Source organism: Dermacentor andersoni, chromosome 11 (genome assembly GCF_023375885.2).
Source record: "Dermacentor andersoni chromosome 11, qqDerAnde1_hic_scaffold, whole genome shotgun sequence".
NCBI lineage: Eukaryota > Metazoa > Arthropoda > Arachnida > Ixodida > Ixodidae > Dermacentor > Dermacentor andersoni.
The window spans coordinates 60477763-60538710 of NC_092824.1; the positions used below are offsets into that span (position 1 = coordinate 60477763).

General features: G+C 47.3%; 2 protein-coding genes across 2 annotated transcripts in view; both read left to right on the forward strand.

Moving 5' to 3' along the window:
• Nucleotides 1-1564, forward strand: part of LOC140213990 (endothelin-converting enzyme-like 1) — a 15809-nt gene extending 14245 nt beyond the window's left edge. Inside the window, exon 6 of the mRNA XM_072285195.1 lies at nt 1180-1564. Coding sequence (XP_072141296.1) covers nt 1180-1564 — 385 coding nt within the window. The remainder of the gene's footprint in view (nt 1-1179) is intronic.
• A 21084-nt stretch (nt 1565-22648) lies between these two features.
• Nucleotides 22649-43582, forward strand: LOC140213991 (endothelin-converting enzyme-like 1). Its single transcript, XM_072285196.1, has 6 exons — nt 22649-23020; nt 24051-24310; nt 26149-26541; nt 34512-34788; nt 36551-36840; nt 43198-43582. Exons 1-6 carry the CDS (start codon nt 22649-22651, stop codon nt 43580-43582), a joined length of 1977 nt encoding a protein of 658 aa, XP_072141297.1.
• Nucleotides 43583-60948: the final 17366 nt, after the last annotated feature.

Below are 60948 nucleotides of genomic sequence, written 5' to 3' on the forward strand. Positions count from 1 at the left end.
TAAGGTTTAGGCAGAGTGCATTAACCCTCGCTCTGTTTTGTCAAGAAACCTTGCTTTTCTTCCGACCTGTACAAAATCATTGGAACAATATCCCCGAAAGCAATCGGCCCAAGATAACGGTGATAATGAGAACTATCATGATGTGATATCAAGAAGCCGTAAATTTTGACAAAGTAGACGAAGTGCTGTGTGCATACTTTCCGCTCGTCCTAGTTCTAGATCAAGTTTGTTCGAAATTCAAGATCCAACAACGAGCCCAAATTCTGACGTCACCGTAAATACTGTAAATTTTGTGGCGAGCTGCAGCGTACTTCGTATACGAAGTATAACGTATGTTCTTGTACCAGATAGGGGAAACATAGGGAGCTGGCACTTCTTTGCTGAGGTAGAGGGGGGTCATCAAAAATAGTGATAGTTCGCGTTCACGTACCATCATATAGCCAGGTGAAAGGTCGCATTCAATCTTCGTGTGCCTCACCACAGGGGCACGTTTCGAGTCGCAACGCCAACACAGCCTAACACGCATAAGATAGAGATGCTCCTGGCCACACACAATAATGCCGCCCTTGAATTTATCGCATTCCGCGGTACAAATACTTCAGAGGCCAAGGCAAGAGGAACAGTCACTCACCAACAAACTCACCCGAAATTCGTGAGGAGTCCCTCCAGTGGTGTGCTTTGTCAGCAAACGAGTATGAACACAGAACGAAGCATTGCGGCTATGGGGCGCCACGTGCAATCCGATGTGCCTATTTAAATTTACGCACACTGTGAAGAATGGTGCCTCAGTTATCCGTACTTGTTTGCTTACGTACGGTTGCCTGTTCAGGTCAAGAGCGGAAGCTCAGAGCTCAGAAACCCCGTGTTCTAAGAGGACAATGACGTCGATGCAGCCGTAAATGAATTCGGGCACTTCCATTATGATGCGGCGATCAAGCTTAACATCAATACGCCTCTACCGCTGTCACGGGAAGGTCACGCACAGAAGGCCGCAGCTGAACTGTATATAAACAGGGTGACAGAGAAGCCCCGCCGACTTGATATGCTTTCATCACTTGATAGTTATCGGAAGTAATCGAAAGTCAGTTGTTAGTACGGAAAGCTAGTATGGCAACTATTGCGGAACATTTGTTACCACTTGCTGACATTTGAAGCATGTTATTTTCTTCCTCTGCGTAGCTACGCCAGATCTCGGGACGCTGTCAACGCCATCATTCGGGTCATCGAAACTGCCAACAAAGCCAGCCGTCCAAGCGACGTCGGTGGCCCCGACAGGATCGTCCAAATTTTGCGCACGCTGGCTTTGGACGTGTCGTACGACGCATACCGCGCTGCCGGTGCGCTTGAGAGCGACAAGCACCTCGAAGGATTCGAGGGCTACGGCACTGCCGCGATGTTCTTCATCGCATCGTGTTACGCTCTGTGTCGGGGAAGCGACACCGTGCTGCCCTTCGCCGGCGCCGAGTGTGACGAGACATTTCGGAACGTTGAGGGCTTCGGCAACGCTTTTGGGTGCGAACTGGGCAGTGCGATGAACCCCTCCAACAAGACGGCCCTTATGTGAAATTTGTGCGTGCGCCTAAAAGACGCGTCTTCCGGTTTGTTTAGTAGCTGGCACAAATGTTTGTTGATTTCCTGTTTAATGCAACGCTTTTGATGTCAGCATTACTCATTGCGTAACTATTTTTTTGCTGTATTTAAGTACGGCTAATGCATGCAGGCTTGAATATCCTGAAGGACTTGAGGTAGCTATGCAGAAAGCACGAGCAGATGTGTAATTTTGTTTTTCCAATGTTCCTTGCACATAATTTTGGCGTAATTCTCTGATTGAACATGCTATATATTGTGCTGAAGCTCTCGCAGCACCTCGAAATCATCATACTAGTATACATATTTATTAGCTTGTGTGCCTTATTCAGCACCTAAAGTGTCACGCTTCGAGTGAAATAGAAGATAAAATTTGGCACGCAGAGCTGCGTCTGAGTAATCGTGCTGGTGTTATTATTGGCCAGGAAAAAGCGGAGGGGGGGAGGTAGTCAAGTCAGAACTAATCATTGCCTTTCCTACGATTTGTTATTGTTGTCAAACTTAGTTATCGTGTAATATTTTAATCTCGAATGACACCTAGCTCTACTAAGTTTCATCGGACAGCTGGACGGCAGTAAGACTTTTCGAAATGTGTCATGGTGACAATGCCGTGACTGATGTTTCGTCTGCTTTTAATTGCTGTTTGTGTGACTTTTTATCAGGCGAATTCGTGTGTGTTTGAAGCATCGTGTAAGGACTGCAAAAAAAAAATGCCGTTTATAGAAAAAAAGGGCCACATTGACTGAAAGGCTGCGCTAGTAACGTGCATTATAATGAGTGATTCTGTGCCGAAACTGACGGAAATGCATGCGGAGCAAAACTGAATTTTTAGCATCTGTCAGAGTTCTCTTTCTCGGCGATTTGTTAACCCGAATTCTCCTACAGAATCCGCTTGTACTCGTCTTACCAAACTGATTGAATCACGTACAGGCCCCTCAAACTTGTGGCTGCAATAGGCGTAATTGCAGTCGGAGCATGTCGCATGCATCTGAAAGCAACGAAAATCTCAGGACGATCCCTACACATGTTGAATAAATGTGACTTCAGCAGTAGGGTGTGTCGTCCCGTTGCTCAAATGCTAATCGCATTCGCGTCGACAGTCGTAGTGAGATCGTTTCTGTCATATTTTTTTTTTTACTGTGGATTTTGCAAATTGAGAGAACTTCGGTGCCTGTTTCTTTTCCTTTAGTTGTAGTTGTTTTTCAGGGGTCCATTTTCAACAACTGTTTAACCACCCAGGAAATCTCGGAAAAAAGCTCCTCGAGCGCCAAAAGCGTGGCAGTTTGGGCGAGTTCGTATGTCATAACTGTTTAAGGCTAGTAGCGCCGCTCAGGACGAGCAAAAAAGGACAGAGGTAGGGGTAATCAAAGGGAGCAAAATGAAACCAGCTGAAGCGAAAAATATCCTTCTGTGCATATGCGCCCGCGTCGCATGCCCCAAGTATTGAAGACATCGATCAATGCTGCGGTAATATGTCGGCGCTCAACCGAAAACTGCATGCCCAGGATCAGACCTCTCAAATGCTGGCAGTCCTGAGGGCTCACGGAAGGGCCGTCAGGTTTCACCTGATGGTCCTCGAGTGGGCCTAGCTAGGTGACGTTGAGTTTTCTCGCGTCTATAGCGGACGAAATAAAGTTGTTTCCCTCACTCACTCACTCACTCACCCACTCACCCACTCACCCACTCACTCACTCACTCACTCACTCACTCACTCACTCACTCACTCACTCACTCACTCACTCACTCACTCACTCACTCACCACCGACTCGATTCCATGTCAGGTATTTTTGTTTGACGCCAGCTCGTGTAGAGCCTTAAACAAAAGGTAGCAAGAAACTAAGAAACGCAATCGGCCCCTTCTCTTGCCGACAACTTGCCGTTCTCGGTGAAAATTTGGTGCGAAGCACGATGCCCCGTTTCATAACCTACACACGGGGCGAGTAGGTTTCCTGGTATAGTGTGAGTTTTGACAGTGATCTCCATCAACCTCACGTGCACGGGCGCTCCACACGAAAACATACCGAAAACACATCGCAAGGACACAACACTTGGAGACATTGGGGCGTCGCGTCTCTTCCAGTCAATTTGGCTCTTTCTGGAATTGCGCCACTGAACTCGCCAGAGCGGGCCTGACAATATCTTTTGGAAAGACTCGGGGGGGTAACACACCGCCTCCGTACAAGCCTCGCTGTACTTGCATCCCTCCCACTTTCGTGTGAGCGAGCAATAATTGCGCCCGCTTTTAGTTCCAGCTCAGCGAACAAGCCGTACAGAGCGACTACTCCCTGCCCTCCAATAATAAATGACGCCATCGATTCAGGCCACCCATGCAAGAAAGATCTTGGGGGGAAAAAGAAGCAGCACGACGCTTTGTTACACGACAGTTAACGGCAACCCAAGGGCGCAATTAGCGGAGGCAAACGGAACCCGCAGCTCTTCCATACCGGAGGTGAATTGTGCGGCTGAGCGTGCTCAGGTACACGCGGATCTGCCGAGCCGCTTCGACGGGTTCACCATTCTGCTATTGAACAGAACAATCTATAACACGTACGTAGAATGTGCTCACTGTTAACGGTCAAACAGGAACGCGTTGACGCGGCTTCGTGTCTCTGGTTGTAGACGGGCCTGTTGAAGAGCGCCGGACGACCTAGATAATTTGTTTATTCAATTAAAGTACCTTACAGGCTCCGTGGGCGGAAGAGTGAGTAAGGAGGGGGAGTAAGCACACCTTTTGGTTGGGCTAAAGAAGCGTCAAGTCCTCCAAAGCACGTGTTAAAATTCACCTGAAAAGAAAATTTAGTCACGCGGTGTATATTAAATTCCATCGCACTGTCGAACTCTATAGAGTAGTGACGCGTACACTTATGTTTCCTTTCATACGATGCTGGGTGCAAGCTCATGAAATGTTCATGTTAATCCCGTACAAAATCACAACTTTCATCTCAAGCAATCCTTATGCCCGCGCACTGCACCACTCACGAGCTATTCGGAAGTGAAAACGCCGAATCAAAAGGATGCACAGCACGAGACATCGACGCAGCGATGTCACGAGTACGAAGGAGATGTACGATGCATGTCGACAAAAGAAATTCAATGACAGGAGTAAAAGAGAACTGAGAACAGAAGCGAGGAGGTGTCAAACATAATTGGCAATATTACTACAGAGAGAGAGATAAAAGTAAGGCAGGGATGTTAACGAGTGAAGAGCCTGGTTGGCTACCCTGCCCTGGGAGAAGAGAGAAGGGGATTAGAAAGAGGGAAGACAGACAGATGGGGTAGAGAGACGCTAGAACAAACATCATACGCAAGAGCCTCAAATTACGTGATCTGCACGTCTCGTTCAGACGGCGTTATGAAATGGCGCATGTAAACGTTCCGACAGTAGGAGCATCTAGACTCCTCCTAGCACATTTGGGAGAGGCTAGGCAGGCCCACGTGAGGTGTTGGTCTACTTCGGCCGCATGTGCAGTTATGGTTTGTGCTATGTGTTACGATATGTTCAACGGCTCCGATACTTTCATAGGGGCGTTACACAACGGCGCGTTGAAGACTTCGGCGTTTACACGTGTACATGAGTCGGCTAAACTAGTTGAAGCATAAATGTGGGCTTGTAGCAGCATCTAGCCGGGTACAGCATGAAATCTGCGTGTCGGGAAATGATAAATTACTACAAAGCAACCGCAAACTTTATTATGTGCTTCTCTGGGATTTGTAACATAGGGTACTGTTGTGTACCCTCATTAGGGTACTCAAGACGCAAGCTGCACAATTCTACTAAAGGCATTGGGAAACTAGCTTATCTAACAGTTGTTCGACCTCAGCGTGAATACGTCGCATCCGTGTGGTCTCCAATCAGAAATACTTTATCGAAAAACTCGAATATGTTTAGAATAGGCTGGATGTTTTATCTGACGTTGTTATCACTATAAGAAAAGCAGAACACAAATTAAACTCGACCTCTCACTACAGCCCTTGCATGATCGTCGTAATATAGCCCTCATATCATTATTTCATAAGATCGTCGATGATACAGCGCCAACAGTTCTGGCTCTTGAAACTCCATTACAGGTCACAACGGTTGTGCAATCGAATCGATTTCATGCGCCTCTACAAAAAGACTAATTGTAGAGAACGCACAAGATGTGAGACAAATACTCATCTTTCTTCGGTGCTTTCTGTCATATAACGGTTTGTTAATTTTTTTTATACATGGAAAGTCGAGTGGTTCAGTGTAGCGGAGGCCGGAGGGGGGCGCACTATTTGCATGCTGATTACCAAGTATGGCGTCCACTCTGACATGCACGAAGATCTATGTCGAAGCCATCGCCCTAAACATCATAACCTGCATTCTCCTCTAACTTGATTGCTTATTGCCGCATCATTGGCGACCATCGTGGCATTAGTGGAGGTCTCAGCGGCAACTCCCGAGTATGCAAGCTTCCTTTTTCCGCGTTCGCAGCTCAAGTGGCCAAATACAAGGGTGTCGAGAAGTGTTGCATCAAAAGAAAGAAAGAATCAAATGTAGTAAACTTGTTTTATCACCCAGAGTCGAAACGAATCTAAACTTTATAATCCTCCTCGTTGGCCATGGCTTTTCAGGCCCGCAAGAAACCCTCGCACCAGCGACAGAATAGGATAGGGGATCAAGATACGATACTATCAAATGGGGTACAATATGTGCACGCATAGTGGTAAAGCGCCAAATTTCTTTCTGAAAATCTCAGTACCTAAATGCGCGTGGATTTTATCGTGAATACTCATGCGCAGTCGCTTTATCCGACCCTGTGAAAAAACTCAGTGCCCTTCCACTCTGTCAAGAAGGACGACCAGTGAAGCTGTGTATGTGGGCCCCTTAATGGCGAACTGCACCTCAGCCGTGGGTCGGCCCGCCATTGCAGTATCTTCGGGGTCGACCAACGTATGAGGAGTATTGTGTCTACATACAGACACGATCCTGGGGGAACTAGCCGTTAACAGCTTCGCTCTAAAAATTTGCATTATGTAATTTCCAAGTTAGACAGAAAATAGTCCTGTTTTAATCTATTTCTGGCCACAAATGTACCGAGCGGCTGCTTTTTTAGCGTCATTTTATACATTGTAGAATAAAGGAGCTCTACTATGCAGTCATATCTCTTACATTCATTGGAGCTCACCACTACAAACGTTGTGTCTCGATCGGCAGTTGAACTTTGCTGTCGATTCGCGTTTAGATGTCTCTCGCTATGTTCATTTTCATACCATTTACAACATCGTAATATGGCGAAAGTAATCGAACTGTTATTGTTCGGTGACATTCCTTGGATGAATTTAGCATTCCAGAAAGGTCTTGAGGTGACCTGTGCAAGAGGATACTTGTTACTGTTGCAACTTCACGGCATATGTGCTTTATTCGCAGAGGTACACATGTTGTTACGGTTGGCGTGTAACACCCCGGGCGAAAAGGATGCTCAACCACCATGCCTCATCGAAACGGATTGTGGATTCCTAATTTGCTATGGTTGTCTGAAGTGGTTGCTGCTGTTACGGTTGACGTGTAACACCCCGGGCAAAAAGGATGCTAAACCACCATTCCTCATCGAAACGGATTGTGGATTCCTAATTTGCTATGGTTGTCTGAAGTGGTTGCTGCTGTTACGGTTGCGTGTAACACCCCAGGCGAAAAGGATGCTCAACCACCACGCCCCATCGAAACGGATTGTGGATTCCTAATTTGCTATGGTTGTCTGAAGTGGTTGCTGCTGTTACGGTTGCGTGTAACACCCCCGGCAAAAAGGATGCTCAACCACCATGCCTCATCGAAACGGATTGTGGATTCCTAATTTGCTATGGTTGTCTGAAGTGGTTGCTGCTGTTACGGTTGACGTGTAACACCCCGGGCAAAAAGGATGCTAAACCACCATGCCTCATCGAAACGGATTGTGGATCCCTAATTTGCTATGGTTGTCTGAAGTCGTTGCTGCTGTTACGGTTGCGTGTAACACCCCAGGCGAAAAGGATGCTCAACCACCACGCCCCATCGAAACGGAAGATGGATTCCTAATTTGCTATGGTTGTCTGGAGTGGTTGCTGCTGTTACGGTTGGCGTGTAACGCCCCGCACATAAATGATGCTAAACCACCATACCTCGCCGAAGCGGAGGGTGGATTCCTAATTTGCTATGGTTGTCTCGAGTGGTTGTCGGTCTGGCGGGTGCCCCACAGTGTTCTCAGGCCCATTTCTGTGTGTGCGTATAAACCCTTTCCGCGAACCAACGTCACCTACAAAAAAGGATCAGCCGCCCATCGCGGACTCGCGGGTTGCCACCAGTGGAGGCAAGCAAGTGAAACGTCGCCTAGGAAAGTGGGAGCAGCCGAAAAGCAACAACGCGGATGCACAACATTGCCCAGCAGAAAAGAAGCACCCGCAAAGCAACGAGGGGGACTCAGTACATGTGACGTAACGTTGACGTGAGCAAGATCCCGCCTGCCATTTTAGTGGGCCAATTTAAGGCGCCTCGAAATGTACTTTTTCACCATTCATTATCTTCTTCTTATACTTCACCAACCTTTGAATAAACAGTGCAAGTTTCGTACTAGAAAGCATCTCGTCCCTACCTGGTCGCCATGGTCTACCGGACGTCTGCAGCCTGCTGACAACGGCACGCTACCCAATAGTAACGCCGGTCGAGCTTCGAGAAATAGGCGGCGCAACAATGTAGATGTTTCATTTCAACTTCGTACCAGAAAGTGTGGCGGAGTGTGAACTTCGTTGTCGTTACTAGTGGCGCGCAGGTTTCAGATGTCGCATACTGAGTTGCGCAGGGAAACACATAATTGAGTTCTCGCCATTTAAATATTTAATTAATAATTAATATTACTTATCTGTCAGAAAATTTATTTTCCTTCTTAGTAAAGATGCCGTTCTACTCCTCCTTGACAAAATATCACCAAACATTACCGGCAAATATTATACCTGTATAAAAGGACAGTATATGTGACAGTCGCTACGCTCTGAACGTAATATATTAGGAATCTACTACTAAGAACTATTACTAGGAACCACTCAGCAGATATTGTTGGCGCTATAATATCGTTGCGCTGCGGGAACTAAGTGCATAATGATACCTCGTGATGTGTCGTTACCTTAAGTGTGTATCACCCATAGCTAAACTGAAATGTAATCGGAAGCCAAAATGTTTGTTTTCTGTATTTTCTGTAGCCTAACATGCTTGAACCCTAATGTGCACATTCTTTTATTAAATTTACAGTGAGCTTCTTTATCGCAATATGTGGTGTATATTAAAAAGCCGCTCCTGAAAAATGTTGATTCAAGCTGGGTGAAACATTGCTTTCTTGATAAGGTTTCCGTCCATATTATGCTGTGCACTGTACCATACTAACTCTTACTGCGCATGGGGAAAGTCTGCAAAGTGCGCTCGCAAAGAGGACCTTAGGCTTCCGGAGCCGATAATGTCGCGCAAAGGGGGCCAATATATGGAGGGTCGAGCAGAGATCCCTTAATTGAAGTGGCCTCAAACAAAGAAAGAAATCAAACGCAACCAAGCACCATTGCTCCAAAGCTGCAAAACTTAACGCGACGTCGTAAGTGTTACTGCAGGGAGGTCTAACAAACATTGGTCTACAACTTGTGCTAGGGCGTTGCTTGAGAAAGCCATTAGGTTTAGAAGGCTTAACATTTTCGCACATATCTTTTGCATCTTTAAAATGAAACTCATCCGCCAACACAGAGGAAAATATCGGACATCATGTCGAAAAGACAATGGTAAGGACAAGGATGCCAAACTAGGGTAAGTTGTATAATCCAACAGGGTATAATAGGAAGATTTCACGGGTTACGCATTCAGTAAGAAACATAATTCCATTTCCGTCAACGGCCCTTCAAGATTGGCCGAACACGGTTCGGGCCACACCCACTTGCTTGTCACGTAAAATCAGGAAAACCGTGAACACAACATAATCTCATATATATATATATATATATATATATATATGCTTACAGGTAAGTTTCGTGTGCGCAAAAGGCAAGTACGAGCAAACGGGCATATTTAACGCTTGTATGCTGACCCAGAAAGTAGTGCCAATAAATGCACATGCGTTCTGCCTAACAAAATATTCCTATAGGGAGCTTGAAAATGTAGGGTGTTTTATTAGCTGCACCAATTTTCCAAAATGTTCCAGAGGCATATAGCACACTTTTAACCCTCGTAATAAACTACTCTGTGAAGCGGCCATCACATCGAGAAATCCGAATGCCTAATTGGATATTTACAATAAGATTAAATTATTGGTTAGCTATTTATTTTACGGCACATATTTCAATCTAAGTACTGTAGCTAGTGAGTTCTCATGACATATCTACCGGGAACAAATTTTGAGAATGGCACCGGTTTCGAGATATGCACCGTCAACCTTGCGGCGAAAATGCACTATCGTTCATCTTACTTTTTTATGAAAACGCTGATTTATGCATTCAAGCACGAAAGTAGCTGGAACGCCAATGCATTTCGTCAGACAATGCGATTACGATATCTCCAAACTAGTGTAGTCGTGAGAATTCGTTCCAAGTGGGAATGCCTGGCGAACTTTCTAGCTATGAACTGGTGAATTGCAATATGTGCTCTAATGTATCTTAATTTAATATAATTAGTGTAATTTTGTTAATTTTCAATTAGACATTCTGATTTCTCGTATAAGTGAAGGCCGGCTCAGTGAGTAACTCAGCTCAAGGTTTAGAATTCTACGGTCTTGCACAGCAATTTTCTTCTAAATTTTACAGGATAAAAAAAGAACAGTTGGTATAATGCCGAAGCAAGGTTTGGGTATGGGCTAGTTGGTATTCCATGGTATCAATCGTCACTTACAGCGCATACATACACGAAGGACAAGAAAGGACGACGAAGACAAGCGCTTCGCCGTCCTTTTGTGTCCCTCGTCTATACATGCGTTGTAAGTGACGATTGATACCATGGTAAAATGCCGACTCACAGATATGTATAAGGTACGTCGATAATGTAATGGAATAGCGAATTATATTCTGCGGATGTTTTCACTTGCCGCATTTTCTTTTGTTTAGCCATTCGGTATGTGCCATTCGGTTTGCGCACATTGTCGCTCGATTCTTAAGATTTTGATTGTGCTACAGTGACGCAATAGGTGTGGAATCCCTGAATATAGCAATATATGTGTTTTACTTCTTGAAGTAACATATATTCTTGCCATTCTTCCGTCGACATGTCTTGTACATTAGCTTCGTCCTCGTGATATTGCTATCGTGATGTCTCGCACAGTTCATCGACTGATGTAGAGTTTGCACTTCTGCATAGCTAGTGAGTGGTGCGGTGAATAAACGTACCGGGGCGTGAGATTAAAACTGTGACCTCTGTGAGAGGCAAATATAAACATTGCACGAAATTATACGTTACAGAGGATGAATGTTTACATGACTGTATGCGCCGCCATTAGTTGTCTACCATTTGTTAACCGGTTAACTAGTCCTTCGTTTCACCTAAACTTCAACATCTTAGTTGGATCAGCATACTTTCTTTGCCAACGTGTACTTTTGGAAGAGAACCAGGCGATTATCTACACAAATAGATTGTAACTCCTTGGTGAAAGCGCAAAGGATAACTGTCCTAGTCGCCTATCCTCGACTTTTCCCTTATGTGTCACAGAAGAGAGATGCCACACCACTCATTCTTTTGCCCAAGTACCTCTGGAATATTCGATGTTCCCTCGTTGCGAGTCGACCTAGATGTATTTACAAAAGCCAGTAGTTAACCTGGTCGATGCTTCCCGGCGCGCATTCGACGTGGACAACGAAATGAACTCACCCATCACTGAGCAAACAACTGAAACTTTCGTTTCCGGAGAGGAGGTATTATACGGTTTTTTCCGGGAAAAGGGTAAAGAGACAGAAGAGAAAGACACCAAAAATGCCATCTGGAAAAAAAAGGACCCCACCACACATGTCACTCGCTCCGCGATAGGAAATCGCACTCCGTTAGTATAGCTGTTCTGCGAAATTTTTTTATCTCAGTTAACACAGTTACGTGTGTGCATCAATTCTGTTGGTCCTGTCTAACTTGTTTCAAAACATCGATAATGCAGCGCCACCTAACCCAACACAGAACCTTGCGGAGCAATTGGGCTTGACCAGCCGTTCGTCTAGGGCATGTGCCACATTTTTCAAAGACGATAAAGAAGAAGAATAAGACGCAAAGAGCGCGCACCGGCGAGATGATGACCTCGAAAGAAGCAAAACGCGATATGCCCTGCGAATCTTCTGACGCATCCGTCACCGAGTTTCGCAAGCAAAGTCGCTCGTCCACACCATCTCATGCGACAAAACACAAAAGGATGAAGAATCCGCGAGTCAAGCAAGCATCCGAGAATCAACTGCAGGAATCGGCGTCCCCGGGCAACACGGCGTTAACCGAAAAGCTGAGAGGCAGCAGTGGACAGAGCGCTGTTAAGGATCCCACCGAAGTCCTCCACGACGTCGAAACGAAAGAGAACCCGGAAGACAAGGCGCAAGAGCGCAGCCAAGGTGAGGGCAGCAATCGTAGACTTCCGGGCTTTCACATGCACTCAAATGGTCGCCGCGAAATGCCATTTTCAGTTTGCAACATGAGATTCGATTCCACGTTAAGTACGCGTTCTCTTGCAAAATGTTTTATTTATTATTTCTTTTGCAATGACATGGCTAGCTTGTATCTGCTCTTTAACAGCGGTTAAAGCATTGACAATGTGTTGAGTAGGTCGCCATGCCTTCCAACCAGTGTTGTCTTTTTGGTGATAGTGTTGCTATATTTATCTACTTTCTTGTCTGTCATAGCGAACTTCTTTAGCGACATGAATGAACAATCGGCGACATTTAGGTGACATCGAAGTCAGCAAGTTTGCTTCGAAAGTGGGCTTCTAGCACGACATTAGATATCCGAAAGATACCTGTAAATCGACCAAAATGTCTGCACGACGCTTAGGCTTTGTAACCATAATGAAACAGCGGTGGCCTTCGCAGTCCTCGCATTGTACTCTTGCTTCACAGTACAGTGAACACCACTAACCATGGTGGTGACAAAATTTACGCTTATTATTTGCAAAACCGAATGAAATAGGGTCTAAAAACTGCTGGGTCTACAGCTTCCCAAAATACGTTTGGTTGCTAGACATTCGCAAGTGTGACCGTAAATTTTCTGCCACAACTGATTGCAACAAACTTTATGGCCCCAATTACAACGCACAAGGTGATAAAGACAGCTTGATTGCATGAGAAGTCAGAGTGGCTGGGCTTGTTCCCCAAATCTGAACGCACCGCTTCCATTTCTCACGGCTCGGCTTCAATCGGCACTCTGTAAAGCGGAGTCTGTCTGTAGTTAAACGCAGAACTTCAGCAGTCATCATGCGTTGTAACGTAGCTACATCAGTCATGTAACAGCGCTCTGCACCCGGCTGGTAAATTCTCGTTTGAATCGTCGCCTGCTTTGACACTAAAAGGAGCTGAAACATCTCAGTAGACGATATGCGCCACGTTAGGTAATATTATTATGTTCCAAAACGCCTACGTTCTCTACAATTTTCTCGGTGGTTTTAGCGACAAGTTACTGACAGTCTAGTAAAGTTAGCGGAAATTTAGTGACATTTCTGGGTCTTACTTTAGCGGCGTGCTTCAAAAGAAAAATAAACGGAAAACGAAATAATCTTTCCGACTGCAAAGCCTAGAGGTGCGGCTCGACTAGCGGGAAAGTGTCCAGAGTGCAGCTTCCTGTGAGAAGGTCTAAATATATTTTTATGCCGCCTTTTAAAACGGTACATGTCACGTTTTGTGGAAGCGCGATTGCTCCACATAGAAGTGGGTTTATTTACAAAGCTTGAAACTAAGGTGTTCAACACGCAGACTTGACAGACGAATGAAACTGGTTTTAACAGTGAATGCCAGAAGACAACACACAACAGAAGACTAGAGCGTTCGTTAGCCAAACAATATTTTGTGAACAAGCAATCGTCAGCTAATGTCTTGCGATCACTTGCTAACGACCCGAGAACTATTATCAGACTCAATTGCAACGATGGCGTTCACTTAACGCACAATAAGTGGTCCTCCTGTGTCTTTCGTCGCTTCTGCACTGTTTCTGAAATGCAAAATTAACCAATTTGTCAAAATGTTCTGTTTGATTCAAAATAAGTGCTGAATCAGTAACAAAGGAAAATAAAGGCTACATGTATTTGTGTGTATTCGTGCAAGGTTACATTTTAATGCCTCTTTTTTTGTGTATTTCACGATCTTTCTGAAGGGATACATATGTAAACCACACCCCTTATGTAATACACATCCAGTCAGGGGTCTTCAAGCAAAATAAAGAAGTGTGGCACTCGACTTTTTCTTAGGCTTCGCATGCCCTACTGAGCTACATTACGCACATCCACTACCTCGACAGGGAATGTTACGTTCGCATTGTACCATACTGTGCCAGAATTGTCAGCAAGGTTTGTGATGATGTCGATTGAGTCATCTAGCACAGGCAGAGACTTCAACAGAAAAGTGGATAAACTTTACTAAAATTCTAACGCCTCTGAAGCGTACCATTCATATATTGTACTGCGTTTTGACGACAAAAGAGAGTGGTTAAATCGATTCTAGTGCGACAAAAGAGTTTTTTGCACGTTTTCCGCAGCTTTAGTCGCAGTCTAATGCAGGCACTTTGGACAGCAACACTAGAACTCTTCTATTTTTAGGTCACACAGCGCAGTGGCAGCAACATGGCGGGCCTTTCAAACCTTGCGGTTGCCTACGTGCAGCCGTGTTTAAACACGAATGCGTATGTAATCCTTCACACTGCCACTCTCTTATATATATATATATATATATATATATATATATATATATATATATATATATATATATATATATATATATATATATATATATATATATATATATATCCATATATAAAGAGTAGATAAGCTATACTGCAGGAGTACACATCTATGAGTCTGCAAACACAAAAGGATTGCAGTGCGATATTCAAACCAAAGGCTGCGACCTGACAACATCACCCACTGAGCACCGTTGCAAACTATACGCAGATCCGCAAGACAGCAGCGAAGAAGTCGTTCGAGCTTGCAACTACCCCGACGTCTCGAAGACACCGCCAATTTCTCAGTCATCGACGACTACACCGCGACAAAATCTGTCCAAGCAGGGTGCTCTGGGACAGTCTTTCACGATCGACCACGCCTCGCGCAATGATCTCCATGGGAAAGCTGGTCCCGATGTTCTCAGCACAGAGCGCTCGGTGGTAGAGCAGCGACAAGCCAGGGCCGGTTCTGCAGACGGCACCGGCGATGTGCTGGTCGGGGAGCTAGGGAGACGCGAGGCGTGGGGAAGCGGACCAACGGAGCCTGACGAGCAACGTGGGCTCCATGCACAAACGGTAAGGAGAATTGATAGCGCCAAGAAACCAGTCTCGATCCACCTTCATATGTAGCTTTTTCTTCTTGTTGCCTCCAAAGAAGAAAGCGCACTCTTGTACAAATTTTACTGTCACTTCGCCATCGTTCCTCCGAGGAAAAAGAATAATTATGCGGTTCAATGCCCTAAACAAACTTTAGCCATGAGAGATGCAGTAGCGGCTGACCTAAGAAATAATTCCGACCACCTTGGCATCTTTATTGTGCACCTAAATGTTAGCACAGGAGCGTTTTTACGTTCCGCACCAGTCAAAGAGCGGCGTGGAATTCGGCCGGAAACCTCATGCTTCTAAGCAGAATTCCGTGACAACTGAGGCACCACAGTGGATTCGTACGTGCAGGAAAATGCACTGCCAAATACACAATTTTTGTCGAGGAGACGTTTTCGAGTAAAATGCCCGGCACTTCCAATTCAGCGCTTACCCGGTTCTTCTGTGACATCACCTTGATGCAAGGCAGCTAACTTTACCATTTCTAAGGTAATGCTATCTGTAACTATCTCATTCGTGGGTATCGGGCGCAGGGAATAAACTCCGGAATTTAACACAAAATTCTAGGCATTTTTAGTCAACAGAGGGATTTGTGCGGACGAAAACAGCTCTAATATGTCATCAGTTACAAAACTATCTTGCAGCCAATATGTATCCGCGATAGAATACCATCTTTATGAACCATTAAGAAGATATTCACGCAGTGCATCGTTGCTCCTCGGATATAGTATTTCTTTTAGTCATTTGATAAAGTTCACCAAAGCAGATGTTCCGTAAATCTCCGCGGGGGATATGTTAGACGCGATTGCTTGAAAAACATTCCTTTCTATAGCATCTTCTGTGCCCTCACTTGCTTTGCAAAATAAAGAGGCTATGGCGAGTGCAAATACATTCATAGTGCGATCGCACCTTATATCACACGAGGTGATGAACATTTTAGAACAAGCAGCTCCGAACACTAGGGGATCATTTTGAAACCAACTGCACTACGTGCATACGGTCGACTGGGCCACGTCGTTACCGGCGGTGAAGCATACCTACTCGCATAGTGCCTACTGCAAAATTGAAAGCACCAGGTGTCAGCCGAGTTCCTCGGCCATTAATAGGACAACAAAGCTTGCTTTGTTACTCCGGCCACCCCATTCCCTGTCTTGATCGTCCTAAAGACTACAGCCTCTCAAAGAACTGAAGAATACCACTTTTGCGAGGAAGCACCATAGTGTGGCAGCATTCCCTGTGGGGGGAATGGGGGGCCGTGTCTAGGGAGGAGGCAGAGGTGTAAAACCTACCAATGCCACACAATACCAACGTATAATCGAATGGAAGATTTCGCTTGCTTTGAGGGCCTTTAGCCGAGGCATGCACAGAGGCCGTTTTAAAGAGACACTTACCAAGTCTGATCGGAAATTTTGGTTTTATTTCGCAAGGTGTAAAGGGCCATCTATGGAGCATCTTAGTTTAATAATTCTTCAAATCTGTTAACTATTAGAGGATATAGTATAAATTGAAATGTCGTGTCACCTATGCTTTCGGGTGGCCACCTTCACTACCAACAACGATACCGAGCATTTCTACAAGCCATCGCAAACTACAAGGCTTTCCTAGCTGTGTTTTCTGTTACTGGTGTCGAAGGACCACGTCACGTTTACGTCACAATCCTTGCATTTTCTTTTCTGATTTTATTTTCTTCCTTTCTTGCGGCACGGCACACTTCCAGTGGTTGATCAGCGCGCTCTAACTTGAACGAGTAACCGAACTCGCATGCCATAATCAGCGACGCTGTAGGCAGAGCGGACGAGGAACAGGTGTGTAAGCGGTAGAGCTTTAACTTTTGGCAGCAAAGGGAGCTCTCTACTGGTCAAGGGCTGTCGTATAAAATTTTAACTCTTGGCCCGCCGCGCAGTGGTTTGCAAAGTTAGCATACGTCTTCGAACGTGGCTTGCCCGTTTGCAAAGGAGAAACCTGATCAGATTGCCCCTTCTCCCCCCCTCCCCTACACAAACGATTTCGGCGTTGCCTGTAATGTTGCTCAACAATATACGTTACGCTCGTTCTCACTGGGTGCAACTGTAGTCTCTAAGATGGCCTCCCATACCCCGTTATTTCGCAGTCTCCTGCCTCCTCTTCGTGCGACCTAGCATTTCAGGAGGAAGGAACGCTCCGCAAGCTCAAATCGCCGAGACGCTCGACTTCGCTCCCGTCAGCCGATTCACCCGATCGAATGCTGCGCAAGCTCAACGCGGCGAGGCAGTCGACGTCGATGCCTACGATGGAATCGTACGATCGACGAGGTGTTCGGTTCGAGCAGCCGCGCGAGGACGTCTCGGGGACGAGAAAGAAATCGCGGCGGAAATACAGCTTCTTCCCTTGGGCGAGTCTCGGTTCCCGGACCAACAGTGGTTCCGCATTAACGTTCACGACCTCGACGCCCAACTCGCAGCTGCGGTCATCCCGGAGCGTTGCCTACACGCCGCACATCCGTAACAGCGGAGGGGCGAAGGTGAGTGTAGAAGACGGTATTTCTATGCATCCGAGCAAACAGCACCCCAATTTCAGCGCTTGAAGTTTCACACTCTAAGATAGAATCCTGAGGGTCTGGTAAAATGTGTTTTAAATTAATTCTGAACTTATTTCTTGATGTTACCAAAAAATTTGAAGGGAGGCAGATTTTATAGCCATTGAGCCAATGACTGTCTTAAGGAGGTCTCCTACCACGCATATTCTGCCTTACAGAGCGAAGTGTAATGATAAAATCTTGCACTGCGCATTTCGTAAGTAATGGAAGAAAATACCTTAGTGTGTAACGAAGAGAGAGAGAGAGAGAAAAACTTTATTTGGTTCCTTCAAGGATTTAGCGTCTCGAGGTCTCGGTCGTCTTGGGCGCCGGCGACTTGGAGCCTCTTCAGACAAGGGTGGGCCCCTATTCCAGGGCTCCACTGAGCCTAGCTACCTCACTAGCGTGCTGCACTAAGGCCCTTTGGGCCGTGAGCTCGCAGCTGGTAAGCCGACTCTCCCATTGCTCCGCACTCGGGTTATTGTGTTGGTGGAATGATTTATTGTGTTTACATTCCCATGTGACATGATATAGTGTGGGTGTGGCGCCGCACCATGGGCAGGTGTCTCTGTATTGGGTTGGGTACATTTTGTTTAGGATGTATAAATTTGGGAAGGAGTTTGTCTGCAATCTGCGCCAACTCGTTGCTTCCTCCTTCGTTAGAGCTTTGTGCGGTGGGGGATATTTGGCTCTCGTCCCTCTGTATAAGTTTAAGATTTCTGTGTATCCTCCCTCGCAAGCGTGTGGGTGATACTCCGGGGCGCGCGACTGCTCTGCTCGGAACGTGGTCTCTCGAGCTAGGCTGTCTGCCCTTTCGTTACCCTCTATGCCTGCGTGGGCCGGAATCCAAATTAACTTGTGTGTAACGTTCCTCTCGGCGAAGTTGGCTCCGCCAAGAATTCTGAGGGCGGCTTTGCTAATCCTGCCCCTCGTGTAATTTCTGCACGCTTCCTTCGAGTCTGTTAGGATGTTTAGAGGCCTGCCTGTCCTATATCCTTCTACTGCCGCCAGCGCCACGGCAATTTCTTCGGCCTCCGCTGTGTCGACTGCCTTTGCCGTCGCACATGTGATCAGATTTCCGTCGCCGTCCACCACCACCGCCGTGGCCGTGCGCTTCCCTTCTCGCAGGTACGTGGCAGCATGTGTGTACACCGTGTTCTCTAGTAGCGCTAGTGTTTTTTCCACGTATTCTGCTCGCGCCTGCCTTCTGCTCTGGTGGAGGTTGGGGTCCATGTTCTTAGGTACTGGCCTAACGCTTATTGTTTTTCTTAAGCAGTCGGGCACGTCTGCGTATCTATCCACGTGTCCGCTTGTGTCCCGTCCCAGCCTAGTCAGGAGCGCTCTCCCTGCAGGGGTGCTTTTGAGTCTGGCTTTTTGCGTTTCAAGCAGGGCTTCCGCCAGTTCGCTGAAAGTGTTGCTGATGCCCAGTTGGAGCAGTTTTTCGTTTGACGTGTTTTTTGGCAGATGGAGAGCCGTCTTGTATGCTTTCCTGAGTATCGTGTCCGCCTGTTCCCTTTCTCCTTTGGTCATCGCGTGGTACGGTAGCGAGTAGATGACTCGGCTGACGACCAGGCTGCCGACGAGTTTGAGTGCGTCTTCCTCTTTCATGCCGTATTTTTTTTGGGAGACCCTGTTGATCATCCGGCCCACCTGCTCCGTCACTTTGCTCAGCAGGCTGATGGTGTGGGTGCATTTTCTGCTGCCCTGTAGCCACATGCCCAGGATTTTGATCATATTCTTTTCCGGGATGTTTTGACCGTCAAGCGTTACTTCCAGTGTTGCTTGGGTGGGGTGTCTACCTACTCTCAGTAATTCGGATTTTTCTGTGGAGCATACCAGTCCCCTCTCTTTGGTGTACTTTTCGACACAGCGCGCAGCCTCTTGTAGCTTCTCTTGTTTTTCTCCCAGTGAACCTTGCGTGACCCACACCATGACGTCGTCCGCGTACATCGCGTGTTGGATGCCCTGAATCTCGCCGAGTCGTTTTGCCAGGCCGATCATCGCCACATTAAATAGCACGGGCGATATCACGGAGCCTTGGGGTGTGCCTTTACACGGTGTGGAGAAGGTGTCGCTTCTCAACTCCCCCAGCCCTACCGTTGCCGTTCTGTCGGTTAGGAAGTCCTTGACATAGTCGTGTACTTTCCTTCCGCAGTTGGTGTTGTTGAGGCCCTCCATTATGGCCGCGTGGCTGACGTTGTCGAAGGCGCCTTTGATGTCGAGCGCCATCACAACGTGTTCACCCGCCTTGGGCATTGTGTTGAGTACCTCCTCTTTGAGTTGTAGGAGGACGTCTTGCGTCGATAGGTTGGCCCTAAAGCCATACATGCTGTCAGGGTACCACCTCCCGTTCTCCAGGTGCTGCTGGATCCTTCTGGTGACTATTCTCTCGTACAGTTTTCCCAGGCACGACGTAAGCGAGATCGGCCTGAGATTCTCGATCTGTAGTTTCTTGCCCGGCTTGGGTATCATGACCACGACGGCGTGTTTCCATTCCGCCGGTACCTTCCCTTCTTGCCAGAGCGCGTTGAGGTACGACGTCAGCTGATCGACTCCCTCGTCGCTTAGGTTTCTTATGAGCGAGTTTCGAATCTTGTCCGCTCCCGCCGCTGTATTCTTGGTGGCCGCTCTCACGGCCTCGGTGACCTCCTCTCTCGTGATGGGTCGGTCCATTTTCGGATTTTCTTCACCGAGATAATCTCCTTTGTAACCTTCGATTTGGTCTTTCCGGTAGCATTTTTCTCGGACTTCTTTCAGGAGCTGCTCTTCGCAAGAACCGCCGGTCAGCAAGGTGCAATGTACCATTGCCAATTATTCTGCATCGTCTGAGAATGTCTCGACTACGCTCAAACAGTGGACACCTCAATCCTCTTCGACGCTCCCGCATGCTGAGCCAATTTACGACCTCCTTCGACTGCCGTCAACGTTCCCTGGGACGCGCCACCGGCCTCTCGCACAGCATCGACACCGATTCGGGCGGCTTGCTCTGACAGCGTTCTTATAGCAACTAGGAGATTCTGAACACTGTGTCATCGACTAACAAATGAGCGATATGCTTCAGCGTGGTGCAATCCAGCCGTCTCACAGCCCGCGGGCATCGCCAATCGCCCTCGTAAAGGATAAGGATGGCTCTGTGTGCTTGTGCGTTGATATCAGACACCATAACGAAAATGCGCGCAAATACGCGAAAACGCGAATGGGCGCTGTCCTTGACTGTCCGCAAGGCGCCAAGTTCACTTCCTTTTAAAGCGAAGCTTTCTTTCACCACTCCTTCCCATTTTCCGGTCGCTGTTGCTGCTGTGACGGTCTTGCAACACCACCAGATGGCGCGCGCCTCCTGGTCTTGCTAAGGTCCTGACCGCGCGCGCTGCTGGGTTTCTTTGAATACTACCAGATGGCGCTCGCCGTCGTGCGTCCCGGCCGGCACCGCCGCGGCAGCGTTTCACAGTTTGTGCGCATGGCACGTGCTCTGCTTGTTTTTCCATGCGACAAAAATGCAGGTGCTGGGCCCTGGAGGCCGCGTGCTGGGCTGTGATTTATAGCGTAAACATTCCACTCGTACTGATAACGCTTATAGCTCATGTCGCAACAGCGTGTTCGCCACGTATGCAGAAGGAGCACGTAACCACGCGCTAGCGAATTTGCACCAAAGCCTGCATTCATCGTCAAGGAAACCCAGGCCCAAAATAAACGTCGCCCGGGCTAGGAGCGTCTTCGCTACGTACTGAAAGCGTGGCGAAGAACCTGAATGTATGTATACAATGTATACATGCAATTATAATATTAATCGAATTACTTGCAGCCCCATAATTCGAATGAAGTTTAACACTTCTGTCACGGCGCGATGTACCAAGTGTCCTCTCAGAATTTTTAAACAACGACGCACAACAACGCGTAAAGCAAGCACGTTTCCCTGTGTTTTCTGTGGACTACGCTGACAAACAGCAAAGTTTCGCGCAAGGTAACATTTAAGACCAACTCACAACTATCGTGTTGGACTGGAAGCAGAAGAAATGGCGCCGAATCGCCGCCAATATCACCGTTAGTTATCCTCAATCAAAGCAAAGAGCATACAATACTTTGCTTACATTGATTCAAACAGCGCGTGGGATCCGTATATATTGCTTAGGACTTAAGATCAGTCATGTTGAAACATTTGTCTGTGCCGAAACGAAGGGGAAACTTCAAGCTACAGAAATTTTAAACATACACAGAGGGACGAGAGCCAAATATCCCCTACCGCACAAAAATCTAACGAAGGAGGAAGCAACGAGTTGGCGCAGATTGCAGACAAACTCCTTCCCAAATTTATACATCCTAAACAAAATGTTCCCAACACAACACAGAGACATCTGCCCATGGTGCGGGGCCACACGCACATCCTATCATGTCACATGAGAATGTAAACACAATCAATCATTCCACCAACACAATAACCCGAGTGCGCAGCAATGGGAGAGTCGGCTTACCAGCTGCGAGCTCACGGCCCAAAGGGCCTTAGTGCAGCACGCTAGTGAGGTAGCTAGGCTCAGTGGAGCCCTGGAATATGGGTCCACCCTTGCCGGAAGAGGCTCCAAGTCGCCGGCGCCCAAGAAGACGACGGAAACCTCGAGACGCTCAATCCATGAAAAAACCAAATAAAGTTTCTCTCTCTCTCTCTCTCTCTCTCAAGCTACCGACGCCGACGACTCTTCTTCAGTGTCATCTCCTGCCTGCGCCAACGAGTCACGGCGCCTACAGCGCCATTGCCGGCGACCCTCAGTCCTCCAACGTTGCCAGACGCATTACCGAGGCGCTCTTTGCGCTGCGTCGCAATAGCTGCTTGCGTGCGCCATGACGTCAACACATCGCCTCCCGCGAATCATTAGTACAGGGTCCGAGAAGCTTCAGGGCGACGACAGACCTTGCTAACGCTTTCATTGTTTTGCCCCGGGGCCGAATCTATGCCAACTTGCAATTAACAAAAAACAACGACTCAGTTTCATCGACACGTTTGCTCAGCTTCTCTTAAACTGCGTCGCAGCCGTTCTGCAGGTCATGTACAGCCATGGTTGTCTGTAGCGCCATGCTGCTGTCGGTGGTGCTGATTTCCGGCCTGCTGATCTTCAGCTGGCGACTCGGAGCAGCGTCCGTGTGCCGCACCAAGCCCTGCCTAGACTACGCGCGTCTCCTCGCCGACTCGGTGAACAAGTCGGTGAACCCCTGCGCGGGCTTCACGCGATTCGTGTGCTCCGGATGGCGGCGACGCAACCAGCTGTCCGTTCACGACGAGTGGATGATGTCCGACCTGCGCCACTTGTCCCAACTCATTCGCTCCGTGCGCGTGCCTCGCGAGAGTCAGGACGCGCTGCAAAAGGCTGCAGTGTTCCTGCGCAGCTGCGAAGCTGTGCGAAATGGCGACGTGGACGAAATGCCTAAGGTAACCAAAAAATTGTGGGCTTTAACCTTCTGAAAGCTCGCTGTCGGGCTTGAGGAACAACGTACAGTGGGAGGATTGCCGGTTAATTTCGACGAGCTGGGGTTCTTGCAGCTAAATCACGATCGTTTTGGGGGTTTCTTCGTCATCTAAACGCGATCGCCGTTGCGAGTAACTGAACGCGCATAACCTCGGGCTCAGCACCATGCCGCCGTTGCAAACTGAACTGCCGTGAGGTCTCAAGGTCTTCGTCAGAAATACCTTATATTTGCGTGCTTGTCAGATATGCATGCACATTCTGAATAAACTCGGCCAACTAGGCTAACGTGGCGCGTGGAAACCAGTGTCGTTACAAGCAGTCGTAGGTAAGATTATAGATCTAATGCAGGCAACAAGCACAAAGAAAAGATATATGAGCCCAATGTTAGGCTACAATAGATATAGGAACCTTGATAAGATGAACCACGCAAGGTGACTGTCGCCATGCCTATTCAAAGTCAATGCATTTATAGAACGAAATCAGTGGATTCGAGGCGTGATAGACTGACAGCAAATATGAGCGGCAGCAGAATATAGGCGGCCGTTGATGCATTTACGCTGCAACCGCTATAGTGTGGCTACCAATGCCAATGATATAAACGCTGGTGGCGTTCTTAAAACTAAGAACAAAAAGGTATGCTGTTAAGAGTCCCGAAATTGCACATTGGGTTATGACGGACGCCTTATTAGAGCGCTCTTTAATAATTATGAGTACCTTGGATTCTTTGTCGTGCACTGAAAATGCAACACAACGACATCTTTTGCCTTCGACACCTCTCGTAATGCGGCTGTCCCGGCCTCGAATTGCACCATGGACCTTGTGCTCACCAGAGCAGCCCCTTAGCCAGTGATCCACCGCGACGGGTTGCGCAAATACTAACACGGGTCCCCTACCCATAGTGCTCTGAAAGAGTAAATTTATTCCTTCAAACTTTTGCATTCACCGAATCATTGCGCTCGTAGAATTATAAGACCACATTTGTTATCGTTTCAGGTGAAGGCTGCGCTGTTACAAGCAGGCATCGTGTGGCCTCTCCTGCCCGGCGACTCGGACTCGGTGGACGTTCTTCGCACGTGGCTGCACAGCTGCCTGAGGCTCCGCTGGAGCAGCGTTCTTCACGTTTCCATCCGGCGGGCCCGAAACCCCACCGTGATCTTCCTGGAACCACTCCGAGAGTTCCTCCGCATCGCGGAAAGGCACGAACAGTGGGTCCATGATCTGGAGGAAGCCGAACGCTACTTCGACACGCTCAGGTCAACGTTGCACCTGTTGTTGTCAATTCAGACCTAGAGCTGTATTGCAAATCAGTTCTGCGAAATCCTGTAGCGCAGGGGGCATGTCATGAGAGGAAAAATCGCCATGCACCCATTTTTTTAGCACAGAGCTACAAAGGAAACCCGTCCGTATTTCTCAGAAAGAAAGCTTCGCAGTTGAGGAAAATTTCGTCATGGTCCGGGAGTCGAACCCCGTACAAGCGCATTTCCGTGGCTGTCGGTCTACCATCTGACATAACGAGGTGGCTATCAGATCGGAGTGCAAAGGCGAAATGATGCACAACTCGAAGCAAAGGGAAATTGAATATTGCAAATCAGTTCCGCAGAACTAGAGATCATGGTAAATAATCTTGTAGCATTTATAGCATGGTTAATAGGCGTTCATTCAGAGTGACTCCATATTGTAGCCTCGTGTAGAAGCCGGGCATAGGTGAGTCCTCCTGCTCTCGGTTGGTTAAATCAAAACTGATTTCTTCATTTCGCGCGAAATTAGGTAGTCACAGAATGAGCTTGCGATTATGCAGATACTTCCCTCTCTCAATGCTACATTAGCGCACTGAGTCTCAAATTGGGTGATGAATATAGTAGGAAGAGAAGAGTTTGGTAACAATAAAAATAAGAGTTGTCATCGGGCACAATTTGCTGCAACTTTCTAATATAAACTTGAGGCGTAATGGTAAGCATCGTTTTTTTTATATTTATGCATTTTGTTTTGCTTCACTTGCACTGAACAAACTCGAATGAACAACTTGGACTGAACAAAAATCGCGAGTAAGTGTAAAAACATGGACAGCATAGCTCGTATAAGATTCGAAATGAAATTAATGGCACTTCAACTGTGAAATTGCTGTATATCTAGGAAGGCAAGCCTTGGTCAAGAACGTCGAACTGTTCGCGTGTAGAATTCGGATTGCTTCAGTGGGCAATTCTTGTCAGCTCACAGGTCTTCGTATCGCTACGTAGACTTTTCCATAAAAAGGGTTGTTTGGGTTAAAGATAAAATTTATGTGAATGAATGGCAACAATAAACAAGTGGTTCATTTTAATTTAATTCTATGTTACATATCAAGCTCAACTTCCGTTCTTTCTTTCCAAGAGGTACATGAATAGTAGCAATGGGTGCAACTATATTATTTTCGTACAATACGCCGGTAGTGAAATACGGAAAATCGGCTACTAAATACTTGAGCAAACTGGTGACGCATTTCCTGCATTAGGAAATGAAAAACGAGTATGGCTGCCGTATACTAATCATAATGTACATTTTACTAATGTAGCCACTGGAAATGCAAATAATGACACTGAAATTCCCACAAGGTAAAATGGCTTGGAGTTTATTTCACCGTCGCATGCGAGCCAAGTAACCCAGAGTACTTTTTACTAATGAGGACAGAAGAGCCCAAGATAGGCGAGCGTCCACCAAACTGCATCAGTGTGCTATCAGGCAGGGTCAGCCGCATTGTCATCGGCGTTCGAGACTGCTGGAACCGCCGTAAAGTGTGGGCTGCGTATGAACTTTATCCAGGTGTCTCAAACGTAAACTAACCTCCCTCTCGCGGGCGACGCGTAAAGGCAATAATTCTCACGACGTCGCAACAAGAGCGTCGCCTGCGGCGTGTCGTCTGCTAGACAATGAGTTGCGATTCTACACCGGGCGAGTAGCATTTGCACAGCACTTTTAACACGCATGGTAAAAAAAATATTTTATTTCCGGAAGACAGAAAGTGTGCGTTATTATCCAGCAAGCGCGGTAATAAATTATCCGGTCCACCTTACTGTTCCGTGTTCGTGAAACGCGTCTGCAATGCCATACGCAGGCGGGAGTTTCTCAGCGTTACCCAATCGTCGGCGAATGAGACCGACGGCACCGTGAGCTTCGCCGCCACCAACCAGATGGATACGACGTACCTGCGCGCGCTACAAGAGGCAACGGGCTTTCTTTCGAATTACAGCAGGCTCGACCCAGCGGAGATATTCGGCACAGTGCCGAGCCTTACGCGGGAGCGATGGCTGGCGGAGCTTAGCCACAACGGTGTCGACGTCTCGGAGGACATCGTCTTTGCATCGACCAAGCCGGGTTTCGTGAGAACGTTTCTAGCGCTCTGGAAGGACCGCGGCGAGCGCGAGATGCACCTGTTCCTGTCCTGGTGCACCGTCCAGACGGTCGCGCTGTACACGAACCGACGTCTGCTGGTCAACTTCTACCAACGGTAAACGGCGAATCACACGCGCGCGCACGTTGTGTAGGGTCGGTGCTTGTTCGGTCTCGACGATAGGCGAAACTGCGCAAGATAGAAAAGGAATCTCCGCAGGTGTGTGCTAATCCGAGCAAGTCATACATCTAAGACCAGCAATGCTGTACAAAATAGCTCTCCCACCCTTAGGAAGTCCTTGGGCTCTGTTCTGCCATAGCTTGGTATTGCCAAAGATTTTTCAAACGTGCCTCTACACCCGGTGGAATTCATTCCCTCTAACCAAGCATTTCATTGTTTTTCGCTACGTTTGAGCTTTCTGCAGAGGCCCAAGTTCTTTCTCTTATTCTTTAAAATTATTAAAAGAACGGCATGGCACCAACGTATTGAAATGAAGAGATGCTTATCTTTATCACAGAGAAAAAGCCCCGACGCCATTGCTAAAACGTGATCAATTTGCGCCACTGCTAGCTCAGCTCCAGCGATGAACCGGTGCAACGCAATCTGTTAAAAAATTCGAGGTTACACAGTAATCTTGACTACTTGATAAAAAAAGTAAAGAAACCGCGCCAAGAAGTGTTTGTGTATTTCAATGAGCTATCCTTAAGGTACCCTTTATTGTGTGGGCCTTAGTAATTACGCTTCCAAGCAAATTTGGGGCTACGACCAAAGCAATACTGCTGGCTGTTCCCTGGAGGACATTTCACATCGACCAAAGTGTCGCGATTTCACGAAGATCCCTTCATAAGCTTCCCTGAAGATTTAGCCGGAGATCTGCACCCACCTTTATTTAGTTCTTGCCACCTTTTTCTTCTCATCTTGGCTGTTTCGCTGGCGTTGAACAGATACTAATTATACAGGCTTTTGCGAATATGATTTTATTTTGATTCGCAGAGAAGTCGAAGCGAATAATAATTAGCATTGGTTAATTTCGAAGCGAATCGCTCGAACAGTTGTGGGATTTTACTAAATCTTCCACATAAGAGCCGGATGTTGACAATCTACGAAAGTTTGCGAAAAAAAAGGCAACGTGTTCGTCTCCTGAGGCGGTTCATTTTCTAAGGGTCATTATTGGGGTATTTACACGCAAATATGCATGTTCAACATTTCTTGCAATTGCAGTTTTACAGTAAGTTTGTGTGCATGCTCCCGCTAACTTTTGTGCTGGTTGAGACAGCGCAGCGTAAGCACTTCGCGTTCATCCGTCGTGAGTGGTCGAAATGCTGTGAAGTGCAACGTTGAATGACGCCAGCAGTTTACGAAGTGTTGCGGCAATTGAGCTCCATGCTTTCAATCTACTCGACTACCTAAGGGATGCCATTCTGCAATTGCACAGACGACAAAGAAACGTAATTGTAAGAAGAAAATTGATATGTGATTTATATGTGAATTTCCTCTCGTGGTGTTGTTTCACAGCAGCATAACCAATATTGCCAAGAAACCATCTTTAGGGCAAAAATCTCCGACATCGGCGTTGCCAAAAAGCTGGGTTGCAGAGCAGCTGACCAAAGTATGATGCTGATGATTCATGCATCTGCGAATTGAGACGGTTATTTTAGAAATCTTGGGGCGTTGTATGTAGTTATTTGCGTGAGTTATGTAGTTATGTAGTTATGTAGTTATTGCTTTCTTGTTTCCGGGGTGTTGTAATTGGAGACGCGGCTTTACGCGGGCAAATGCGTATGCTTGTTCATTTCGTACACTTGAAAACCTAGAATACCTAAATTGAAGCCGATGCGAACATTGATTAGCACAATATTCGATTGAATATTCGAGACTATCTAATATTCACTCATGTGTACCAATTTGGTATGTATTTTTACATGCACCCGACTCGGCAGCCGTACGTCTACGTTTACTATAAGTTGGGGCATTGTGTTTGACTGGTTATATTTATACAGTCGTTGAGTCAGTGGGTACAAGTACGCCCTTGATGCCATATTGACGCATCTGTCCTCTAAGTTCGAAAACTTGAAAGCTACGAAAGAAATTGACGCAATTCCTTGAGGGCTTTGGCGATTCCTTTGCACCTACAGCACACGACATTGAGTCCACACTTCTTGCAATCCACAGTTAGTCATCCTCTCGTTTGGTTCTTTCACATTTCTAGCTTGCTCACGCAGTCTATCATTCATGGATTGACCTGACCCTCTCAGGAAAAACAGGCTACATGCAAAGGGTATCCGGTAAACACTTTATTGTGTTGATGTCATAAAGAAGTTCCATAAACTTCGTCCCTGCACGGAGCATGGGCTAGCCATGCATCGTAAAAACTGTGGAAGCGGAGCCCTGTTTCATAAGTACCCAATCAACGAAGAAAGAAATACACGAATGTATAGACAGGATTGATTAATATAGCTTGCAATTTTTTCTACTTAGATTACACATGAGCCACTGTAGCGACAATATTGCTACGGCACAATATGCGCGATCACGAAAGGCCAGCAGTGTGAAGACGACGACGACGATTAGAAGCTAGCGCGGGCTGTTGCCTCTTGGCCAAGCGCAGCGTATTTTCCTTGTAAATATATTTGTACATAGCTTTTCGTCTGCGTCTTCCTACGTAACATATCTGGTGGAGGTGGACGTTCCCTGTACCTCGTCACGGAGCTTCGCAGTGGACGGTACGTCGAGCCTTCCTTCATGGCTCCCGGCGACGACAACCCGACTCCGCCGGCTCCGACACCTGCTGCCACTTCGACGACCTACATCACTCTCCCCGCTCCCCGTGATCCTGGCGTATTCTCGGGCCAAGATGGGGAAGACGTCGATGACTGGATCAGCCTGTATGAACACGTCAGCCGCAATAACCGGTGGGACCCTACTATTATGCTCGCCAACGTAGTCTTTTACCTCGGTGGCACACCTCGAGTTTGGTATCGCACGCACGAAGATGAGCTCACCAGTTGGGATTCACTTAAGACACAGCTTCGAGACTTGTTCGGCAACCCCTACGGTCAACAACTTGCCGCGCAGAAGGCGCTTTCCGGCCGTGTGCAGACGTCAACAGAGCCCTATGTCACGTACATTCAGGACGTCTTGGCTCTGTGCCGCAAAGTTGACAGCCACATGACTGAGTCAGACAAGGTTTCCCACATCCTCAAAGGCATTGCCGATGACGCCTTCAACTTGCTCGTTTGCAACAACGTAGCGACGGTGGATGCTGTTATAAGAGAGTGCCGCCGCCTGGAACTCGCCAAAAGCCGACGTATTGACCAGCAGTTTGCCCGTCTGCCCAACACCCCAGCGACATCTTCCTGTGCCGACGCTCCTCGTCCCAACAACACTGCCGATGTTACCAGGATCGTCCGGCGTGAGATCGAGGCCGCCTATCCGGCTGCCTTCGACTCCAGTCCCACCAACACATCTGCAGTCACGGTCTCACTGATCCAGGCAGTTGTCCGCCAGGAGTTTGAAAACATGGGTCTTCACACCATCTGCTCGGCCCATCGCCCTAATACCCGCCCGGCTTCTTCGATTTCGCCCCGTCCCGCATCTTCTTACCCACCACGTTTCCGCAACCCATCTGAATGGCGCACTGCTGACGACAAGCCTATTTGTTTCCACTGCCATCGAATCGGGCACATTTCTCGGCACTGTCGTAGTCGCTGGAGTTCCCCGAGCCGGCCTACTTATACTGCCTACTCTCGCCCCTCAGGTGGCCCTTCTCGTCCCTATGCCGCACGCTCCGATAATGCCGCCACTGATTCTCCTGCAACGAACCGCCCCTATTCTCGTTCGCCTTCGCCCCAACGACGACAATCTCGCTCTCCCCAGCCCCGTCGCTCCTATTCGCCGACTCCCTTCGGACGCCGCTCCCAGCCGGAAAACTAGACGATGCAGCGCCTCGAGGTGACGCTGCATTGCTCCCTACGCCGCCAAATCCTCTACTGACTTTGCCCACTCATCTGAACCTTCTTGACGTGCAAGTCGACGGTGTTTCTGTGTCTGCTCTCATAGACACTGGGGCGCATTTGTCCGTAATGAGCGCTGACCTTCGTAACCGGCTCAAGAAAATTATCACGCCCGCCACGACGCCTGTTGTCCGTGTCGCCGATGGCGGAACAGCCCCCGTAATTAGTATGTGTACCGCCCGCGTCTCCTTCGCCGATCGCTCAACAATCGTGCTATTCACAGTCATCGCCCACTGTCCCCACGACATCATCCTCGGCTTAGACTTCCTTTCCGCACATTCTGCTCTCATCGATTGTTCCGCCAGTACTCTCCGCCTTGACCTGCCTGTTCTGGATCCTGCTGAACCACACCCCAGTCGCCTCAGTTCCGCCGACTTCGTTCGCTTGCCACCTTCGGCACTGACCTACGTTGACCTAGTGTCATCCCCACCAGTCCCCGACGGTCACTACATCGCGGCTCCTATGCAAGACGTCCTCCTTACACATGGGATCACAGTACCCCATACAGTTTTATCTATTACGGCGAATTGCGTCTGCCTGCCAGTGGTCAACTTTGGCTTGACGACACAAGTGCTGCCACGTGGGATGTCTTTGGCCCAGCTTTGTTCATTCGAGGATCACTCAGTAGCATCCATTGCAGTAGACGACACTTCATCCGATACTCCTCTACCATCGCAGTCGGCAAATTGTACCATCGCTCACTTACGGAAAATGATTGCCCCCGACTTGCCCTCCGAGCACGCTCGTGAACTCTACCGCGTTCTGTTTTCCTACCACGATATTTTTGACTTTAACGATCGTCCTTTAGCCCAAACTACAGGTGTCAAACATCGCATTAATACCGGCGATGCCCCTCCTATTCATCGCCGCCCGTATCGAGTGTCACCAGCTGAGCGTCAAGTTATTCACGCAGAAGTTCACAAAATGCTTGCCAAGAACATTATTGAACCATCATATAGTCCATGGGCGTCACCTGTAGTACTGGTCAAAAAGAAGGATGGCTCATGGCGCTTTTGCGTGGATTATCGGCACCTTAACAGGGTTACCAAAAAGGACGTGTATCCCCTACCTCGGATTGATGACGCCCTTGACTGCCTCCACGGTGCTCGCTATTTCTCTTCTATTGACCTTCGCTCCGGCTACTGGCAGATTGCCGTGGACGATCTCGACCGCGAGAAGACTGCTTTTGTCACACCCGACGGTCTTTATCAATTCAAAGTGATGCCGTTCGGTCTATGTAACGCCCCTGCCACTTTTGAACGCATGATGGACTCCCTTCTTCACGGTTTCAAATGGTCCACGTGCCTGTGCTACTTGGACGACGTTATCGTATTCTCCCCAACGTTCGCTACGCACCTCGAACGCCTCTCAGCAGTCCTGGACGTTTTTCGGCGAGCCGGTCTGCAACTCAACGCATCGAAGTGCCAATTCGGCCGTCGCCAGATTACCGTCCTTGGACATCTCGTTGACGCGAACGGAGTGCAACCGGACCCAGGCAAGATCCATGCTGTTACGCACTTCCCTGTTCCGAAGTGTGTCAAGGATGTGCGCAGCTTCATCGGCCTTTGTTCGTACTTCCGCCGTTTCGTGAGAAATTTCGCCGCCATAGCACGACCACTAACCGACCTTTTGAAAAAAGACGCTCCTTTCCAGTGGGGCGATAACGAGGCCTCTGCATTCTCTCATCTAATCGACATTCTCACAACGCCTCCCGTTTTGGCCCATTTCGATCCTTCTGCGCCTACCGAAGTCCGTACTGATGCCAGCGGTCACGGAATTGGAGCAGTACTGGCACAACGCCAGCGTGGCCACGACCGTGTTATCGCTTACGCCAGCAGGCTCCTCTCACCCGCGGAGCGCAACTATTCCATCAATGAGCGTGAGTGTCTGGCCCTAGTTTGGGCGGTTGCGAAATTCCGCCCATACTTATATGGCCGATCCTTTTCCGTTGTCACAGACCATCACGCGCTTTGCTGGTTATGCCCACTGAAAGATCCTACAGGAAGACTTGGTCGCTGGGCCTTACGCCTCCAAGAATATTCGTATACTGTCACCTATAAATCTGGCCGACTACACAAGGACGCTGACTGCCTGTCTCGCTACCCGGTCGACGAGCCTGACGACGCCGACAGTAGTAGCGCCAACGGCATTTTCTCTGTCTCTGCCTTCGGTAACATCGCCGATGAGCAGTACCGAGACCTATCGCTGCGAGCACTTATCGAGCGTCTGCGCTCTACACCTACCGACGCATCCGTTCGCCGATATGTCCTCCAGGGTGGCATTCTGTATCGAAGGAACTTCCTCCCTGACGGCTCTGACCTTCTTCTTGTCGTGCCAAAACAGCTACGACAGACTGGGCTCTTTGAGATGCATGACGCACCCACTTCAGGACATCTTGGGGTAACCCGCACGTACGACCGCGTCCGCCGCCGCTTCTATTGGCCTGGTCTCGCTCGCTCCGTTCGACGCTATGTTGCTGCCTGTGATCCCTGCCAGCGTCGGAAGACACCTCAGGTGCTACCTGCCGGTCATCTCCAGCCGATCACCGTCCCTGTGGAACCGTTCTTTCGTGTTGGATTAGACCTGCTCGGTCCCTTTCCCACGTCATCTTCTGGGAACAAATGGGTAGCCGTCGCGACTGATTACGCCACCCGATACGCTATCACTCGGGCTCTCCCTACCAGCTGCGCCACTGACGTCGCGGACTTTCTCTTGCGTGACATTATCTTGCTTCATGGCGCCCCGCGACAGCTGCTTACTGACCGTGGTCGAAACTTCCTCTCGAAAGTTATCGCTGACATTGTGCGTTCCTGCTCCATTCAACACAAACTGACTACTTCATACCATCCTCAAACCAATGGCCTGACAGAGCGGTTAAACCGTACTCTTACCGATATGCTGGCCAAGTACGTTTCCAAGGGCCACCACGACTGGGACATTGCCCTTCCTTACGTAACATTTGCGTACAATTCTTCCCGGCACGACACCGCCGGATTTTCTCCCTTTTATCTACTGTACGGTCGCGAACCTACCTTGCCCCTAGACACGGCACTTCCTCCTGCTGCGGTCTCAACAAGCGAGTATGCGCGCGACGCCATCGCCCTCGCTGACCATGCACGCCAGCTTGCCCGTGCTCGACTGACGGCCTCACAGACCACTCAGCAGTGTCAGTACAACGCCCGCCATCGTGACGTACAGTTTTCACCTGGTGCGCTCGTGCTCCTGTGGTCGCCCTCTCGTCACGTCGGACTTTCAGAGAAGCTCCTTTCGCGATACACAGGGCCCTACCGCGTGCTGCGCCAGGTGACGCCTGTGACTTACGAAATTGCTCCTGTGGCCTCAACCTCGTCCTCTCCTGTGGCATCTAGTGATGTCGTACACGTCAGTAGGCTCAAGGCCTACTACACTGCTTCCGAGTCCGATCTTTAGTCGCTCCGGGACGGCGCTTTTGCAGCCGGGGGTAGTGCTACGGCACAATATGCGCGATCACGAAAGGCCAGCAGTGTGAAGACGACGACGACGATTAGAAGCTAGCGCGGGCTGTTGCCTCTTGGCCAAGCGCAGCGTATTTTCCTTGTAAATATATTTGTACATAGCTTTTCGTCTGCGTCTTCCTACGTAACAATATCATCAATCGCGCTGTCAGCTAACGTATCTGCATTCTCGATGTGCAGCACGCATGTAGAGCAAGCAGTATGTCTACCAATATCATCAGTGTTTGCTGTGTCATGTATGAAAACGATAACGAGTTTTCAAAATAAAACTGCCCAATTAGTACCAAGTGTGTATTCTTAGAGCGTGTTGCTGGCCAACTTTGTTCACATTCCCAGGATTAACAAAGTTTGCGCTCGTTATGCCTCTGCTTTCCTCCCGTCTAAGGTGTGTTCTTGTGCAACATCCAAGCGTGTGTATGATTTGCGTCTATCTTTTGTATTCGTTCTACACGCACAGTGACACATGTAAAGCTTATAATCGTGCACCGAGAAGTACAACGAGCAGCGCTTAAAAACCTTCGTTCGTCACCGTTAGCTTTCAACCCACGTATTTGTGACCAAATGAATTTTCTCGGCGCAGCGAAAGCAGCGCCAACGTGTACCACGCAGCCCTCTGCCTGAGCAAGGCGTACCTGCTGTGTGGCAGAGACCTCTTTGGCAAGTACTTCCAAGATGTGCTCTCGGAGCCGGAGTTGCGCGCCGCCCAGCGGGTGGTAGCTGGTACCCGCCACGCGTTCGCGAGCCGACTAGAGCGGTGGCAGTACAGGGATGATAACATAACCCTGGTTGAGGACTGGCAATCAACCGACATCGCCCTCGGGTACTTCGACCCACTCAATCAGCAAAATCCAGGCCTGGTGAGGAATTATATGATTTCGTTCCCCTAAGGCAGCAGTCCTGGCGCGATTAAATTACGAAGAAGCAAACTTCAGGCAGAACCAATCCTTTGGTGAGGTATATCGTCGTTGATGCGATTTGCATTCAAGGGGCGGTGGCAGTTACACAGCCGTACATGCCGCCACACACAAATGAAAGCGCCGATGGGTGAGAGCACGTGCGCGTTTTTCTGGCGAAAGTACCAGATTGTGGCAGATTTCGCGCACTGTAAAAACTAGGAGGTGTTTAAATTCGCTACGCATTGGATCTTTTACTGTTATCGAAGCCAAAGTAGGTTGACTTCTATGGGAAACGGCCTCAGCTAAGGCAAAACGCGACTCCTTAACATGATTCAGCGTAGAGACTAAATGGTAGAAATTAAAAGGAATAATATTATGAAGAGCTACACACCTGGCACGTGTTGCTTTATGTCCTCGTTTGTTCCATGTACGTACGAGTATGATCCTGAAGGTCATAATTTAAGTGTACTCTAGTAATTGTTTTAACGAGTCTAGTAACGTTACTCGAGATGACTGTATTACGCTTTTGCACAGGCGAAAGTACAGGCGCGATAACGGCAATCGAGTAAACATTAATTTCACCCTGCGAACACTGCATGCTGAAAGTTTTCACATTCGGGACAATGCAATATTAATGAGTGTATTTCGCTTCATTGGCTTCAAACCGAAATATGGAGGCCGAAGTCGGTGCACTTTCTAACACTGTACGGGCGTCGCTTCCCCTACAAAAACATGTATAAAAAAATAAAGAATCACAAATGACTTCTTCACACAGGTGTCACCTGATGTGATTTCAAAGCTACAGCTGAAGGCACTGCAGCATACAGACCCAGTGAAATAAAATGTAAATAATTGTCTCTCGAAATTATATGCAAACAAGACTTGACATAGCAATAAAAGGAATTAAACTATCGACAAACCACCTTATAAAGTAAAGGTCTGAACTCTAAGATCGCGTACACACTCAAATGAAGGTGGGGTATGGCTAGCGCATGTGAGCTTCGGTACTGCTACCTACTTGATCTACGTTTAATGGGTGAGGTAATGTACAGGTCAGCTTTGCGATTCCACAGTATTTCTGCCTTGATGTTTCAAATAGGTATATATGTCGAATTTGTATGTTGACGCGATATAATAGAGCGTAGGCACTTTAGCTTTTAGGACTTTTCCGTATCAACCGTCTCCTAGATATCGTGCCTAAGAAATCTTCAAGAAGATGCATTCAGGGAAAATGTTACAGTTATGAGCTCCTTGCGAAAATCTGGTGGTGTGACTAGCCTGGTGCTCGCTGTGTTAATAGCGCCACACTAGTCCATGTTATAGCACCTCACATTTACTCCGCTTTATGGTGTAAGTTTGGCAGGTTAGTTGGCAGACACGGTGGAGCATGCATTAAACATTCGTTGGCTTGATTCTCATCCCCGTGTCTGTCTGCGGCCCCTTAGCAGCGCAACCCTAAACCACACACTCACGCCATACCAACGAGCCTCCCCTCTAATGACAATTTAAGCTTAAGAAATTGACGTTTCGTTACGTACTGTAAATACAGTGCAGGTAAACTACTTTCCAATCGCATTGGTTACGTCACGACCACGCCTTCGCAACCACACCAAGTTCGTGAGCTCTGAATGCTGTTCAATCAATAAGCACGCTTTTGTTTCTCAGCTTTTCGGCGACCCTTTGCGTGCCTCCCGTAGTACCACCGTGACCTGATGTCTTGCAGCGTTTGTCGCAGCAGCAGACGGCGGATGCCACGTGCACGCGAGACCTGGGCGACTCCCTGGTGGACAACATGCGGTTGGCCTCGATGGGTCACGTGCCGGAGGGCCACCGTTGGGTCGCCGAGCAGATAGAGCACGCCGATTGGTTCGTGCTGATCCCGGGAAAGGACCTGGCGCTGCTACCGTACGCGCTCACTTTTCCGTGGCTCAGCGAAGGCGTCCCGCGGTACATGAACCACGGTGGACTCGGTGGCCACGTCGCCTGGGCGCTCAGTGCGCTGTTCCTCAGCGGGTAAGCACGTGCAAGCCGTGTAGCGTGGCCTCGTTCAACTCGTGCACTTCTAATTTCGTTCCGCTGAGGTTAGAGCAATATGAGAGGGAAAAAGTATTTTCAAACATTCTTGACCTGCCAGAATGGAACAGTGCTCGCTTTGAAATCGCAATGTGTGTGACGCGGCGTTCCGTAATTTGGAATATTTCTTGCGGTTAGTATTCTGATGATACTTCATGCATTTTCTCGTTTGTCTGTTGAATCTTGTGCGAATATATTATCACTCCCGCGCTACGTGCGGTCTATGCGATGGCGTCGCTTGTCCAGCGAGGAGCGTGCGGAAGAATTCCGGCGGCATACGCTCCTCATACACGACGCGTTTCACCATCATCATCATCATCATCATCATCATCATCATCATCAGCCTGGTTATGCCCACTGCAGGGCAAAAGCCTCTCCCATACTTCTCCAACTACCCCGGTCATGTACTAATTGTGGCCATGTTGTCCCTGCAAACTTCTTAATCTCATCCGCCCACCTAACTTTCTGCCGCCCTCTGCTACGCTTTCCTTCCCTTGGAATCCATTCCGTAACTCTTAATGACCATCGGTTATCTTCCCTTCTCATTACGTGTCCTGCCCATGCCCATTTCTTTTTCTTGATTTCAACTAAGATATCATTAACTCGCGTTTGTTCCCTCACCCAATCTGCTCTTTTCTTATCCTTTAACGTTACACCTATCATTCTTCTTTTCATAGCTCGTTGCGTCGTCCTCAATTTCAGCAGAACCCTTTTCGTAAGCCTCCAGGTTTCTGCCCCGTAGGTGAGTACTGGTAAGACACAGCTGTTATACACTTTTCTCTTGAGGGATAATAGCAACTTGCTGTTCATGATCTGAGAATGCCTGCCAAACGCACCCCAGCCCATTCTTATTCTTCTGATTATTTCAGTCTCATGATCCGGATCCGCAGTCACTACCTGTCCTAAGTAGATGTATTCCCTTACTACTTCCAGTGCCTCACTACCTATTGTAAACTGTTGTTCTCTTCCGAGACTGTAAAACATTACTTTAGTTTTCTGCAGATTAATTTTTAGACCCACCCTTCGGGTGGGTCTCAACGCGTTTCAGCGGTGGCACTATGGCACTCCGCTGCGTTGCTCCAATCCTGGTCACAGTACGTCGGCACTCATGGTTAGATGCGCTCTACCAGAAAATTGCTAACCTATTTAACTACGGATACAAATAACTATGGTACCTAACGGCAACCATGTACTACATACTTTTAACGTTTACCCGAAAAATTATTGAACACACCTCCACTGAGAAACGTGCATAACCATGGGGAACACCTCACGTTTATGATTTGTGATATGTGCATAACCATGGGGAACATCATACGTTTACTACTCGAGCTATGAGTATGTGGGAGAATGTCTAGAAATAGTGCATGCTTCGAAGTAGACATGCGACACAATATTCCCGATAAAAGTTAAAGGAATCAGAAGCACTGTATCGGATATCCTATGGCTATTTTCGGGAAACGCTGTTCCATATATTATTTTCTATATGTACCGAACAGTCAAACAATCATTCCAATACACGGAATCCCCTTATTTTTAGGCAATTTAAAAAAATCTGCAATAAAATGCCCCTTACCGATGGAACCTCAGTGGAACGAGAATTAAGGTGTACAAAAAGCATTTTTGTCTTGTGGCTTTGCCTGATCACTGTGTTTAGCACAGGGCAAAGCAGCTGGCTCGAAGAACACACCTTAGGCCGACCTGTCTGGCGTTCTTTGCATTAACCGTTCCTCTCCCTGTGTTTAGAAGAGCGAGGCTGCCGCCGTCATACCGTCTACACTGACATCATTTTTGATTGCCGGAGTTGCGTTTCTGTGTAGTACTCGAATTCGCCGAGTGTTCTGCGAACGGTTCCTTTTGTACCTGCCGTGTTTCTTTTTTTTTATTTCATACAGCAATAAGGTGATTATGTAAGCTAGATGATGCATATTCCGAGAGTAAACAACTCCGATGACGGTTAATACGTGAACAAAATGCACACTTCTATGTGCTTTTGTTTGTTTGTCCCATTTTTAGGGCTTTGTGCTACAAGAATGCCATTGTACACGATAAATCTCATTATGTCCTTGTTTTAGCCAGCATGCTTTTTTCTACCTAATTTTATTTCCGTTAGCCCAGGTATATTGTTACGTGTGCTCCAACATTGTCACCCTCATGCAGCTATGACACGTCGCCCGTATGCTTCTTGTAGTGTACATTCGGAGACACTGGGAGATTACGGCTTGATAATTTTCGGTTCTCTTCTCGCACGCCATAACCTCGGTTCGGTGACTAGAAAACACTGATTTATTTTACGTACTTACCTTGTCACGCAAGTTATGCACATTTGTAAGAGGCACTGCAAATCCATCGTTACTAAAAAAGTAAAAAAAATAATATGCACGATCGCAAACATCCTGTAAGCCCTTTTATTTGAGGGCGCCACCATTTCGCGATCACAGCAGCATCGTTCTTCAGGCGCCATGCTGGTATAATTGGATCGCGCTGGATAGTTCACAGCGAACATGCTATTGACCACGAGAGCCAAGCTCTCGCTTTCTTTCTGAGAGGTCTCAGCATGTCTTTGAGAGTATGAAACTTGTTTGCGTGTCGTTCCCAAATATTGAGCGTCAATGTGGACGAAAAATCGGAAATCGCCGAGCCTAGAGACAATGCCACAGCTCTGGCCGCGATTTAAATAGGCGAGTCAAGTCTGAACATTGTAAATACGTAACATGACGTGCAACGTGTTATTATTCTAAATCTAGACTTGAACTCTATTAAGGTGCCGCTCAGGTGACAGCAATCAGAAGCGTCTCTGTACGCAATGTGGGGTACGCCGCACCATCGAACATCCCAGTTCACGCAACTATAGTGAAGCTCCGAAGAAACACATGTTTGGCTACCTTTCACGCTTCTAAAATTATCGGGCTAGATTTACTGAGCCTCGTCAATTCTTAAGGTCTCGAGGAGTGCCTGTGCAAGGTCACCTCGACAACTCTATAAGAGCTGAAAATCGAACAACTACTTTCCGCAACAGCTTCATTTTCTGAGGTGATACATCGAGCGATGCGTTGGGTCATGCCAGACAGCTTGCCGCCTAGATTCGGAAGCACGGGAGTACGCATGTGAATTATACGCACGGGGGCCAGAGGGTATGTAAAGCTTTGATTAAAAATCGAAAAAGCACACACCATCATTTTCTCTGTCGGCGCTTGCTGTTTTCATATTACGTCGCCGGTGAACTTCCGCCGGGGCATCGGTTGCCAAGCGTGATAATCTCGGAGCACATCTGGACAAAATAATCTTTATGTGCATCCGTTCGCCCTAGTTGACCGACAGGAATAGGAATATTTTGTTTATATCCCAGTTTTACCATGGGCGGCGAGGTCATCGTCATGTGCTCGCTGGAATCAAAATCTTCGGAACATACACGCGACGAAGCTAATGGCGTCAAGTCATTTCTGTTTATTCTGGCAATCTAGAAGCGACGCTTGTCAGCAATCGCAGCGGTGGAGTCCACGAAGTCGCATCGGCTGAAGCTGCACTTTACATTGGCTACCAACAGCTAATTTCGCATCCGAATACAGTACAGTGGTAGCCCACTGACCTTGTGTCAAAGACGGGACACGTTAGAATTGCAATAATTCGCAATGACACCTTACCGTTCCAAGCTGCCGCTGGGAAAAACGGCTATCCGTACGTATACCAGCGCGCTGGTTCGGGGCTACGTTCCACCTCGCCGATAGAATGGGCCATGCAATCCTCACACTGAGACTCCTCTGCTACGTAACAGCAAACCATAAGTACAAATGATATGCAACGGAATTCTATTAGCATGGTGCTCTAGCACGTATCGCTAAGATAGTGCATTCAGATATATTGCCGCCGAATGGTTTGGCACACAACCTTACGCAAAATACGGAGTTATGGAACGTGCGTCGTTTGCGACGGGCATATAGTTATCGAAGAATTGTCGATAGACTTCCCTTCTATACTGCATTCGGAAACGATAAATATTTCACGAAACCTGAGGTAACACAAATATTTTATCTTTTATTCATTATCTCTTAACGGGTACTCTTCTGCTCGCCGCTTACAGTAGTGTCTATCCCCTCGGCCAAGGGTACGTTTCTCACAAAGTAATGATAAATCTCTACGAGTGACTCGTTGTTATTGTCACGTGGTAGTGACTGTGACGAACACAGTGGCAAAACTTTATATGGCGAAAGTAAATCTTTGTTGGACGAACTTGTGCCCTCAAAAGCGAGCTACACTTAAAGCCCTAAAATAGCCGCGAACACAGTCGGTGATCGTTGAAAATATGATCAGCGGGTCAAGCGCGTCGTCTTTTATGCATCAGTCACCGAAAGTTCCAGAGTAATCGCTGGTGCCCGCGTGTCTTCCAGAAAGTTCTTCACCATTCGCGTCGCGCGTACATGAGATCAGATTAGACAACTTTCGGCGACAACAGACAGCGGATAGAACCATCGATAACATTCGAGAAACTTGCGATACGCGCAGGCGCGTCCTGCGCTTGGATCGGGGCTTTGCGGGAGCGTTCGGTACATGAACGCACTAGCACCTCCACCCGAGGTCACATGATAGTGACTGTGACGAACACAGTGGCAAAACTGTAAGTAGCGGAACTGAATTTTTATTTGTCCGCGGGACTACGTTGGTGTTCTCTTTGTGGCGCAGGCTCGGATCACGGCATGTTGGGGGCGTCCGTTACAAGAACGAAAACCACATCCACCAGATGTCACGTGGTAGTGATGTATAAAGAACACAGCAGCAATACTGTGAAAGACGACACTAACTTTTATAGGGTGAACCTGTCGCCACAAAAGCAAGCTAGACTTAAAGCACAACGATAGTGGCGAACACAGTCACTATCGAATACTGCTACTATTCGAGAAACCTCCGATACACGCAGACGCGTCGTGCGCTGTGCGACAACCCCTATTAGGCGGTGAAACGTGGCTACACGATAAAGTTAAACAAGTACACGTGTCTCTATGGTCTCACATGGGAGTCGATGGCAACTGAAAACACAGCTTTTACCTCTGCCTGCTTCATTGCTTCTTGCTGAAATCAAATAAGTTGAAAAGCGAAGCAACACGATGCTGCCATTATATCCAAATAAGGTTTAGGCAGAGTGCATTAACCCTCGTTCTGTTTAGTCAAGAAACCTTGCTTTCCTTCCGACCTGTACAAGATCATTGGAACAATATCCCCGAAAGCAATCGGCCCAAGATAACGGTGATGAGAACTATCATGATGTGATATCAAGAAGCCGTAAATTTTGACAAAGTACACGAAGTGCTGTGTGCATACTTTCCGCTCGTCCTAGTTCTAGATCAAGTTTGTTCGAAATTCAAGATCCAACAACGAGCCCAAATTCTGACGTCACCGTAAATACTGTAAATTTTGTGGCGAGCTGCAGCGTACTTCGTATACGAAGTATAACGTATGTTCTTGTACCAGATAGGGGAAACATAGGGAGCTGGCACTTCTTTGCTGAGGTAGAGGGGGGTCATCAAAAATAGTGATAGTTCGCGTTCACGTACCATCATATAGCCAGGTGAAAGGTCGCATTCAATCTTCGTGTGCCTCACCACAGAGCACGTTTCGAGTCGCAACGCCAACACAGCCTAACACGCATAACATAGAGATGCTCCTGGCCACACACAATAATGCCGCCCTTGAATTTATCGCATTCCGCGGTACAAATACTTCAGAGGCCAAGGCAAGAGGAACAGTCACTCACCAACAAACTCACCCGAAATTCGTGAGGAGTCCCTCCAGTGGTGTGCTTTGTCAGCAAACGAGTATGAACACAGAACGAAGCATTGCGGCTATGGGGCGCCACGTGCAATCCGATGTGCCTATTTAAATTTACGCACACTGTGAAGAATGGTGCCTCAGTTATCCGTACTTGTTTGCTTACGTACGGTTGCCTGTTCAGGTCAAGAGCGGAAGCTCAGAGCTCAGAAACCCCGTGTTCTAAGAGGACAATGACGTCGATGCAGCCGTAAATGAATTCGGGCACTTCCATTATGATGCGGCGATCAAGCTTAACATCAATACGCCTCTACCGCTGTCACGGGAAGGTCACGCACAGAAGGCCGCAGCTGAACTGTATATAAACAGGGTGACAGAGAAGCCCCGCCGACTTGATATGCTTTCATCACTTGATAGTTATCGGAAGTAATCGAAAGTCAGTTGTTAGTACGGAAAGCTAGTATGGCAACTATTGCGGAACATTTGTTACCACTTGCTGACATTTGAAGCATGTTATTTTCTTCCTCTACGTAGCTACGCCAGATCTCGGGACGCTGTCAACGCCATCATTCGGGTCATCGAAACTGCCAACAAAGCCAGCCGTCCAAGCGACGTCGGTGGCCCCGACAGGATCGTCCAAATTTTGCGCACGCTGGCTTTGGACGTGTCGTACGACGCATACCGCGCTGCCGGTGCGCTTGAGAGCGACAAGCACCTCGAAGGATTCGAGGGCTACGGCACTGCCGCGATGTTCTTCATCGCATCGTGTTACGCTCTGTGTCGGGGAAGCGACACCGTGCTGCCCTTCGCCGGCGCCGAGTGTGACGAGACATTTCGGAACGTTGAGGGCTTCGGCAACGCTTTTGGGTGCGAACTGGGCAGTGCGATGAACCCCTCCAACAAGACGGCCCTTATGTGAAATTTGTGCGTGCGCCTAAAAGACGCGTCTTCCGGTTTGTTTAGTAGCTGGCACAAATGTTTGTTGATTTCCTGTTTAATGCAACGCTTTTGATGTCAGCATTACTCATTGCGTAACTATTTTTTTGCTGTATTTAAGTACGGCTAATGCATGCAGGCTTGAATATCCTGAAGGACTTGAGGTAGCTATGCAGAAAGCACGAGCAGATGTGTAATTTTGTTTTTCCAATGTTCCTTGCACATAATTTTGGCGTAATTCTCTGATTGAACATGCTATATATTGTGCTGAAGCTCTCGCAGCACCTCGAAATCATCATACTAGTATACATATTTATTAGCTTGTGTGCCTTATTCAGCACCTAAAGTGTCACGCTTCGAGTGAAATAGAAGATAAAATTTGGCACGCAGAGCTGCTTCTGAGTAATCGTGCTGGTGTTATTATTGGCCAGGAGAAAGCGGAGGGGGGGAGGTAGTCAAGTCAGAACTAATCATTGCCTTTCCTATGATTTGTTATTGTTGTCAAACTTAGTTATCGTGTAATATTTTAATCTCGAATGACACCTAGCTCTACTAAGTTTCATCGGACAGCTGGACGGCAGTAAGACTTTTCGAAATGTGTCATGGTGACAATGCCGTGACTGATGTTTCGTCTGCTTTTAATTGCTGTTTGTGTGACTTTTTATCAGGCGAATTCATGTGTGTTTGAAGCATCGTGTAAGGACTGCAAAAAAAAAATGCCGTTTATAGAAAAAAAGGGCCACATTGACTGAAAGGCTGCGCTAGTAACGTGCGTTATAATGAGTGATTCTGTGCCGAAACTGACGGAAATGCATGCGGAGCAAAACTGAATTTTTAGCATCTGTCAGAGTTCTCTTTCTCGGCGATTTGTTAACCCGAATTCTCCTACAGAATCCGCTTGTACTCGTCTTACCAAACTGATTGAATCACGTACAGGCCCCTCAAACTTGTGGCTGCAATAGGCGTAATTGCAGTCGGAGCATGTCGCATGCATCTGAAAGCAACGAAAATCTCAGGACGATCCCTACACATGTTGAATAAATGTGACTTCAGCAGTAGGGTGTGTCGTCCCGTTGCTCAAATGCTAATCGCATTCGCGTCGACAGTCGTAGTGAGATCGTTTCTGTCATATTTTTTTTTTTACTGTGGATTTTGCAAATTGAGAGAACTTCGGTGCCTGTTTCTTTTCCTTTAGTTGTAGTTGTTGTTTTTCAGGGGTCCATTTTCAACAACTGTTTAACCAGCCAGGAAATCTCGGAAAAAAGCTCCTCGAGCGCCAAAAGCGTGGCAGTTTGGGCGAGTTCGTATGTCATAACTGTTTAAGGCTAGTAGCGCCGCTCAGGACGAGCAAAAAAGGACAGAGGTAGGGGTAATCAAAGGGAGCAAAATGAAACCAGCTGAAGCGAAAAATATCCTGTGCATATGCGCCCGCGTCGCATGCCCCAAGTATTGAAGACATCGATCAATGCTGCGGTAATATGTCGGCGCTCAACCGAAAACTGCATGCCCAGGATCAGACCTCTCAAATGCTGGCAGTCCTGAGGGCTCACGGAAGGGCCGTCAGGTTTCACCTGATGGTCCTCGAGTGGGCCTAGCTAGGTGACGTTGAGTTTTCTCGCGTCTATAGCGGACGAAATAAAGTTGTTTCCCTCACTCACTCACTCACTCACTCACTCACCCACTCACCCACTCACCCACTCACTCACTCACTCACTCACTCACTCACTCACTCACTCACTCACTCACTCACTCACTCACTCACTCACTCACTCACTCACTCACTCACCACCGACTCGATTCCATGTCAGGTATTTTTGTTTGACGCCAGCTCGTGTAGAGCCTGAAACAAAAGGTAGCAAGAAACTAAGAAACGCAATCGGCCCCTTCTCTTGCCGACAACTTGCCGTTCTCGGTGAAAATTTGGTGCGAAGCACGATGCCCCGTTTCATAACCTACACACGGGGCGAGTAGGTTTCCTGGTATAGTGTGAGTTTTGACAGTGATCTCCATCAACCTCACGTGCACGGGCGCTCCACACGAAAACATACCGAAAACACATCGCAAGGACACAACACTTGGAGACATTGGGGCGTCGCGTCTCTTCCAGTCAATTTGGCTCTTTCTGGAATTGCGCCACTGAACTCGCCAGAGCGGGCCTGACAATATCTTTTGGAAAGACTCGGGGGGGTAACACACCGCCTCCGTACAAGCCTCGCTGTACTTGCATCCCTCCCACTTTCGTGTGAGCGAGCAATAATTGCGCCCGCTTTTAGTTCCAGCTCAGCGAAACAGCCGTACAGAGCGACTACTCCCTGCCCTCCAATAATAAATGACGCCATCGATTCAGGCCACCCATGCAAGAAAGATCTTGGGGGGAAAAAGAAGCAGCACGACGCTTTGTTACACGACAGTTAACGGCAAGCCAAGGGCGCAATTAGCGGAGGCAAACGGAACCCGCAGCTCTTCCATACCGGAGGTAAATTGTGCGGCTGAGCGTGCTCAGGTACACGCGGATCTGCCGAGCCGCTTCGACGGGTTCACCATTCTGCTATTGAACAGAACAATCTATAACACGTACGTAGAATGTGCTCACTGTTAACGGCCAAACAGGAACGCGTTGACGCGGCTTCGTGTCTCTGGTTGTAGACGGGCCTGTTGAAGAGCGCCGGACGACCTAGATAATTTGTTTATTCAATTAAAGTACCTTACAGGCTCCGTGGGCGGAAGAGTGAGTAAGGAGGGGGAGTAAGCACACCTTTTGGTTGGGCTAAAGAAGCGTCAAGTCCTCCAAAGCACGTGTTAAAATTCACCTGAAAAGAAAATTTAGTCACGCGGTGTATATTAAATTCCATCGCACTGTCGAACTCTATAGAGTAGTGACGCGTACACTTATGTTTCCTTTCATACGATGCTGGGTGCAAGCTCATGAAATGTTCATGTTAATCCCGTACAAAATCACAACTTTCATCTCAAGCAATCCTTATGCCCGCGCACTGCACCACTCACGAGCTATTCGGAAGTGAAAACGCCGAATCAAAAGGATGCACAGCACGAGACATCGACGCAGCGATGTCACGAGTACGAAGGAGATGTACGATGCATGTCGACAAAAGAAATTCAATGACAGGAGTAAAAGAGAACTGAGAACAGAAGCGAGGAGGTGTCAAACATAATTGGCAATATTACTACAGAGAGAGAGATAAAAGTAAGGCAGGGATGTTAACGAGTGAAGAGCCTGGTTGGCTACCCTGCCCTGGGAGAAGAGAGAAGGGGATTAGAAAGAGGGAAGACAGACAGATGGGGTAGAGAGACGCTAGAACAAACATCATACGCAAGAGCCTCAAATTACGTGATCTGCACGTCTCGTTCAGACGGCGTTATGAAATGGCGCATGTAAACGTTCCGACAGTAGGAGCATCTAGACTCCTCCTAGCACATTTGGGAGAGGCTAGGCAGGCCCACGTGAGGTGTTCGTCTACTTCGGCCGCATGTGCAGTTATGGTTTGTGCTATGTGTTACGATATGTTCAACGGCTCCGATACTTTCATAGGGGCGTTACACAACGGCGCGTTGAAGACTTCGGCGTTTACACGTGTACATGAGTTGGCTAAACTAGTTGAAGCATAAATGTGGGCTTGTAGCAGCATCTAGCCGGGTACAGTATGAAATCTGCGTGTCGGGAAATGATAAATTACTACAAAGCAACCGCAAACTTTATTATGTGCTTCTCTGGGATTTGTAACATAGGGTACTATTGTGTACCCTCATTAGGGTACTCAAGACGCAAGTTGCACAATTCTACTAAAGGCATTGGGAAACTAGCTTATCTAACAGTTGTTCGACCTCAGCTTGAATACGTCGCATCCGTGTGGTCTCCAATCAGAAATACTTTATCGAAAAACTCGAATATGTTTAGAATAGGCTGGATGTTTTATCTGACGTTGTTATCACTATAAGAAAAGCAGAACACAAATTAAACTCGACCTCTCACTACAGCCCTTGCATGATCGTCGTAATATAGCCCTCATATCATTATTTCATAAGATCGTCGATGATACAGCGCCAACAGTTCTGGCTCTTGAAACTCCATTACAGGTCACAACGGTTGTGCAATCGAATCGATTTCATGCGCCTCTACAAAAAGACTAATTGTAGAGAACGCACAAGATGTGAGACAAATACTCATCTTTCTTCGGTGCTTTCTGTCATATAACGTTTTGTTAATTTTTTTTATACATGGAAAGTCGAGTGGTTCAGTGTAGCGGAGGCCGGAGGGGGGCGCACTATTTGCATGCTGATTACCAAGTATGGCGTCCACTCTGACATGCACGAAGATCTATGTCGAAGCCATCGCCCTAAACATCATAACCTGCATTCTCCTCTAACTTGGTTGCTTATTGCCGCATCATTGGCGACCATCGTGGCATTAGTGGAGGTCTCAGCGGCAACTCCCGAGTATGCAAGCTTCCTTTTTCCGCGTTCGCAGCTCAAGTGGCCAAATACAAGGGTGTCGAGAAGTGTTGCATCAAAAGAAAGAAAGAATCAAATGTAGTAAACTTGTTTTATCACCCAGAGTCGAAACGAATCTAAACTTTATAATCCTCCTCGTTGGCCATGGCTTTTCAGGCCCGCAACAAACCCTCGCACCAGCGACAGAATAGGATAGGGGATCAAGATACGATACTATCAAATGGGGTACAATATGTGCACGCATAGTGGTAAAGCGCCAAATTTCTTTCTGAAAATCTCAGTACCTAAATGCGCGTGGATTTTATCGTGAATACTCATGCGCAGTCGCTTTATCCGGCCCTGTGAAAAAACTCAGTGCCCTTCCACTCTGTCAAGAAGGACGACCAGTGAAGCTGTGTATGTGGGCCCCTTAATGGCGAACTGCACCTCAGCCGTGGGTCGGCCCGCCATTGTAGTATCTTCGGGGTCGACCAACGTATGAGGAGTATTGTGTCTACATACAGACACGATCCTGGGGGAACTAGCCGTTAACAGCTTCGCTCTAAAAATTTGCATTATGTAATTTCCAAGTTAGACAGAAAATAGTCCTGTTTTTAATCTATTTCTGGCCACAAATGTACCGAGCGGCTCCTTTTTTAGCGTCATTTTATACATTGTAGAATAAAGGAGCTCTACTATGCAGTCATATCTCTTACATTCATTGGAGCTCACCACTACAAACGTTGTGTCTCGATCGGCAGTTGAACTTTGCTGTCGATTCGCGTTTAGATGTCTCTCGCTATGTTCATTTTCATACCATTTACAACATCGTAATATGGCGAAAGTAATCGAACTGTTATTGTTCGGTGACATTCCTTGGATGAATTTAGCATTCCAGAAAGGTCTTGAGGTGACCTGTGCAAGAGGATACTTGTTACTGTTGCAACTTCATGGCATATGTGCTTTATTCGCAGAGGTACACATGTTGTTACGGTTGGCGTGTAACACCCCGGGCAAAAAGGATGCTCAACCACCATGCCTCATCGAAACGGATTGTGGATTCCTAATTTGCTATGGTTGTCTGAAGTGGTTGCTGCTGTTACGGTTGACGTGTAACACCCCGGGCAAAAAGGATGCTAAACCACCATGCCTCATCGAAACGGATTGTGGATTCCTAATTTGCTATGGTTGTCTGAAGTGGTTGCTGCTGTTACGGTTGCGTGTAACACCCCAGGCGAAAAGGATGCTCAACCACCACGCCCCATCGAAACGGATTGTGGATTCCTAATTTGCTATGGTTGTCTGAAGTGGTTGCTGCTGTTACGGTTGCGTGTAACACCCCCGGCAAAAAGGATGCTCAACCACCATGCCTCATCGAAACGGATTGTGGATTCCTAATTTGCTATGGTTGTCTGAAGTGGTTGCTGCTGTTACGGTTGACGTGTAACACCCCGGGCAAAAAGGATGCTAAACCACCATGCCTCATCGAAACGGATTGTGGATCCCTAATTTGCTATGGTTGTCTGAAGTCGTTGCTGCTGTTACGGTTGCGTGTAACACCCCAGGCGAAAAGGATGCTCAACCACCACGCCCCATCGAAACGGAAGATGGATTCCTAATTTGCTATGGTTGTCTGGAGTGGTTGCTGCTGTTACGGTTGGCGTGTAACGCCCCGCACATAAATGATGCTAAACCACCATACCTCGCCGAAGCGGAGGGTGGATTCCTAATTTGCTATGGTTGTCTCGAGTGGTTGTCGCTCTGGCGGGTGCCCCACAGTGTTCTCAGGCCCATTTCTGTGTGTGCGTATAAACCCTTTCCGCGAACCAACGTCACCTACAAAAAAGGATCAGCCGCCCATCGCGGACTCGCGGGTTGGCACCAGTGGAGGCAAGCAAGTGAAACGTCGCCTAGGAAAGTGGGAGCAGCCGAAAAGCAACAACGCGGATGCACAACATCGCCCAGCAGAAAAGAAGCACCCGCAAAGCAACGAGGGGGACTCAGTACATGTGACGTAACGTTGACGTGAGCAAGATCCCGCCTACCATTTTAGTGGGCCAATTTAAGGCGCCTCGAAATGTACTTTTTCACCATTCATTATCTTCTTCTTATACTTCACCAACCTTTGAATAAACAGTGCAAGTTTCGTACTAGAAAGCATTTCGTCCCTACCTGGTCGCCATGGTCTACCGGACGTCTGCAGCCTGCCGACAACGGCACGCTACCCAATAGTAACGCTGGTCGAGCTTCGAGAAATAGGCGGCGCAACAATGTATATGTTTCATTTCAACTTCGTACCAGAAAGTGTGGCGGAGTGTGAACTTCGTTATCGTCACTAGTGGAGCGCAGGTTTCAGATGTCGCATACTGAGATGCGCAAGGAAACACATAATTGAGTTCTCGCCAGTTAAATATTTAATAAATAATAATATTACTTATTTGTCAGAAAATTTATTTTCCTTCTTAGTAAAGATGCCATTCTACTCCTCCTTGACAAAATATCAGCAAACATTACCGGCAAATATTATACCTGTATAAAAGGACAGTATATGTGACAGTCGCTACGCACATATCGTAATATATTAAGAAGCTACTACTAAGAACTATTACTAGGAACCACTCAGCGGATATCGTTGGCGCTATAATATCGTTGCGCTGCGGGAACTAAGTGCATAAGAATACCTCGTGATGTGTCGCTACCTTAAGTGTGTATCACCCACAGCTAAAGTGAAGTGTAATCGGAAGCCAAAATGTTTGTTTTCTGTATTTTCTGTAGCCTAACATGCTTGAGCCCTAATGTGCACATTATTTTATTAAATTTACAGTGAGCTTCTTTATCGCAATATGTGGTGTATATTAAAAAGCCGCTCCTGAAAAATGTTGATTCAAGCTGGGTGAAACATTGCTTTCTTGATAAGGTTTCCGTCCATATTATGCCGTGCACTGTACCATACTAACTCTTACTGCGCATGGAGAAAGTCTGCAAAGTGCGCTCGCAAAGAGGACCTTAGGCTTCCGGAGCCGACAATGTCGCAGGAAGGGTGCCAATATATGGAGGGTCGAGCGGAGAAGCCTTAATTGAAGTGGCCTCAAACAAAGAAAGAAATTAAACACGACCAAGCACCATTGCTCCAAAGCTGCAAAACCTAACGCGAGGTCCTAAGTGTTACTGCAGGGAGGTCTACCAAACGTTGCTCTACAACTTGTGCTAGGGCGTTGCTTGAGAAAGCCATTAGGTTTAGAAGGCTGAAAATTTTATCACAAATCTTTTGCATCTTTAAAATGAAACTCATCCGCCAATACAGAGGAAAATATCGGACATCATGTCGAAAAGACAATGGTAAGGACAAGGATGCCAAACTAGGGTAAGTTGTATAAGCCAACTGGGTATAATAGGACGATTTCACGTGTTACGCATTCAGCAAGAAACATAATTCCATTTCCGGCAACGGCCCTTCAAGATTGGCCAAACACGGTTCGGGCCACACCCACTTGCTTGTCACTTAAAATCACGAAAACCGTGAACGCAACATAATCTCATATATATATATATATATATATATATATATATATATATATATGCTTACAGGTACGTTTCATGTGCGCAAAAGGCAAGTACGAGCAAACGGACATGTTTAACACATGTATGCTGACCGAGAAAGTAGTGCCAATAAATGCACATGCGTTCTGCCTAACAAAATATTCCTATAGAGAGCTTGAAAATGTAGGGTGTTTTATTAGCTGCACCAATTTTCCAAAATGTTCCAGAGGCATATAGCACACTTTTAACCCTCGTACTAAACTACTCTATGAAGCGGCCATCAGTTCGAGAAATCGGAATTGGATATTTAACATAATTACATTAAATATTGGTTAGCTATTAATTTTACGGCACATATTTCAGCCTAAGTATTGTAGCTGGTGAGTTCTCATGACATCTCTACCGGGAACAAATTTTGAGAATGGCATCGGTTTCGAGATATGCACCGTCAAACTTGCGGCGAGAATGCACTATCGTTCACCTTACTTTTTATGAAAACGCTGATTATGCATTCAAGCACGAAAGTAGCTGGAACGCCAATGCATTTCGTCAGACAATGCGATTACGATATCTCCAAAGTAGTGTAGTCGTGGGAATTCGTTCCAAGTGGGAATGCCTGGCGAACTTTCCAGCTATGAATTGGTGAATTGCAATATGTGCTGTAATGTAACTTAATTTAATATAATTAGTGTAATTTTGTTAATTCTTCAATTAGACATTCTGATTTCGCGCATAAGTGAAGGCGCCGGCTCAGTGAGTAACTCAGCTCAAGGTTTAGAATTCTACTGTCTTCCACAGCAATTTTCTTCTCAATTTTACAGGATAAAAAAAAAACAGTTGGTATAATGCCGAAGCAAGGTTTGGGTATGGGCTAGTTGGTATTCCATGGTATCAATCGTCACTTACAGCGCTTACATACACGAGGGACAAAAAAGGACGACGAAGACAAGCGCTTCGCCATCCTTTTGTGTCCCTCGTCTATGTATGAGCTGTAAGTGACGATTGATACCATGGTATAATGCCGACTCACAGATATATCTGAGGCACGTCGATAATGTAATGGAATAGTGTATTATATTCAGCGGATGTTTTCATTTGTTCTATCTTCTTTTATTTAGCCATTCGGTATGTGCAATTCGGTATGCGCACATTGTTGGTAAATTCTTAAGATTTTCATTGTGCTACAATGACGCAATAGATGTGGACTCCCTGAATATAGCTATGTGTTTTACTTCTTGGAGTAACATACATTCTTGCCATTCTTCCCTCGACATGTCTTGTACATTACCTTCGTCCTCGTGATATTGCTATCGTGATGTCTCGCACAGTTCATCGACTGATGTAAAGTTTGCACATCTGCATAGCTAGTGAGTGGTGCGGTGCATAAACGTACCGGGGCGTGAGATTAAAACTGTGGACTCTGTGAGAGGTAAATAGAAACATTGCACGAAATTATACGTTGCAGACGATGAATGTTTACATGACTGTATGCGCCGCCATTAGTTGTCTACCATTTGTTAACCGGTTAACTAGTCCTTCGTTTCACCTAAACTTCAACGTGTTAGTTGGATCAGCATACATTTTTTGCCAACGTGTACTTTTGGAAGAGAACCAGGCGATTATCTACACAAATAGACTAACTCCTTGGTGAAAGCGCGAAAGATAACTGTCCTAGTCGCCTATCCTCGACTTTTCCCTTATGTGTCACAGAAGAGAGATGCCACACCTCTCGTTCTTTTGCTCAAGTACCTCTGGAATATTCGATGTTCCCGCGTTGCGAGTCGACCTAGATGTATTTACAAAAGCCAGTAGTTAACCTGGTCGATGCTTCCCGGCGCGCATTCGACGTGGGCAACGAAATGAACTCACCCATCACTGAGCAAACAACTGAAATCCTGAGAGGAGGTATTATTACGCTTTTTTCCGGGAAAAGGGTAAAGAGACAGAAGAGTCAAAGACACAAAAAATGCCCTCTGGAAAAAAAAAGGACCCCGCCACACATGTCACTCGCTCCGCGATAGGAAATCGCACTCCGTTAAAATAGCTGTTCTGCGAAATTTTTTTTTTATCTCAGTTAACACAGTTACGTGTGTGTATCCATTCTGTTGGTCCTGTCTAACACGTTTCAAAACATCGATAATGCAGCGCCACCTAACCCAACACAACACCTTGCGGAACAATTGGGCTTGACCAACTCTATACCATTCCACATGGGCTTGCCAGAAAATAGATGGGCTAGCCATAATAAAAAACCAGAGTGCGGAACAGTGGGAGAGGATGCTATCCAGCGACATCCTGAAAGTCCAACAAGGACTAGTAAGTTGTGCACGCAGGGCAGCTACCCTCAGCGGAGCCCTGGACTAGGGGAGCCGACCCTGGAGAGAAGATGGAAGACTCCATCTGAAGCCGCAAAAATCACTGCAAAATAGATCAAATAAACGTTTTTCATCATCATCGTCATCGTTCGTCTTGGGCATGTTCCACATTTTTCAAAGACGATAAAGAAGAAGAATAAGAAGCAAAGTGCGCGCACCGGCGAGATGATGACCTCGAAAGAAGCAAAACGCGATATGCCCTGCGAATCTTCTGACGCATCCGTCACCGAGTTTCGGAAGCAAAGTCGCTCGTCCACACCATCTCATGCGACAAAACCCAGAAGGGTGAAGAATCCGCGAGTCAAGCAAGCATCCGAGAATCAACTGCAGGAATCTGCGTCCCCGGGCAACACGGCGCTAACCGAAACCCCGAGAGGCAGCAGTGGACGCAGCGCTGTTAAGGATCCCACCGAAGTCCTCCACGACGTCCAAACGAAAGAGAACCCGGAAGACAAGGCGCTAGAGCGCAGCCAAGGTGAGGGCAGCAATCGTAGACTTCCGGGCTTTCACATGCACTCAAATTGTCACCGCGAAATGCCATTTTCAGTTTGCAACATGAGATTGTATTCCACGTTGCATACGCGTTCTCTTGCGAAATGTTTTATTTATGATTTCTTTTGCAATGACATGGCTAGCTTGTATCTGCTGTTTAACAGCAGTTAAAGCATTGACAATGCGTTCAGTTGTTCGCCAAGCCTTCCAACCAGTGTTGTTATTTTGGCGATTTTGTTGCTAAATTTAGCTACTTTCTTGTCTGTCATAGCGAACTTCTTTAGCGACATAAATGAACAATCGGCGACAGTTAGGCGACATCGAAGTTAGCAAGTTTGCTTCAAAAGTGAGCTTCTAGCACGACTTTAAATATTCGAAAGATACCTGTAAATCGAGCAAAATGTCTGCACGACGTTTAGGTTTTGTAATCATAATGAAACAGCGGTTGCCTTCACAGTCCTCGCATTGAACTCTTGCTTCACAGCACAGTGAACACCACTAACCATGGTGGTGATAAAATTTGCGCTTAATATTTGCAAAACCGAATGAAATAGGGTCTAAAAACTGCTGGGTCTACAGCTTCCCAAAATACGTTTGGTTGCTAGACATTCGCAAGTGTGACCGTAAATTTTCTGCCACAACTGATTGCAACAAACTTTATGGCCGCAATTACAACGCACAAGGTGAGAAAGACAGCTTGATTGCATGAAAAGTCAGAGTGGCTGGGCTTGTTCTCCAAATCTCAACACACCGCTTCCATTTCTCACGGCCCGGCTTCAATCCCAACTCTATAAAGCGCAGCCTGTCTGTACTTAAACGCAGAACTTCAGCTTATATCATCCGCTGTAAAGTAGCTATATCAGTAATGTAAGAGTGCTCTGCACCCGGCTGGAAGATTAGCGTTTAAATTGTCGCCTGCTTTGACACTAAATGAAGCTGAAACATCTCGGAAGATGATATGCGCCAGGTTAGGTAACATTATTATGTTACAAAACGCCTACGTTATCTACAAATTTCTCGGCAGTTTTAGCGACAAGTTACTGACAGTCTAGTAAAGTTAGCGGAAATTTAATGACATTTCTGGCTCTTACATTAGTGGCATGCTTCAAAAGAAAAATAAACGGAAAACGCAATAATGTTTCCGAGTGCAAAGCCTAGAGGTCAACAGGACAGGCGCGGCCCGACTAGAGGGAACGTGTCCAAAGTGCACCTTCCTGTGTGAGGGTCTAAATATATTTTTATGCCGCCTTTTATTACGGTACAGGTCACGTTTTGTCGAAGCGCGATTGGTCCACGTAGAAGTGGGGTCATTTACAAAGCTTGAAACTAAGGTGTTCAACAGCCAGATTTGACAGACGAATGAAATTTCTTTTAACAGTGCATGCCAGACGACGACACACAACAAAAGACTAGAGCGTTGGTTAGCCAAACAATAATTAGTGAACAATCAATCTTCAGCTAATGTCTCGCAATCACTTGCTAATGACTCGAGAACTATTATCACACTGAATCGCAACGATGGCGTTCACTTAACGCACAATAAGTGGTCCTCCTGTGTCTTTCATCGCGTTTGCACTGTTTCTGAAATGCAAAATTAACCAATTTGCCAAAATTTTTCGTTTGATTCAAAATAATTGCTGAATCAGTAACAAAGGAAAACAAAGGCTACATGTATTTGTGTGTATTCGTGCAAGGTTACATTTTAATGCCTCCTTTCCTGTGTATTTTAAGGATCTTTCTAAAGGGATACATATGTAAACCTCACCCCTTATGTAATACACATCCAGTCAGGGGTCTTCAAGGAAAATAAAGAAGTGTGGCACTCGACTTTTTCTTAGGCTTCGAATGCCCTACAGAGCTACATTACACACACCCGCTACCTCAACAGCGAATGTTACGTTCGCATTGTAGCATACTGTGCCAAAATTCTCCGCAAGGTTTGTGATGATGTCGATTGAGTCATCTAGCACAGGCAGAGACTTCAACAGAAAAGTGGATAAAGTTTACTGAAATTCTACCGCCTCTGAAGCGTACCATTCATATATTGTACTGCGTTTTGGCGACAAAAGAGAGTGGTTAAATCGATTCTACTGCGACAAAACAGTTTTTTGCACGTTTTCCGCAGCTTTAGTCGCAAACTAATGCAGGCACTTTGTACAGCAACACCAGAACTCTTATTTTTAGGTCACAGAGCGTAGTGGCAGCAACATGGCGGGCCTTTCAAACCTTGCGGTTGCATACGTGCTGCTATGTTTAAACATGAATGCGTATGTAATCCTTATATATATGTCTGTAATCCATATATATATATATATATATATAAGAGTAGATAAGCTATACTGCAGTAGTACACATCTATGGGTCTGCAAACTTAAAAGGATTGCAGTGCGATATTCAAACCAAATGCTGCAACCTGACAACATCACCCACTGAGCACCGTTGCAAACTATACGCAGATCCGCAAGACAGCAGCGAAGAAGTCGTTCGAGCTTGCAACCACCCCGACGTCTCGAAGACATCGCCAATTTCTCAGTCATCGACGACTACACCGCGACAAAATCTGTCCAAGCAGGGTGCTCTGGGACAGTCTTTCACGATCGACCACGCCTCGCGCAATGCTCTTCATGGGAAAGCTGGTCCCGATGTTCTCGGCACAGAGCGCTCGGTGGCAGAGCAGCGACAAGCCAGGGCCGGTTCTGCAGACGGCACCAGCGATGTGCTGGTCGGGGAGCTAGGGAGACGCGAGGCGTGGGGAAGCGGACCAACGGAGCCTGACGGGCAACGTGGACTCCATGCACAAACGGTAGGGAGAATTTATGGCGCCAAGAAACCAGTCTCGATCCACCTTCATTTGTTGCTTTTTTTTTGTTGCCTCCAAAGAAAAAGCGCACTCTTGTACAAATTTTACTGTCACTTCGCCATCGTTATTCCGAGGAAGAAGAATAATTATGCGGTTCAATGCCCTAAACAAACTTTAGCCATGAGAGATGCAGTAGCGGCTGACCTAAGAAATAATTCCGACCAACTTGGCATCTTTATTGTACACCTAAATGTTAGCACAGGAGCGTTTTTACGTTCCGCACCAGTCAAAGAGCGGCGTGGAATTCGGCCGGAAACCTCGTGCTTCTAAGCAGAATTCCGTGACAACTGAGGCACCACAGTGGATTCGTACGTGCAGGAAAAGGCACTGCCCAATGCACAATTTTTCTCGAGGAGACGTTTTTGAGTAAAATGCCCGGCACTTCCAATTCAGCGTTTACCCGGTTCTTCTGTGACATCACCTTGATGCAAGGCAGCTAACTTTACCATTTCTAAGGTAATGCTCTCTGTAACTCTCTCATTCGTGGGTATCGGGCGCAGGGAATAAACTCCGGAATTTAACACAAAATTCTAGGCATTTTTAGTCAACAGAGGGATTTGTGCGGACGAAAACAGCTCTAATATGTCATCAGTTACAAAACTGTGTTGCAGCCAATATGTATCCGCGATAGAATACCATCTTTATGAACCATTAAGAAGATATTCACGCAGTGCTTCGTTGCTCCTCGGATATAGTATTTCTTTTAGTCATCTGATAAAGTTCACCAAAGCAGATGTTCCGTAAATATCCGTGGGGGATATGTTAGACGCGATTGCTTGAAAAACATTCCTTTCTATAGCATCTTTTGTGCCCTCACTTGCTTTGCAAGATAAAGAGGCTATGGCGAGTGCAAGTACATTCATAGCGCGATCGCACCTTATATCATACGAGGTGATGAACATTTTAGAACAAGCAGCTCCGAACACTAGGGGATCATTTTGAAACCAACTGCACTACGTGCATATGGTCGACTGGCTCACGTCGTTACCGGCGGTGAAGCATACCAACTCGCATAGTGCCTACTGCAAAATTGAAAGCACCAGGTGCCAGCCGAGTTCCTCGGCCATTAATAGGACAACAAAGCTTGCTTTGTTACTCCGGCCACCCCATTCCCTGCCTTGATCGTCCTAAAGACTACAGCCTCTCAAAGAACTGAAGAATACCACTTTTGCGAGGAAGCACCATAGTGTGGCAGCATTCCCTATGGGGGGAATGGGGGTCCGTGTCTAGGGAGGGGGCAGAGGTGTAAAACCTACCAATGCCACACAATACCAACGTATAATCGAATGAAAGATTTCGCTTGCTTTGAGGGTCTTTAGCCGAGGCATGCACAGAGGCCGTTTTAAAGAGACACTTACCAAGTCTGATCGGAAATTTTGGTTTTATTTTGGAAGGTGTAAAGGGCCATCTATGGAGCGTCTTAGTTTAATAATTCTTCAAATCTGTTAATTATTAGAGGATATAGTATAAATTGAAATGTCGTGTCACCTATGCTTTCGGGTGGCCACCTTCACTACCAACAAAGATACCGAGCATTTCTACAAGCCATCGCAAACTACAAGGCTTTCCTAGCTGTGTTTTCTGTTACTGGCGTCGAAGGACCACGTCACGTTTACGTCACAATCCTTGCATTTTCTTTTTTGATTTTATTTTCTTCCTTTCTTGCGGCACGGCACACTTCCAGTGGTTGATCAGCGCGCTCTAACTTGAACGAGTAACCGAACTCGCATGCCATAATCAGCGACGCTGTAGGCAGAGCGGAAGAGGAACAGGTGTGTAAGCGGTAGAGCTTTAACTTTTGGCAGCAAAGGGAGCTCTCTACTGGTCAAGGGCTGTCGTATAAAATTTTAACTCTTGGCCCGCCGCGCAATGGTTTGAAAAGTTAGCATACGTCTTCGAACGTGGCTTGCCCGTTTGCAAAGGAGAAACCTGATCAGATTGCCCCTTCTGCCCCCCTCCCCTACGCAAACGAATTCGGTATTACCCGTAATGTCGCCCAACAATATACGTTACGCTGGTTCTCACTGGGTGCAACTGTAGTCTCTAAGATGGCCTCCCATACCCCGTTATTTCGCAGTCTCCTGCCTCCTCTTCGTGCGACCTAGCATTTCAGGAGGAAGGAACGCTCCACAAGCTCAAATCGCCGAGGCGCTCGACATCGCTGCCGTCAGCCGATTCACCCGATCGAATGCTGCGCAAGCTCAACGCGGCGAGGCAGTCGACGTCGATGCCTACGATGGAATCGTACGATCGACGAGGCGTTCGGTTCGAGCAGCCGCGCGAGGACGTCTCGGGGACCAGAAAGAAATCCCGGCGCACATACAGCCTCTTCCCTTGGGGGTGTCTCCGTTCCCGGACCGGCAGTGGTTCGGCATTAACGTTCACGACCTCGACGCCCAACTCACAGCTGCGGTCATCCCGGAGCGTTGCCTACACGCCGCACATCCGTAGCAGCGGAGGGGCGAAGGTGAGTGTAGAAGACGGTATTTCTATGCATCCGAGCAAACAGCACCCCAATTTCAGCGCTTGAAGTTTCACACTCTCAGATGGAATCCTGAAGGTCTGGTAAAATGTGTTTTAAAATAATTCTGAACATATTTCTTGATGTTACCAAAAAATTCGAAGGGAGGCAGAGATTATAGCCATTGAGCCAATGATTGTCTTAAAGAGGTCTCCTACCACACATATTCTGCCTTACAGAGCGAAGTGTAAAGAGAAATTCTTGTACTGCGCATTTCGTAAGTAATTTAAGAAAATACCTTAGTGTGTAACGAAGAAGAACCGCCGGTCAGCAACGTGAAATGTACCATTGCCAATTATTTTGCACCGTCTGAGAATGTCTCGACTACGCTCAAACAGTGGACACCTCAATCCTCTTCGACGCTCCCGCATGCTGAGCCAATTTACGACCTCCTTCGACTGCCGTCAACGTTCCCTGGGACGCGCCACCGCCCTCTCGCACAGCATCGACACCGATTCGGCCGGCTTGCTCTGACAGCGTTCTTATAGCAACTAGCAGGTTCTGAACACTGTGTCATCGACTAACAAATGAGCGATATGCTTCAGCGTGGTGCAATCCAGCCGTCTCATAGCCCGTGGGCTTCGCCAGTCGCCCTCGTAAAGGATAAGGATGGCTCTGTGTGCTTGTGCGCTGATATCAGACCCATAACGAAATTGCGCGCAAATACGCGAAAACGCGAATGGGCGCTGTCATTGACTGTCCGCAAGGCGCCAAGTTCCCTTCCTTTTAAAGCGAAGCTTTCTTTCACCACTTCTCCCCATTTTCCGGTCACTGTTGCTGCTGTGACGGTCTTGCAACACCACCAGATGGCGCGCGCCTGCTGGTCTTGCTAAGGTCCTGACCACGAGCGCTGCTGGGTTTCTTTCAACGCTACCAGATGGCGCTCGCCGTCGCGCATCCCGGCCGGCACCGCCGCGGCAGCGTTTCACAGTTTGTGCGCGTGGCACGTGCTGTGCTTGTTTTTCCATGCGACAAAAATGCAGGTGCTGGGCCCTGGAGGCCGCGTGCTAGGCTGTGATTTATAGCGTAAACATTCCACTCGTACTGATAGCGCTTATAGCTGATGTCTCGACAGCGTGTTCGCCACGTATGCAGAAGGAGCACGTAAACAC

Excerpts from the sequence above, each read along its gene's own strand:
- LOC140213991 (XM_072285196.1), top strand. The coding sequence starts at position 22,649 with ATGGTTGTCTGTAGCGCCATGCTGCTGTCGGTGGTGCTGATTTCCGGC. Across the intron at positions 24,311-26,148 it reads CGCTACTTCGACACGCTCAG|GCGGGAGTTTCTCAGCGTTA; the intron begins GTCAACGTTGCA and ends TGCCATACGCAG. Across the intron at positions 34,789-36,550 it reads ATCAGCAAAATCCAGGCCTG|CGTTTGTCGCAGCAGCAGAC; the intron begins GTGAGGAATTAT and ends GATGTCTTGCAG.